The sequence below is a fragment of the Mustela erminea genome, chromosome 12 (assembly GCF_009829155.1).
Source record: "Mustela erminea isolate mMusErm1 chromosome 12, mMusErm1.Pri, whole genome shotgun sequence".
NCBI classification, from domain to species: Eukaryota; Metazoa; Chordata; class Mammalia; order Carnivora; family Mustelidae; genus Mustela; species Mustela erminea.
This window is the reverse complement of record NC_045625.1, coordinates 55140931-55213019: the sequence shown is the minus strand read 5'-3', so window position 1 is coordinate 55213019 and position 72089 is coordinate 55140931. Positions and strand designations below refer to the sequence as shown.

Below are 72089 nucleotides of genomic sequence, written 5' to 3'. Positions count from 1 at the left end.
AACACAAATCAGGCTAAAGTGTCCCTGAATATTCATGTATTGAGTTCTTTTCTAATTAATATATTTGAAATTGAAAAGTAAAGGTTAAAAAAAAAAGTTCAGTGGTAGTGCTGTGGAAGATAATTTTGCTAGCTCATTTATGAAAAATACAGAGAACTTTTTTCATAAAAGTCACATGTAGTTTGCTTTGACTATTTTATTTCGCGCTGCATCAGGCCATAATTCTGCCCAGTCTCTAGAGTTAGTCTTTGCTCTCTACTTAAAGGAGTTATTCCAAAATTATATGCACCACATACTTCATTATGGGGGGAGAATAACACAAACCTGCCACAAGGTAGCCAGAGAATGATAATGTTATGGGCATTGTATAGAGTTAGGGTGTTTTTTGTTTGTTTGTTTTGGTTTTTAAAGATTTTATTTATTTATTTGACAGACAGAGATCACAAGTAAGCAGAGAGGCAGGCAGAGAGAGAGAGAAAAAGAGGAGGAAGCAGGCTCCCTGCAGAGCAGAGAGCCCGATGCAGGGCTTGATCCCAGGACTCTGAGACCATGACCTGAGCCTAAAGCAGAGGCTTTAACCCACTGAGCCACCCAGGTGCTGCTAGAGTTAGGGTTTTAATATTTAGTATTCACAAAGGCTCCTTAGAAAATCCCTATAATGAAGATATAGACATACTCAGTAAATGACATTTTTACTTCTTAAAACACCCAGGATTCCCCTTCAAAAATATTAACTTCTTTCTTTAGGGTTAAAAAGACCCTACTTATTATAAATAGCTTGCATGAACAGTTAAGAATAAAATGGAAAGCACTGAAAATAAGTTTTAAAAGCAATATTCTGAGTTATTTTATAATTAATTAAGGTTAATAGAAACATATAGACATTAAATTAAAACCCCTCACAATTTCATTCCACAGGATTTGGAATGTCATCATTTGATAATTATACATAAATATTTTATAATTAGTGTATATATACATATATATACACATGTATATGTATGTATAAGTATATACATATATGTGTATATACAAATATATATGTTGCTGAAACCTGCATTTTTTAGCTTACTTTTTTTCAGTTTAACAATATCTTCGCAATATTACCCTCTCCATTAAGTCTTCTTCTATCACCTCTCTTTATTGTTTGTGGAGTTGTCCAAGCATGGCTATACATAATTTATTTAACTGATTCCTCATTGCCAGACTTATATGGAGCAGCTTTTGCTTGCTTGGTTGTTTTCTCTTTGGATTTTGCATTAAACATAATTATAAATAAATCTCTCTATATATTGTTGATTACCTTTGTAGAGATAAATTCCCAGAAAATGAATTGCTGAGTCTAATGTATGCCTAATTTTAAAACATCGTCACTGGCTCTCCAAAATGTTACCAATTCACAGGTATGCCAACAGTATATTAAACTCACCCCAGATACAGTCACATCAGGTGTTTCAAATTTTGAGGTAAGTTAGTAAATGAACACTTTGCTTTCTGTATTTCTTGCAAAGAAGTTGTAACAACCTGCATATAAATGATCAAAATTCAGCTTTTCAGGATCCCACTAGTCCCCCAAATCATCACTAGCACAAAACCAAAATGGACCGAGAAAATGAGAATGAGAATAAGAGGTGTTTCTGCTCCAAATTTCCACACGGCTGTCCAATAAAATCGGTTGCTGATGTAGCAGAGTGACCACTGTTTGGGTATACAATCAGCTCACAGATATTTATGATCACGTCTCTTCAACTGACCCCTCAGAGCCAGCATCGACTCACAAACTCAAAACAAACATGAGGGGTTTCTTACAGAACATGATGAAATTTAAATAGAATTAGCAATGTTCTTAAAGCACACACTGAAGTGTTTGAAGTACCACAGCCAAAGGTCATTATGGAACTGTGGGTCAGCTACCACAAAGCTAGCTCTCACACGTGCTTGGGTATAGGAAAATCAGAAAAAGAGAGACCAGGTTGAGCAATTGCAGTCTCAGCCCAGCTGTTTTTTTTATCTTCTGGAATGGTGGAGTGCGTTGGTTTTTCTTTCCCCTATGAATTTGCCATGTCCTTGGCACTGGCAAGGAGCTGTCTCACTGGCCAAAAGGTCATAAACCTTTCTGACTAGACCTGATTATTGCACAAGCTTTCATACAGCACCCTTTCATAATTGCTTTGCTCCCCCATTTCCACTATGTTTTTTAGGTCCATCACCTTGTGAACCAAAGAATTAATTTCTACTTCTTTTCAGATGGGGGGCTCCACCAGGGGCCAAATTCGGTCTCAAGTATTGGCTCCTATGCTTATCATGGGAGATCATGATAATTCATAGGAAACCAAAGGCAGAGAATGGGACTAGACTTCTCGACTATCCTAATGTCCTTTAATGATTTACTGTAAGTGAATCCCCTATGAATGCATGTATCTTCTTTAAAAAAAAAAAAAAAACTTTTATTTTTTTATCACTACTTCATTTGCAATTGAATTTTCCAGAACTTCAGAGGCAGTAACTCAGTGTTGGCTTATCAAAAATATATGTTCTGCAGTGAAAACACTTAATAGCCCATCTGTAGGTAGGAAACAACAGGACTTTATGGGCAAAATATAACTTTCTCTCTCTCTCTCTATATATATACACACACACACACACACACACACACACACACACACATATTCATATAAATCTATATGAATATATATATGTAAATATGTATATAACTGGAAAATCTCAGCTTTCCTACTTGATGTTAGTGGAGCATTAGGCAAGCAACTTCATCCCTGGGAGTTTCAAATTCATCATATGAGAGTAGGATTGGAAACATTTGTTTCTCTGGGTTGTTATGAGGATTCAATGATATAAAACACGTAAAGAAGTCTGTCATAAAATAATGCTTAATACATAACAGCTCCCCTTGTAGCCAGCGTTTTCTGAGTTTCTCTACTTTATTTCATCACTGTGATTTGTGCTGTTCTGATTTAAAAGTATTTTTCTGGGGAGGAGTCAAGATGGCGGAGAAGTAGCAGGCTGAGGCTACATCAGGTAGCAGATCTGCTAGATAGCTTATCTAAACATTGCAAACACCTACAAATCTAATGGCAGATCGAAGAGAAGAAGAACAGCAATTCTAGAAACAGAAAATCAACCACTTTCTGAAAGGTAGGACTGGTAGAGAAGTGAATCCAAAGAGACGGGAAGATAGACCCCGGGGGGAGGGGCCAGCTCCCAGCAAGCGGTGGAGCAACGGAGCACAAAATCAGGACTTTTAAAAGTCTGTTCCGCTGAGGGACATCGCTCCGGAGGCTAAACCGGGGCGAAGCCCACGCGGGCTCAGCGTGGCCTCAGGTCCTGCAGGGTCACAGAAGGATCAGGGGTGTCTGAGTGTCACAGAGCTCGCAGGTATTAGAATGGGGAAGCCAGCTACAGAGACAAGAGCTGAGGAGTGAGCTCTCAGGTCGGGGTTACCTTGAACCAGCCGCAGGCTCGGTGAGCTCGGAGCACAGCCAGAGGCCAGGGAGATGGGACTCAGACTGTTGTCTGAGGGCGCACTGAGGAGTGGGGCCCGGAGCTCTTGCCTCCTCTGGGCCGGTGACTGGGAGGCCACCATTTTCATCCCGTCCTCCAGAACTCTACGGAAATCGCTCAGGGAACAAAAGCTCCCTAAAGCAAACCTGAGAGGATCATTCAGCTTGGTCCCTGGTAAGGGCAGTGCAATTCTACCTGGGGCAAAGACACTTGAGAATCACTACTACAGGCCCCTTCCCTAGGAGATCAATAAGAAATCCAGCCAGGACCAAGTTCACCTATTAAGGAGTGCAGGTTCAATACCAAGGAGAGCAGCGGAATTCCAGAGGAGGAGAAAGCAAAGCACGGAACTCATGGCTTTCTCCCCATGATTCATTAGTCTTGCAGTTAATTTAATTTGGGTTTTTTTCCAATTTTTTTTCTTCTTCTGCTAATTTTTTTTTAACTTTTACCCTTTTCTTTTTTACGTTTTTGACTAGTTTATCTAATATATATATTTTTCTTTTTTATATTTTTTCTTTATTCGTTTTCTTTTTTAAATTATTTCTTTTTTTTTTTCTGAACCTTTTTTTAATCCCCTCCCCCCCCCCACGATTTGGGGTCTCTTCTGATTTGGTTAAAGTGTATTTTCCTGGGGTCTTTGCCCCCTTTTAGTATTTTACTTGCTCCTTCATATACTCTTATCTGGACAAAATGACAAGGCTGAAAAATTCACCACAAAAAAAAGAACAAGAGGCACTACCAAAAACTAGGGACCGAATCAATACAGACATTGGTAATATGTCAGATCTAGAGTTCAGAATAATCATTCTCAAGGTTCTAGCCGGGCTTGAAAAAGGCATGGAAGATATTAGAGAAACCTTCTCAGGAGATATAAAAGCCCTTCCTGGAGAAAAAAAAGAACTAAAATCTAACCAAGTTGAAATAAAAAAAGTTATTAATGAGGTGCAATAAAAAATGTAGGCTCTCACTGCTAGGATAAATGAGGCAGAAAAAAGAATTAGTGATATAGAAGACCAAATAACAGACAATAAAGAAACTGAGCAAAAGAGGGACAAACATCTATTGGACCATGAGGGGAGAATTCGAGAGATAAGTGACACCATAAGACAAGACAACATTAGAATAATTGGGATATCAGAAGAAGAAGAGAGAGGGGAAGGTATATTGGAGAGAATTATTGGAGAGAATTTCCCTAATATGGCAAAGGGAACAAGCATCAAAATCCAGGAGGCACAGAGAATCCCCCTCAAAATCAACAAGAATAGGTCCACACCCCGTCACCTAATAGTAAAATTTACAAGTCTTCGTGACAAAGAGAAAATCCTGAGAGCAGCCTGGGAAAAGAAGTTTGTAACATACAATGGTAAAAATATTAGATGAGCAGCTGACTTATCCTCAGAGACCTGGCAGGCCAGAAAGAACTGGCATGATATATTCAGAGGACTAAACAAGAAAAACATGCAGCCACGAATACTATATCCAGCTAGGCTATCATTGAAAATAGGAGGAGAGATCAAAAGCTTCCAGGACAAACAAAAACTGAAAGAATTTGCATACACCAAACGAGCTTTACAGGAAATATTGAAAGGGGTCTTCTAAGCAAAGAGAGACCCTAAAAGTAGTAGATCAGAAAGGAACAGAGACAATATACAGTAACAGTCACCTTATAGGCAATACAATGGCACTAAATTCATATCTCTCAATAGTTACCCTGAATGTTAATGGGCTAAATGCCACAATCAAAAGACACAGGGTACCAGAATGGATAAAAAAACAAAACCCATCTATATGTTGCCTATAAGAAACTCAATTCAGACTTGAAGACACCTCCAGATTTAAAGTGAGGATGTGGAAAACAATTTCCCATGCTAATGGACATCAGAAGAAAGCAGGAGTGGCAATCCTTATATCAGATCAATTATATTTTAAGCCAAAGACTATAATAAGAGATGAGGAAGGACACTATATCATACTCAAAGGGTCTGTCCAACAAGAAGATCTAACAATTTTAAATATCTATGCCCCTAACGTGGGAGTAGCCAACTATATAAACCAATTAAGAACAAAATCAAAGAAACACATCAACAATAATACAATAATAGTAGGGGACTTGAATACTCCCCTCACTGAAATGGACAGATCATCCAAGCAAAAGATCAGCAAGGAAATAAAGGCCTTAAATGACACACTGGACCAGATGGACATCACAGATATATTCAGAACATTTCATCCCAAAGCAACAGAATACACATTCTTCTCTAGTGCACATGGAACATTCTCCAGAATAGATCACAACCTCGGTCCTAAATCAGGACTCAACCGGTATCAAAAGATTGGGATCATTCCCTGCATATTTTCAGACCATAATGCTCTGAAGCTAGAACTCAACCACAAGAGGAAGTTTGGAAAGAACCCAAATACATGGAGACTAAACAGCATCATTCTAAAGAATGAATGGGTCAACCGGGAAATTAAAGAAGAATTGAAAAAAATCATGGAAAAAAATGATAATGAAAACACAATTGTTCAAAATCTGTGGGACACAGCAAAGGCAGTCCTGAGAGGAAAATATATAGCAGTACAAGCCTTTCTCAAGAAACAAGAAAGGTCTCTTGGGGCGCCTGGGTGGCTCAGTGGGTTAAGCCGCTGCCTTCGGCTCAGGTCATGATCTCAGTGTCCTGGGATCGAGTCCCACATCGGGCTCTCTGCTCAGCAGGGAGCCTGCTTCCCTCTCTCTCTCTCTGCCTGCCTCTCCATCTACTTGTGATCTCTCTCTGTCAAATAAATAAATAAAATCTTAAAAAAAGAAAATCTCCAAACAAACAAAAGCCCAGGGCCAGACAGCTTCCCAGGGGAATTCTACCAAACATTTCAAGAAGAATTAATGCCTATTCTCTTGAAACTGTTCCAAAAAATAGAAATGGAAGAAAAACTTCCAAACTCATTTTATGAGGCCAACATCACCTTGATCCCAAAACCAGACAAGGATCCCATCAAAAAAGAGAATTACAGACCAATATCCTTGATGAACACAGATGCGAAAATTCTCACCAAAATATTAGCCAATAGGATTCAACAGTACATTGAAAGGATTATTCACCACGACCAAGTGGGATTTATTTCAGGGCTGCAAGGATGGTCCAACATCCGCAAATCAATCAATGTGATACATTAATAAAAGAAAGAACAAGAACCATATGATACTCTCAATAGATGCTGAAAAAGCATTTGACAAAGTACAGCATCCCTTCCTGATCAAAACTCTTCAAAGTGTAGGGCTAGAGAGCACACACCTCAATATTGTAAAAGCCATCTATGAAAAACCCACCGCAAATACCATTCTCAATGGAGAAAAACTGAAAGCTTTTCTGCTAAGGTCAGGAACACAGCAGGGATGTCCATTATCACCACTGCTATTCAACATAGTACTAGAAGTCCTAGCCTCAGCAATCAGACAACAAAAGGAAATTGAAGGCATCCAAATCGGCAAAGAAGAAGTCAAACTGTCACTCATCGCAGATGATATGATACTATATGTGGAAAACCCAAAAGACTCCACTCCAAAACTGCTAGAACTTATAACAGCAGTTCAGTAAAGTGTCAGAATATAAAATCAATGCACAGAAATCAGTTGCAATTCTCTACACCAACAACAAGACAGAAGAAAGAGAAATTAAGGAGTCAATCCCATTTATAATTACACCCAAAACTATAAGATACTGCTGCTGCCCCTCGGAACAATTTGTTACTTAAATTGTAACCCCTGGAGGACTTTACTAGTTACCAAGCACATTTAGATATGGCCTTAAGAAATACATATACTGACAACAGGTCTTTGGGGAGAAGGACAATATACGACCGTGAAGCTGGGCAGCTGGGGATGCCCGGCTCGCTCAGGGCAGAATGCCGCCCCTTCACAGAAGCCGTGCAGCTGGGAACACCCGGTCTACCCAGGGTGGAATGCCGCCTGCTTTAGGGAAGCCAAGCACCCGGGAATGCCGGGTCAGCTCAGGGTGGAACAAAAACCGCCTGCTTCCCTTATCCGTTATTGCTCCTTTCTCTTCCCAGAAGTGCCCGTTGTTAGTTAGGTGAGTCCTTTGAATGTGCTTGTTTAACTATAAACCTTATCCTCCTTCCTGCATGTCTGCAAGATGGGATTAACGTTTGACCTTCATCAATCCTTCCATTGGCTATTGTTTTCTATCCAATAAAAGTGAGACTGTGGAGTTGCTCGTGGCAGCAGTCCTTTTCAACTGTTGTCCCCTGCTCCCAATCTCTTGCAGCTGACTTGTTTGTGCCTAATTCTTCTCTCGTCACCGACTCGAAGCGTCAAGATACCTAGGAATAAACCTAACCAAAGAGGCTAAGAATCTATAGTCAGAAAACTACAAAGTACTCATGAAAGAAATTGAGGAAGACACAAAGAAATGGAAAAAAATGTTCCATGCTCCTGAATTGGAAGAACAAATATTGTGAAAATGTCTATGCTACCTAAAACAATCTACATATTTAATGCAATTCCTATCAAAATACCATCCATTTTTTTTTTCAAAGAAATGGAACAAATAACCCTAAAATTTTTATGGAACCAGAAAAGAGCTCGAATAGCCAAAGGAATATTGAAAAAGAAAGCCAAAGTTGGTGGCATCACAATTCCGGACTTCAAGCTCTATTACAAAGCTGTCATCATCAAGACAGCATGGTACTGGCACAAAAACAGACACATAGATCAATGGAACAGAATAGAGAGCCCAGAAATAGACCCTCAACTCTATGGTCAACTAATCTTCGACAAAGCAGGAAAAGAATGTCCAGTGGAAAAAAGACAGCCTCTTCAATAAATGGTGTTGGGAAAATTGGACAGCCACATGCAGAAAAATGAAATTAGACCATTTCCTTATACCGCACATGAAAATAGACTCAAAATGGATAAAGGACCTCAATGTGAGAAAGGAATCCATCAAAATCCTTGAGGAGAACACAGGCAGCAACCTCTTCAACCTCAGCCACAGCAACATCTTCCTAGGAACATTGCCAAAGGCAAGAGAAGCAAGGACAAAAATGAACTATTGGGTTTTCATCAAGATCAAAAGCTTTTGCACAGCAAAGGAAACAGTTAACAAAACCAAAAGACAACTGACAGAATGGGAGAAGATATTTGCAAACCGACATATCAGATAAAGGGCTAGTGTCCAAAATCTATAAAGAGCTTAGCAAACTCAACACCCAAAGAACAAATAATCCAATCAAGAAATGGGCAGAGGACATGAACAGACATTTCTGCAAAGAAGACATCCAGATGGCCAACAGACACATGAAAAAGTGCTCCATATCACTCGGCATCAGGGAAATACAAATCAAAACCACAATGAGATATCACCTCACACCAGTCAGAATGGCTAAAATTAACAAGTCAGGAAATGACAGATGCTGGCGAGGATGCGGAGAAAGGGGAACCCTCCTACACTGTTGGTGGGAATGCAAGCTGGTGCAACCACTCTGGAAAACAGCTTGGAGGTTCCTCAAAATGTTGAAAATAGAACTACCCTACAACCCAGCAATTGCACTACTGGGTATTTACCCTAAAGATACAAAGGTAGTGATCTGAAGGGGCACGTGCACCCGAAAGTTTATAGCAGCAATGTCTACAATAGCCAAACTATGGAAAGAACCTAGATGTCCATCAACAGATGAATGGATCAAGAAGATGTGGTATATATACCCAATGGAATACTATGCAGCCATCAAAAGAAATGAAATCTTGCCATTTGCGATGACGTGGATGGAACTAGAGGGTATCATGCTTAGTGAAATAAGTCAAACGGAGAAAGACAACTATCATATGATCTCCCTGATATGAGGAAATAGAGATGCAACATGGGGGGTTAAGGGGGGAGGAGAAGAATGAATGAAACAAGATGGGATTGGGAGGGAGACAAAACATAAGTGACTCTTAATCTCACAAAACAAACTGAGGGTTGCTGGGGGGAGGGGGTTTGGGAGAAGGGGGTGGGGTTATGGATATTGGGGAGGGTATGTGCTATGGTGAGTCCTGTGAAGTGTGTAAACCTGGCGATTCACAGACCTGTACCCCTGGAGATAAAAATACATTATATATTTATAAAAAATAAATTTTTTTTAAATTTTAAAAAATTAAAAAACAAAGAAATGTATAACCTCAATAGGTTTATGACTACAAATAAATTGAATGTGTGGTCAAAAAATCTTCCCACAAAGAACACTGCAGGCTTAGGTGGCCTTGGTGGTGGGTTCTATCACACATTTAGGGAAGAATGCCAATTCTACACAAAGTCTCCCAGGAAATCGCAGTTTCCCATTTATTCTAGGAGGTGAGGATGGCCCTAAAACCAAAATGAGGAAAAAGATATCACAAAACCAAACAAAACCAAAAGGTACAGATCAATAATCCTTGTGAACAAAAGTCCTTAAGATACAAAAGTCCTTAAAATTTAAGCAAACCAAATGCTACAATAAATAGCAAGACTAATGCTTCAAGATCAAGTGGGATTTATCCTGGGAACACAAGCTTGGTTTGACACATGAGAAACCAATCAATGCAGGGGTGCCTGGGTGGCACCTGGGTGGCACCTGAAGGCACCTGTGCCTTCAGCTCAGGTCACAGTCCCAGGGTCCTAGGATCGAGCCCCTCATCAGGCTCTCTGGGTGCCTGGGTGGTTCAGTTAGTTAACTGTCTGGTTTCAGCTTAGGTCATGATCTCAGAGTCCTGAGATCAAGCCCCATGTCAGGCTCCCTGCTCAGCGGGCAGTGTGCTTCTCCCCCTCCCTCTCCACCAGCTTGTGGGATTTAGATGAAATCTCTATCCACTTATAACAAAAACTTACAGCAAAATAGGAATAGAAAGGAACTTCCTCGACTTGATAAAAAGCAACTAAGAAAATTTACATCTAGCCTTACATTATACCTAATAGTGAAAGACTGAATGCTTTCCCATAAGGTCAGGATAGAACCAGGTTGTTTGCTCTCACCATTAACTTTGTCCAAGAGGTGTACTCTCCAGTGAATGAGGTGAATGATATATAGACTGAAAGAAATAAAACTGTTCTTATCCATGGATGAAATGATCATCTATGTTGAAAATCCTAAGGAATATACAAAAAAAAAAAAAAAAAAAAAAAAAAAAAAAAGCTTCCAGAGCTAATAAGACATAGGAACACAGTCTCAGGATACAAGGGAAACGTACACCAACCAGATGACTCAGCAATTCCACTCTTGGGTATGTTCCTAAGAGAAATGAAGACAAGTGTCCCCATGAAGCTTTGTAGTGAATGTTTATGGCAGCTTTATTCATAATAGCCCAAACTGGAAACAACCCCAATGTCCAACAATGGGTAAAGCAATCAATAAATTATGGTGTATCCATAAAAAGGAATAAATACACTCCATGATTTTTAAAAAAAAGTGTTTTTCTGATTCAAAGGGTTCTTGCTGATTCATCAAATGGATACAATAACCAGTAACTATCTGCCTTAATATTTTGAGGACATTATTATAGTATTTATCTTTTATATAAGGTGCACATACTCTATATATCTCATTATGGTCACAAAAATATTCTTGTGGAATCATACTTACTCCTGAAAGAAAATCACATCTTCAGTCTCTCTCTTTCATTGTCTCTCCCCAATGCAGCAACACTAGTTAATAGCTTAAGAAGGCTAACTTTCAACTGTACAGTAATGCTCTTAAGTCCTAAGACTCAGATCTGCAATTCTAATATGGGTAGTTCTTGAGTTTTAATGCCCAAATAATGCTAAGTAATTCATGTGTGCCTTTACATAAAATTTTTGTGATCTTTTTAAAATTAAAAAACATATAAAAACTTTCATTCCTTGTTCTCTGCCTTCCAAGGCTTCTGAAAGGTAGTTCAACCTTTCCTTCTACACCTGTAACACCAAGAATAAGGAGAAACTAGAAACCTAAAATATGGACAGGAAAGAAGCTATTCATGAGATATCCCCAGAAATGGGCACTGATCACAAAGCCATGATATTCGGGTGGGAATCCTACAGCATATGCTACATCTGCACGTCAAAACCTTTGTGGAAAATCATAGTTCTCTCCAACCTTCTTAGGAATTATCTTCCCTGTGTATCTTCAACTTGCTTTCCTCTACCCTTGCTGGGGTTATAGTTCAATATGCTTGGCTTCCATGCTGCCTAAAAACTAATTAATACTTCAAATAAAATCTGCCAAGTCTTCTTCAAAGAAAATTCATAAGATTACCTCTAAACCAAGACAGAAATAGCATATTTCTTTGTGCTTTTCATGTTTATCTTAATGTTTATACCATGTATTGTTAGAGCCCCCCACAAATTCAGTTTTAGAAATCATCAGGATATTTGGTGAAAGATATCAAAGATTGATTTTATCAATTATGTTCATGACTATGCCACTGGATTGCAGGATAAGGGTGTCTCTGTGATCAAAGTTTTCTAGCCTATAAAAACATACTTTTAAAAAGCTAACAGCTATCATAATGCAACTTATAGGTGATTATTAATGAAGGCATAAACGACATTGTCATTTTTAATACATGTTGCCTGATTGAGACAGCCTGTTGTCTATTTCTTCCTTGTGGCTTTAAGCCTTTAAGGCTGCCTCCATAGCTCACTGCCAAATATAAAAAGAATAACAACCAAAAAGAATATGCCAGTTCTGTTATTCACAGACTCATGTCTGAGATGATCCCCAAGACCAAACACCAGTCCATAGAGTTATGAGTTGGATTGTCCCTGTGTAGACAATGTGTTGAAATTCTCATTGCTCTGTCAGAATATGATTTTGTTTGGGAATGGAGTTAGGATACATTGGAGTAGGGGGGGCCCTTACCCTAACATGACTACTGCCCTTAGGAGAAGAAGAAAATCTGGACTGAGACCCAGAGGGAGGACATCCACGTGAGGATGCGGGCAGAGGTTGGATCTATGCTGGCACAAACCAACGGATACTCGGGCAACAAGAGCTGGAAGGGGTAAGTTTGGATATTGCCCTAAGGCTTTAAAGAGAGCATGGCTCTGTCGACATCTTGATTTTAGACTTCTCCTCCCCAGAACTGCAGTTCTGTTAAGTTACTTACTTGGTGGTGTTTTGTTATGGCAGCCCCCAGGAAATGACCACACACATTTCCAGGAGTTCCGTAATCTTCCTGCTTCCGAATTTGGAACTCATTTCCCCAGGCATCACTTTGCCCAACCTGTAGACTCTAAACTGCACTGCTTTTTCTGACTTTGAATTATGTGTTACCTTTCTTCATTGTAATTAATGATCATCCTCCAGGATTTTGTGAACCAGACATGCACTGGAAGCATCCCCTACCAGCTTGCAGGAGAAGATTGTTTAATTTTTAGGAATTTTGCAAGTTGATTGCTAGACACAGACATTACTTTAAAAAATTACACTGTATACATTTTAAATTAGGTAACTTATGCTAAAACAAAGGCAATAAATCATCAAAATGCATCACTTCCTAATTATTTGACTACATTTTACTGCACTCTGTGCTCTTGAGGCTACTTATGTCTAGTGTATCTATATGGTGGAAATACTATAATAATGTCGTACTAGTGCCTATCCTTTCCCAACTCGTACTGGAAGCTTGAGAGCAGGCATAGTGGGATAATTTAGGAAATTATATATTATATAGGAAATATATATATATATAAAAAATATAGGAAATCCTATATTATAATTTAGGATAACTAGGAAAACCATCAAAAGCTACAGATAAGTTACTTTTATGTTTTCAACAGCCAGTTGCAAACATTGACCAGCACGCCACTGAAATAACCTGTAAGTCCATTCGATAAGCCAAACTGGAATGGCTTACAGGGGCACTGAGCAAGGTTGGCTTCACCTAAGAGAGTTTTTCTGGGCCCTGCTCTGCACCTTTTGGTAGGAATTCAGAAAAGCAATAAAGCTAATAAAGGACTGTATTACAAATAATGAAGACAGAGAGATTTGACAGGGATTGTGAAGAGGGGATAAGGCAGACTTAGATGCTGGTGACCTACTTTTAGTATTGTCTACTAAATCTCCCAGGGAAGTGTTTAGCCGTGATTATAAATATTAATTAGATTCCAATCAGAGTAGTAGTTAAAGTATCTGTGCTCCTCAGGGAGAGACATTTAGATGGTAGATGGATTGATGATAGATAGATAGATAGATGGGTGATAGATAGATGATTGATAGATGATAGATAGGGCAATATACACAGCATACCCATGTACAAGTTGCTCAGGTTGGTAACAAACTAGATGATTTTATTTAGTAAAATAGACCCAACCCCGCTACAAAATTATAGGTGAATCAAATGATTCTAAACAAGCAGGGTAAAGTCTTCCCAGCTTTAGCAGATCTATAATTCCACTCTGTATGGACAGGATCAACATTCTTTAGTTTTGTGATGACATCTTCCTTTCCAAGCGGTTCATCAGCTGAACACAAACATTTATAGGAACAGCAGCTCTACACATTTAAAACACAAATTCAAAGAATCTGATAGCCATGAAATAGTTACTTCCTAAAATTCTTAAGCGTAATTTGAGGCTGTGAGCGCCTTGCTATTATTCTGCACTGTGGGAAGTGGAGTCTCAGGTGAGAGACTCTGCCCTCGTGCTTGAACCCTCTGCCAGTTGGACTTGGGAATGCTGCAAACTTTCAATCAGGGCCAGAGAGAAGGTGGAAGGCCTTTCTTCTTTTAACCACAATGCCAGCAGCAGATTAAGGAGTGGCATGACTCACAGCATACAGAGTCTTGCTGAGTCTACTGCTGAAAGTACCTTGTCTCATACCAGGAAGCGCTAGAAGGGTGGAATGTGTGAAGTCGTGCACCACATTGCTCTGTTTCTGCGGCTGAAGCATTCTTTTCAAACCTGTCATCTGAGTCCAGCAATGTTCCTGTATAATTAGCCACTATGTTTCTTGTTTTGTTTTGTTTTGTTTTGTAATGATAAGTAAGAGGCTCTCTTTCCTTTTCTGTGAACACAATCCAGCTGGGAAGGAAAGTCAGTCTCTTACTCTCCATCTTTTAACACTCATTCTTAGATCTCTTAGGCTTCTAAGTAGAAAAATAAAGGGCAAATCCAGTTCACAGTAATAAAGTCGTCTAGATCTAAAAATGTATAGCACAAGCAAATAATATAAGAACTATTTTTGTAATTTAACTTTTCAGTATGTTAGGCTTAGGGAAACAGGAGGTGATTGGAGATGGACAAGAAGGGTAGAGCAGGGAGCAAATGCTGTTAAGAATGAGACCTGGGGGGTGCACCTGGGTGGCTCAGTGGGTTAAAGCCTCGGCTCAGGTCATGGTCCCAGAGTCCTGGGATCGAGCTCCCTGCTGAATAGGGAGCCTGCTTCCTCCTCTCTCTCTCTCTCTGCCTGCCTCTCTGCCTACTTGTAATCTGTCAAACAAATAAATAAAATTAAAAAAAAAAAAAGAATGAGACCTGGGGAAATAGGAAAAGGTTATCCAGAAGATTTTTCCCTTATTTATCTCTGTTCTTCCTCTTTCTTATTTGTGATGACCTCACCCTCTCCCCAGACCCCCATCTTAGACCCATTACTGCAAGTTCTTGACAGCAAATTTCCCAAATCAAGATGTGTAATTAACATAACAGGCTAACATACAAGGTTAGCAAGTGGTTAAACCTCTCACACTTTTTTTTTTTTAATGATAAGAGAAATATTCTCAGGACCCAAAGCTAAAAAAACAAAATAAGACTTAATTTTTTTAACATTTTGGGTAAGGAATGTCCTGAGACAAGACAATATAAAGCATTAATGACGCAGTTAAGACAATCTATAAGAAATTTAACATTTTGGCATTCAAAGTGTCTCTACTTTACTTATTAAAAATAATTAATTAATTTATTTATTTGAGGGAGAGGGAGAAATACCATGAGAAGGTGGGGGGTGGGGGTGGGGAGGTGGGCAGGCTCAATCCCAAGACCCTGAGCTCATGACCTGAGTCAAAGGCAGAAGCTTAACCTACAGAGCCACACAGGTGTCCCCAAATGTCTCTACTTTAAAATGACATAAGCCATTGAGGAATTTTGAAAGGCTCAGCATAACAGCTTTTCTTAAAATTTTTGCATTTGTTTTATATTGCACTGGCACAAAGTGTTAACTTCACATACAGGTCTTTTTCTTATTGAAACCAGATTTATTTTGTAAGCAAGAATCAAAAAACAGGGCGACTATGGAAAGAAATTTCATGTTTCTTAAACTATTTATGTTTCATAAATCATGAGAAAACTCTAGCATACCTTTGTGAGTTATCAGATTCTGGCCCTGTTCTTCATCCTTGAGGGTTTTTATCTATTTGTGAACTGGATCTTGCTGACTGTCATAGTTTGTCAGTCCTTACCAAAGTTTCAGTTCTTCTAGTTCCTCCAGTATCTGGCTCTAATTCTCCAAATTAATGTCATCAATTTTCCTCCTGCCCTCCTGTCTTGGAGCTACTGAGAACAAAAAGCTGACCACCCAGATCCTTAAGGGCATGCTAGGTTATCTTGAATCTAACAAAGCCACGTAAGCTGACTCTAACGCCTTCGGGCCATATTTTTATCTTATGAGGAGTTTTCTCTGTAGACATTCAAAATGAAAAACAAAACAAAACAAAACAAAACAAAAACAAACAAAAAAACTTATATTTTTGATTCATCATCTTCTGTATCAAGTACTAATTTTACTGTCTGTGACTCACAGTAAAATAGGTATTCCCTTTTTGGACATTGATACTACTAATTTGACAATACACTCTTGTGTTTGTGAGCTCACCTTCTCAGCCAGCCCTGTGCTGAACTTCGTAAGGGTTAAACACACACACACACACACACACACACACAACCTGCTCTTGACTGAAACGCAAGACTTTCATGATTTTATGCCACAGGGCAATTCTTATCCAATGAGTTTGTGGTTTTCCAAATTTAAGACAAAACATGTTTTATCAGTGAGTGGAGATTTAACATTATTCTCCTTTGATTCTATAAATGGTTCTTCCAACTTTAAAATGACCCACTTCATTTACAACTGTTTTCTTCATTGAGTTCTAAGAATGAGAAATAACACACAAATTTCTGGCATGTTGATAATGAAACTTTAACAATTTTCTCCCGGACATGAACTATTTCATTCTGAAGGCCTATGTTCCCTGTTCTTGTAATTCCTAGATGAGGCTATACTACGAATAGACTCTGAGATGTATCTGTCTATGTGCTGAGTATAAAAGCTGAGTGATGTATGGGAAAGGAGCCCAGGAAGATCAACACAAATATTTATTTGTCCCTAAAATAGAGGAGCCCATATTTTCAAACATTCCAATGGAACCCCAAAATTAGAGTTCACTGAATTGAAAACAACATCCTCTACTTGAAGGTTATTAACACAAACTCAGTGTTGAGTTAAATCTATAATCCATGTAGGGCCTAGTAACTTACTTGGTAAAAGTATCTCAGAAATAGATTTTATGCCTTAACTATCTTCTAAATAGTTAACAATATATTGATAAATCATCAAAGACAACTTTTTTACTAGCTGGCTCCGTTCAATATTTTTTTCCCATTATTGAAAGTAGCTTAGCAATTTCCCCCCTTTATAATCCACTCCTACCTCAGTCATATAAATTATTCTGGCCATATAATTCTTCACTTCTTGCAGTGAACTACTGCAACATTTGGTAAGAATTCATTCTGTACATTCCTACTGAACTTCTGGTGAAATAGTTTCATTTTTCACTAGTGTAAAAGTAGGAAAAGCTTCTAAGGCTAGACTTCTGCTGTATAGGAAGATAGGCGGTGGGGAATGAGACTACCTTTAAAGTCAATCTTCTTCCAACTTTTGTTAACTGTTTTAAAGGTTGTGGCTATCACCGGGCAATTTCGCCAGCAAAACTGAAACTCCTAACACCAGTATTAGGTACCTCCAACTAAAGCAGTTCCTGAAACAGCTGCTGCCAACAGGGCGGGGAAATTGCTGCTGCTCTTATTTTCTGTGAAATACGGTACAAGGGTTGGCCCTGGGTTGGTCCACCTGCCAGCGGAGTTTAAAGTTTCCAGGGCTCGGAGGAACACAATGACTTGGATCAAACTGCCTAAATGAAAAGAAGGGCATTTCTGCTACAACAAGGAAGCCGTTAAACTCCTGCTAAGCTAACTATCTCTTTTATGCGTCCATGCACACGACCGACCTTCTCTATCACTGACCAGGGATTATTTCTGACAATCCAGGATATTCCGAAAGCTTGGAGACATATGGCTGGAAAATGAAACGACCCTGGAGTGTGGCCACATCATTACTTTGTGTCGCGTGGTACCAGATGGGCAATCAGTGAATGATGCAGAGATGTGAACGGACAGTTTTATAATGTGAATTTTCCCCCCATAAAGCCAAAACAGACTTCATTTCCCCCTCTTTTGGTTTATAACACTTGGATTTTCTCCTCTCTGCAATATCAATTAACTCAGTTTGGCGGAGGGGTAGCCAAAAAGGAAGAGGATGAAGCGATCTCTAAAATCTTAGTAAGTGTCGGAGGAGCCATTGCCCCCAGGAAACTGCGGCTGCGACCCGCTTCGTCCTGCGCGGATTTCAGGGTTGAGAACACGCACAGCGGTTATGGAGCGGCCGGTGCACTCCATCCGCGGAGGATAGAGACCCACGCGCCGGGAGGGGTCCGCTCATTTCGCCGCAGCCTTGGAGGCCGCTGCTGCCTCTCGTCGGCTGCGTTTCATTACCATTATCCTCGTTCTTGAAAAGTCATGGAAGACGGCCCGCTGCCAGACCTCAGAGACATAGAGCTGAAGCTGGGGCGCAAAGTACCCGAGAGCCTAGTGCGCTCGCTCCGTGGGGAGGAGCCGGTTCCCCTGGAAAGGGACGGGGACCCCTGCGGGGGGAGCGGCGGCGGCGGCGGCTGCAGTAGTAGCAACAGCAGCTGCAGCTTCCCTCCCTCCTTGTCGTCCTCCTCTTCGTCCTCTCCAACCGCTGGCTCCCCCCGTCGTAGCCACTGCAGCGCCCTGGAGAGGCTGGAAACCAAGATGCACTTCCTCAGGCAAGAGATGGTGAGTGTGGTGCGCCAGCTGTGGGAATTAGGGCCCGGCCGAAAGGTGGGGCGATGGGCAGATGGGCCCGCAGAGAGAGGGCGGCTGAGGCTGCAGAGCTGAGTGCAGGGCGCGTGGGAAATGCGGAGTAGGGAAGCGCGCAGGGGGCGCGCGTCTGGAGGCTCGTTTACCCGGGACTTTGCTCGGTCAGGGTTTGCCAAGATAGCAGAGCCTGTTTTGCTCTGTGTACTTTCGATAGCGCCGACTCGGTGCTTCAGACTCTGACCATTTAGCTGCCAGTCCGCAGCCTTCCGGGCAGCCTGCCCACCGAGGGTTTGCAGTCACCAAGCCTGTCTGGGGCCTGCTGTGTGCCGTTCTCACTTTCGGTTCAAAAGGTGGCTCGGTCCTTTGCACTTAAGCAGAAATACTTCCTGGTTTGCCAAGGGCTGGCGAGGCGGGGTCTCTGCCAAGGATCCTTCCTAGCTCACTCTTCCACCACTACCGCCCCCGCCCCTTGGTGCCGCAGCCGCAGCTGTTCCGAGGCCACTGTTAAGCTGATTCTCCACAGCTGGTTCTGAAAACAATGGCCCACTGGTCCTTAGGAATAGCTTGTTTCACTCTTGATTCCAGCGAGCAGGTGATCCCAGGGCCCAGGGATTTGCTAATGACCACTTCCTACCCTTCCCCCTCTCAGTCCTCAATCTGCAATTGTTTTCTGTGTCGCTGGTAAACATTACCTTAAGAGTGGGACAATGAGACTAATACAAGGTCTGACACTCCTTCTTATTCCGGATGTACTTAAACGGAAAAACTTATTTACTGGCCATGAGTTCTGGGGCAAGTCACTTGGCCTCTGTGAACCTCAGTTTATTTGTACAATGAACTGGTGGGAGGAAATAATTCCTTCCTAAATCCTTTGAAGAAACTAACCACAAAGCAACAGCATTTTCCACTGGCCTGGAGTGGAGGAAAGTTGCAACAGTGGTCTCAGTCAACCCAGAGGACGGCAGGGATTTTCTACATGAAAGATTCTGTCTACTAGGGCTTTGCACTAAAAAGAAATAACGGGAGGTGTTTCCCTAGTTCTTCTGCATTTGGAACACTCAGGAGGTAGTAAATTCCACAGCATAAAGTAATCTTTTACACTTATATAAAAAGCCAGTCTTCAGAGATCACGTCCTGTGTTCAGAATTTTTAGTATTATCTACATAAACGTCCCAGAATATCACTCTAAGAAACATATCTCAAGATCTTTAAAGTTGGTCTACCTAAGGACTTTGGTTTTCTATTTCAAGGATCTATTTTCTTCCTACTTGGAATGTTCAGACGTTGAAAGCAAATTACACACACACACATACACATCTCTATACGTGTAGGTCTGTATATGTGTATGCACATATGCATTTGTATGTGTATTCATGCACCATGTATAATGCAAATTATTTTATTATTGTATTCATGTTTCACTGTCTAAATGCACACAGGTTATATATTATTCAAAAATGTACTTATTAAGCATTTACTACGGGTGCTGAAAATACAAAATTAAAAAGGCAAGGAGTTTGTTTAAGGCTCTCAAATCTCTTGCACTCATTTGCCTTTTATTATTGGTAGTACATGAAGCCAAGTGTGTTGAAGAACTCCATGGGGGAGGGGAGAATCTGGTTATTTTCAACTAAGGACACTTTCCAGACTTATCTGTTTTTCTTAATGAAAATATCATAGACTGTCTCCCTCAGTCCATTCTTGCTGTTTGTGATTAAGGTATATTAATAAAGGTATATTAAGGTGTGTGATTAAGGTATATTAATAAATACATTTTTAAACAGCAAACAGAAACCCCAACAACAGCAGCAGCAAACTGCTAAATTGACTGTTTGTTATATCTTCTACATGAAGCATCAGTAGCTACAGGAGAGTTTATGCCAGGACAGATGTTTTGTGTTACAACTTTGTGCTTCACTGAAGGTCTCCAGGAAGAAAGTAAGAACATTAGCCATGGGACTTTAGAGAAGAGATGGAGACAGGTATATTCCAACTCTTACCCAACTCTTTTGGGTGCTAAAACCCCCAGCTTCAGCGTAACTGGGAAGCAACAGATTTGTTTTTATGTAGACTTGGCAGTTTTCTTATAAACACTGAACAGAGGCAGTTCTGCAGTTCTTCCTGTCTCCTTCTTAGTTCCCCATGTAGAGAAGTTAGAGAACCAGAGTGGAATATGACTTCATTGTGATTTTTGTGTTCTTTTCTGCCCTTTACTGTGGGCACTGAGTTAACCTCCTCTGTATTATGCATGACCCCACATTTCATGTTTATTACTCTTAGTTGTTCACAGATTATTCTTCTAGATTGTCTGGAATTCCCAAACTTTGGGCCTGCCCTCGGAACTCTTTCCCAAGAAACACCTGAGCCAGGCACAAACCTTTCTAGAGACTTGCGGGAATTAAGCCTCCCTTCTTTTCCTGTGAGATGGATGTGTATATCATTGACACAACATTGCATAGACCTGCTGGGAGACAGTCTTAACACTGACTTCTTTACATACACATGATTTCATCATTGTCTCTCATCTCCATTTATATATTCATGAAGAATTCCCTTCACTCTTATTTGTGATATTACAATCGCTGCTCTTAGAGGTCTGAGAGATGCAGTTGTAAAAACAAATTGAAAGAGATTGAAGAGGGGGGAGAAACAGTTTCTGGTGCCAGACCCCCTTATTAACAGCATAAATAGCACCATAGTCAGTAAAGTTTGTGGGAGAGAAAATATTAGAAAAGAAAATTTGCAGGCATGCATTTGGTACAGGAGGTCAATTTAAGGTAATGATCAGAATGTTTGGAGGAGGAGGCAGATTTTCCCAGTATGTAAGCAATTTTGTTTTGAATTTAGAGATAAGGAAATTTGATGATATGATAAACAAACACAGAGACATACATAGGAAGTTTATAATGAAATTGGAAAGAGATGTCAGGCCTTTTGTGCAAAGTCTGTAATATGTGTTCACTACTTTTCTGTTCAGAGTGTTTTAATAATTGTCATCATTCGAGTCTAAAGTCATACTGGGAAAGAGGAAATATTTTCATACACGTTTTGCAAACGAGATCATTGTGGCTTAGAAGGCCAAGCTCACACAGCTAATTAGTGAACAGAATCACAACTTGAACTCTTATCTGACTCCATGTACTGTACTTTCCCCCTCATTCCAGTCTGCATATAGATCTGTGATAGCTCAGAACCCCCTCGAGTACTAACGGATGAAGAAAAGAAGTCCTCAGGATGCATCCGAGGGGTTTGTTTTAGATAGAAGTTCATTCATTAATCAGAGATTTATTGCATGCCTGCTATGTGCCAGATCTATGTCCAGACCTTGGTAATATACTACAAAATGACTACTTTAAAAAGTCAGTCTTTTTATTCCATGTTCCTAATAGTTTTCATCCATGCAAAGTCTCCTTTTACAAATATTCTTAAGAATAGGACTTTCACCATTGCTTGTGAAATCCTACTCTAAGTTTTCTAAATATCTCATGATATCCAAAATATTTTTTCTAATAAAATAAATAATCTGTCAAAACCTGGCTTTTACTGTTTAGTAATAATTTTATATTGCAGTTTTACAAAATATTCAAAAAGTGTTACTGTTAGTACATCTGTGAAAATTCTTTTCATCAATTTTTCTTTGAAAGAAATTTCAAATTTGCCTAAGACAGAGGCAATCACTAAAGAATCAAAATCTGGAATTGAAGGGTCTAATGCACCCTCTCCAGTTTGCCTTCCCAGATAATCACTGTTGAAAATATCAAAGAGTAGTTTCACAGGAAGTATACACTACCTGTTGATGCCACATTCTGGTTCCAGTCAGTTATGTATAATGTCAGATTACTAATCTTTAGGTAATACAGTGCCATTATGAAAACTATGGAATAGTATGTTCTGATTTCCATGTTTTGGCAATTGTTTGCACAGCAGCTGTGTAATATATCTAATAGAATAAACAATCTCAAGCTAGTTACTCATCCTTTCTTACTCACTTACTTATTAAAACATTCAAATACTCCACCCAGTTCCTCAACTCTCGCTTTAAAAAAGTTTTCTAGCCAATTCCCAGGACAAGACACAAATACACATTCCCTCAGATGAATATGTATATAATACTAGCAGAATGTCACAGTTTTTATGAGTGGTAGATTTATACTTGGTTTTTGGTTCTTTCTTTTACTGATATTTTCTATATTTTGCCCCCATATGAAATGGCTCGCTGACTTCGTAATAAAAATAAAAGTTATTTTAAGTTCTCTCAAAAAATAATTTCATTAATTAACTTCACAATTGCTTTGGATATACTTTAGAATAAGCTAGGAGATTTCTATCACTTGTTCTATAAATCAGTCATTTTTCTCATAATTAGATAGTTTCAATAATATTTTTACTGTTTTATCATTTAATGATTTTTTTTTTAAAGTTAGACAAAAATCTAAGAAAAACCCTTAGGTATATAATTGAGAAACTGTAAAGTAGAAAGTACCTTCCTTGATAAGTTCACGAGATAGTGGAAAAGAGAAAATGGGGATATAATTTGGCCAAAGAAAGATTACAAACTAACATGTCAGCAGGTCCGCAATACCACAGCAGAGATCAGACATCCCAGTGGTGAGATAAACAGGTATAGCTGAGGAAATTTTTGACAGCGCCCTAGACAAGGACTTAAAAGTGCTGATAATGATGGGCTTAATATTAGGGATAAAGACATCAAGGAGATGAGGAAGCTGACTCCTAATAATGGTTTCTTTTGTTATTACACACACTTATGCTTATTAAATCTGACAAAAATCTTGTTGAAACAGGTTTCCTTACACTGTGGCTCAAGAATCGGCAGCAGTGCACACAAAGGTAGTAATGTCATTTTGCTAGGAACAGAGACACAGTTCAGAGAATTTATATCTAATTCGAAATCAGTGACCTTTCCAAAACCTGATGAACTCCCGCCCTGTACCTAGGAATGTATGTTGAATTATTGGTACATACTTGAAGAACACTTCCTCACCAAAAAGAATTCCCTCCCATTCCAGTCAAGTTGCACAACCATGCTGCCTGACCTTGAGAGACCACGAAACTTATGAGATTTTTTTAAGACTGATTATGTTCATTTCCGTGATAGCACAAAAGATCATATGTTTAACCTTCTATAGTAGTTAATAACCTTACATTTAAACGGATTTGTCACATGTTAAGACTTTAAGGGGTTTTTGTTTGTTTTTTAATACTAATTCTGAATGGCTAGAGTCTCTGGGGTCCCTGAAAACGTGTTACTTTTTTGTTGTTGTTTTTCTTGGAAGGATATTCCTTTTGTTCTTCTTTAAAGGTTATTCCTCAGCTATACCTGTTTATCTCACCACTGGGATGTCTGATCTCTGCTATGGTATTGTGGACCTGCAGGCTTCTGGTCTGGTGGAGGCTTCATGGGTTTGAAGCTACACGGAGAGGTCCCAGTCAAGTCTAGAGCGAGTCAAGATAAAATCCATCAGGGCCCAGCAGGTTGCCAAGTCCCTGTACCCCTTCCCTATGGAGACTCTTAGCCCACCTTCCCTGACGGGAGACCTGCCTGGCTTTCAGTGTCCCTCTTTCTTCACTCCCCACTGTCTGGCATTGAGGACATTATATAACCACTGTAGGACTCAGCTTTCTTGTCAATATAGGGATAAAAGCAACTCTATTAAGGCATTGTAGAAGTTTAGTGAAATTATATAAGAAAATCAACCATTACGTGGGCATTCAGAAATAGTAAGGACAATGGCAAAAGGGGTATTATGTCAATGACATGGCTGTTCTGTGGCTCCTACACAATTAGCCACAGATGGGCAGTGTGGTTTTGGGACTGATTCAAACTTAAGCATTTCCTCTACTTGGTTATCATGGCACCTCCCATGTCATTACCTGTTCCACAGAAACCATGTTTCTATATAAAAGTAAAAAAAAGAAAAAAAAAATCATGGGCTTTGCCTAGCTTCATTACAACTGGAAATCTTGATTTCGAGTTTAGATTTTGCATTTATGAAGCAGATACTATGGGCTGAGCATTCTTCAGTGTATAGGAGCCTAGATTAAAGATCTGTGGAACCAAATTTTTGGTTGAGCCTAAAATGTCTGCAAACTGAGACTAGTATTTAGCTTCTTACAATGAAAGCTTTTTATGGGAAAAACGCTATGTTAGTTAAACACTTATGTGCATTATCCCACTAAAACCTTATAATACTCTCAACTAAATATAATTGTAATATCTCCTTTATAGATAAAGCATTGTAGACTATCATTAATGCTCAAACTACCGACACAATAAGGGGGATGAGCAAGGTTGAAGTCAAATCTGAGCTCTAGATCATGATCGTATGATTACTTCTTACGCTTTAGAATTTCTTGATGCACATACTGACACCCAAGATTAAATGTATTTATCCGCTCTTCCAGATTTTCAAAATGTTAAACATGTTAAATTGTATGTTTATTTACTATTTTGGGGAGGAAAAGGACCTAAAGACAATCTCTGCCTTAGGAACACTTAAGATGTGGATGAACAGGGGAGCCTGAGTGGTTCAGTGGGTTAAAGCCTCTGCCTTCGGCTCAGGTCATGATCCCAGGCTCCTGGGATCGAGCCCCCCACATTGGGCTTTCTGCTCAGCAAGGAGCCTGCTTCCCTTCCTCTTTCTCTGCCTGCTTGTGATCGCTGTCTGTCAAATCAATAAATAAAATCTTAAAAAAAAAAAAAGATATGGATGAACATATCCAAAAGTCACTTGGTCCCCAGCAACTGTACCCTTTGTTTTTTGCCACTGTCTTCAAGATCTTCGTAAATATTTCTTCCCACTCCACAAAAGCTGCTGGTGAAGGATTCTCTGCCCAGACCAGCTCAAGGCTGAGAACACAGTAGTGAAGCTCAATAGTGTTCATGATCCCGAGTTATACAGGCTTGCAACTAGTAGCATTTTGTTCCCTGAGAAATTCTGTTCTGGATAAGCTTGGATCTTAGATAACTCATAGAACTAGGACACTGGGAATCTGACACCATCTTGTATCCATTTGAACAACATCTTCAAGTTGCTGTTCTTCTAACAGGAGCTCTATTATTCTGTTTTTCAGTAGTGATATCAGTTGTACAGCACTAGGCTGGGATTTCCCTGATTATGTGGTTGAAACACAAATTGAGCCCAATATAAATTGTATTCATAGAATTCACAAAAAAAGGTTAAATTTTCAAACATATGTTTCAAATATCTCAGTCTAAGCATTAAAAATAAAATCTGAATAACTCATTTTTAAAGCACTTAAACATTGAGCTAGATTTTTATACATAGCTACTATTTTCTTCATTTTACAGATAAGAAAACTATGACTTATAGGGGTTAGATAATTTGACTAATTCGCTGTAAGTGCTTTCCCAAACATTCATTCAAACAACTTCCCTGAGCCTGGCTGTATATGTTGGATCCAATTCACCCCCAAACTATCCTATATGGACATACCACGGAGCATGCCCAGTTATTATGAATAAACATTTTTACAGTAATTTCATCACACGTCCCAATGGATCTTTTGGTATTCTTTTAAAAACACTATTTTCTTTATTAAATATATGATTTCTTACTGTAAAACTTCCAGAAATGTAGACCTCTTATACAAAGGAAAACAGAAGTCCCCCTTCATCTACCTCTGACATCTCACCCGCTCCATATTACTTCATACCTCAAAGGAATCATTTGCTGACAGTTTGGTGTGAATCCTGTTAGGTCTTTTGCTGAATCTTTGCAGCATCTTTGCTGGCCTATATGTAGTACATACACATTTATGTAAATTTGGCACGTTTGAATTTTAATTTCCTTATTTTACATAATAGTATTTTATTTGTTACCTGACAATTGCTGAATGTCTACAGTATGCCAGTTAGTATTCTGAATAGTTTTCATGTATTATTTCTTTCTCCCTCTTCACCAACACATGATGTAGGCACTACAAGATGTTGGGTCATATAAACAGACTCCTGATATACCTTGAGAAATGTTTACCTCGTCAATTTTTATCTTATTCTGTCACATCTACTGTATGCAGCCTAATCAGTTACGAATTAAAAAGAAAAGGTGATTATTTCACTTTTCATAATAAGAGACTGTCCAACTTTAAACGGTTCTTTTAGAAAGTAAATTCTGTTTGTAGAAATCGGACTTAATCAGACCATTCTTCAATTCGAGAAATTACTGAGTGTTCAAATTGGAATGTACTCATTCTCAGCCACATGCCACTTTAACCTAATCTTCTAATTGAAGGGTTTTTTCCTGATAAGAATATAAATAAAAATTCTAAAAGTTAGACCAAAAGGCTAACATGGTACAACGTGACCCATGCCCCATGGGGAAGGCAGAACGGCATCTCACAGATTTAGTGTGCCGTCAGTCTTCATGGCTCAAAAACATCGTAGATTTTCTTTTTCAGATTTTGGAATGCTCGTGACAACAAAACAGCTTCTATTCCTCGAGATTAGGCATAATCAGAACATGTGAGCTTTCTTTTTTTTTTTTTTTAAGATTTTATTTATTTATTTTACAGAGAGAGATCACAAGCAGGCAGAGGGGCAGGCAGAGAGAGAGGAGGAAGCAGGCTCCCTGCTGGGCAGAGAGGCCGATGCGGGGCTCCATCCCAGGACCCTGAGATCATGACCTGAACCGAAGGCAGCGGCTTAACCCAATGAGCCACCCAGGTGCCCCGTGAGCTTTCAATTAAAGAAATATTCAATATCTTTCAAGTCAACTCTTATAAGAAAGTGATGTATAAAACTAAACCTGTAATATATCTCTGAGTAATAAACCCTCTGTCTGCGAACCATGCAGTAGGAAGCTAGAAGATTGGGGAAACAAGGAATCAGGGCAGGACTGAGATGAGAATTTGAGTGTGTCCTGGCTCTGCTGGACCCAGCACTTTGGGACAGCGCCCTCTTTTAACTGCGTTGGTTGGGTCAACCAGCATGGCCATTGCATCAGCCTATATTCTGATACATTTTATTATTCAAGATGTTAATCCTTTCAATCAGGAGATAGTTATATTGGACTGTTTTTAGGGGTGAGTTCTCAACCTGATCTCTGATGTCTTATGATTGATTTCAGATTTTCAAAGGATAATCATTTCCTTCATTTTGGAGTTCTAGGTGACACAGCACATTCCCAGACATGTCCTGACCCCTCTACTATAAGCATAGCATTGCTTTCTTAGAAAAAATTTTAATTAAAATTTTTTTCCTAGATAATATGGCTTGTCATGTGTGAACTAAAAAATTATTAGCATTATCTATTTGTAATTAAAATTATGGATGTTCTTTTTTTCCCTTTGTATTTTAAATTAGGGCACCTGAAGTGGACTAGAATTAAGTCTTTGACTTTCCATGTATTTGATGAGCAGAATAAAATTATTGTTATATTAATACTCACCATTAGCAAATTCATAAAAATGTTTTAATGCCAACATCCCAAAGAGTGAGCTATGTCTGTTACAACACTGATTTCTGGCACGGGCTGTTATTCGAACACGTTCCCTGACTTTTTTCTGTTGCAAAACTTATCTACATCATTGTTGTTTTAGTGTCAGCGAAACAAAGCTTGAGATCAAAGTTGAGAAGGAAATTTCTTTCCTCATGGTGATGAAGTACAACTTTCAAGCTGCTAAATTCAGAGATCTATCTCTCTTTTGCCAATTTTCACTTCCTAAAGATAACTACTATGAATAATATTTTATATATCCCCCCAAATTTCTGAACATATGTGAGCATACCTATAGTTTCTTTTATGCCTTTAGCTATAATTATAGACATAAATTTGGAAAGGTATATGTATGTGTAATTTTAAAATTGAGACTTAGGAGCTCATGTTGCTGCTAGTTTTCTAGATATAGCATTGATATATAAACATGCATATATACATATATGTATATATACGTATTATCTGTGATATATATTTATACAATATATATGATATGCACACTGTTTCAAAGCATAATTTACAGTGCTGTTACTTTAGACAGATTGCTGGCAAAGACAGAAGTCAGAGTCACTCTACTTATATAAAAAGATGGCTGTAGGTGAGGTAGAGACAAAGTCAGTAATCTCTAGAAATAGAAAAGAGCATCACAGAATCCTAGGATGGAAAGGAACTTCAGAGATCATTTAGACCAATACCACATGTCTTCCTAGCTAGTTGATCATGCATTCTTCACTTAAATTTCCTCAGTAGTGCATCCTTCACTGGATCCCAAGACAGACCATTCTGTTTTCAGGCACATCTATTCATTTATATTTGTTAACTGGCAATTCTGGTTGTTCATCAGAAGGCACACTCTATAGTCATTCACCATGGGGAGAGTGCTCCAGCATGTGTGCCTACAAGCCATGGATTTATAATTTAAAAGATGAAAGCTCCATCAGGTATGAAGTACAGCAGAAGGCCGGTGGATTTCTCATAGGTCTGTATGTATGTAGCTAAAATAAATGACTTCCTTGCCTTCCTCGCAAAATGAAAAAAGAACAGCAATGCAGAGCATTGGTGAGGTTGGAGAGAAAGGGATGTTGAAGGAAACTTTAGAGAGGTAAACTTGATGGCACCTTAAAAGAAGACGAAGAAAAAAGATTCTTCTTGGCATAGCAGTTCTGTTGCCAGTAATACTTCGGTTAAATAGAGACATCTACCCCAAGGAAACAATAATGAATTTGTATAAAAATATAATTTAAGTTTATATATTTGGCATTATGTATGACTGAAAAAACTGGAATAATCCAAATGACAAATAATGGTAGGTTATTTATATGCAAATGATAGAACTTTACGTAGCTTTAAAATTATATTGCAAAAATATTTATGAAAGAGAGAAAGTGTTTATGGATATATTCACATACAGAACAAAAGGCTGAAATAAAAGGCCCTACAGTGTTAACAGTGGTATCATATAATGGTACAGTATGATTGGCTTTTTCTCTTTCTCTGTCAAGATCTTTGATTTTATCCAGTTTCTCTGCACAAAGTATATATTGTATGTTGATAAGAAAAATTATAGGTAGATAGAACTTTTTAAAAACTAAAAGTCAATGAGTATGGGCTTTGGAATGAGGTAAAGCTGAATTCAAGGAATCACAGATCTTCGTTTTACGAGCTATGTGTCTTTAAGCACATAATGAATTTAATATATAGTTGGGATGCTGCCTGCTAAATAGTAGGGACTTATTAAACATTGATTTTTTTGTGTCCTTCCATTTGATTAATGACTTAGTTCTTTGATGCTTTTAGGAAACGATGAGACTAGAATTTTTCCTGCTACTCATTTTTTTTCTTCCTTTTATTCTATTTCATAGAAGGGACATGGCAATAGTAAAATACCTTATCTTGCATATCTGAGTTGCTAAATTTGGCATTAGTCATCTCCGCACAGAAATAACACACAGAATGATCAGTGCCCATGTAAGAACGGGCCACTTCAAATTCTGGAACATCATCTCTGCAGAGTAAGGTGAATTAGTAACCACCTGACTCCTCAGGATTTGGCTCATAGTGGCTGATGTTAATTATGGGCAACTCCACGTTAAGAAGGTAATGGATTCTGGTACACTGAAAAGAAATTAAAAAAATAAAAAATTGAATAAAAAAAAAAAGAAGGTAATGGAATTGACAGCCCCTTTCAGTTATATTTGCAAAGAATTCCGCAGTCTCTTCATAAGAGCTTACAGGAATTTTATGCTTCTTGCCAGAAACAGGTGGGTAGAATATATTAGCACTCAGATAGATGTTCACATAGGTTTTGAGAGAGCAAATTAGTCCTTGCCCAGAATGCAGAAAAGGATGAGGAAAAATTGATTACAGACAAAGACCCTTTTAAGATTTCCCAGGAACCACAAGCAAGAACCTGAAACCATACTCTAGTCTTCTACCATTTAAAAATCTGATGATAAAATTGTGAGGAAATAATACGCAGGGAGCTATCAAGTAGAACATAATTAATCACTTAGATCAGTGATTTTAGGTACACTATAAAACTTAATGATTTAATGGTAGACTAAACATTGTGCATTGACAAAAATTTTTCTGTAACAAAAAAGCACTATTATTTAAAATAAAGCTATAAAAAATACTTGTAAGTCTCTGGGACTAAAGATTTCCAAGGGTGAAAGTCTTGACAAAATTCTATATATATGACTGTCACTTTCCTAACCAAGTATAAGTTGTTAATAAAGTATAACTTTGGTTATAACCAAGTATAACTTGGTTAATACTATTGTTCACTGTCATTCCCCCCCCCACAATAATCACCATGTGAACAGAGGCTCTGACTAATCAATGCTTGTATTTCCCTAATGCCCAGCCAATTATTTAGAAACTCCGTTTGTTAAATGTGTGAATTAAAGTACACTTTAGGCCTGCTTCTAATTTTTGTGTTTGGAATGCACTAGCAACATTTCATTTTTGGACTGGAACATAGAACCTCAGTCCCTCCTCTGCACCCCACCCGCCAAACCCAGCCACATGGAATGTAGGTTCTTAGTTTAAAAAAAAAAAAAAAGCTAAAATACTTTTCTCTAGTATGTTACTGTGACTCCTGACCAAAAAAAAAAAAAAAAAAAAAAAACCTTTCTGTCTGCTTAGAGGTGGGACAGCAAAATTTCTTGGTTGCAGGACCCATTCTGTCTTTAGGTATCAGTCTCAGGAAACATTGTTCCCAGAAGTGCCAGCAAAACATAAAAATAAAAAGAGAAAAAGAGTTGTTTTTCTTCTCTGATAAGTTAACAAAGAACATACGTATTTTAGGTTTTGTCATCCTCTTTTCCTGCTCTGGAATGAGATTTTGAAGTTTCAGAGTGGAAAGGAAGAACTTAAAAGAAAAAAAAAATATTGTAACAATTGTAGTATAGTATTGTATGCATACTGTATTGATATATTTCACAGGAACCATATTGGTTCTATACCATATTGAAAATAATTTATTTATAATTGAAAATAATAATCACTGAATTTGGCAGCCTAATTTAGTACATGGAGAGCATTAATCACAAGGGCATTAACTTTCTATTTTGCCACAGCCCTTCATATAGACTTGAAAACTTATGAGTACAATGTGACTGGTATCTGAGCTGTTTAAGATAGTTATCCCAATTGGTACTGTCCACATGGATAAAATGGATGAACAGGATGAAGAAGACTAGGTTTCTTAAGTATCCTTACAAGATTCTAGAATTATAAGGAATTTGAAGGAACCAACCCATTTTTCTGTTTTTAATTTGGTACTAGAATTGGGATGCCTGAGTGGCTTAGTGGGTTAAGGCCTCTGCCTTCAGCTCAGGTCATGATCCCAGGGTCCTGGGATCAATCCCCATATTGGGCTCTCTGCTCAGCGGAGAGCCTGCTTCCCCCTCTCTCTCTGCCTGTCTCTCTGCCTGTTTGTGATCTCTCTCTTTGTGTCAAATAAATAAATAAAATCTTTAAAATGGCCGCCATATATTCTGGCATTGCTACTAAATAAGCAACTAGATGGGTTTCCTTCTGGATTGTTGTGTTCATACAAGAACTTTTTTTTTTTTTTTTTTAAGATTTTATTTGACAGATCACAAGTAGGCAAAGAGGCAGGCAGAAAGAGAGAGATAGGAGGAAGCAGGCTCCCCGCTGAGCAGAGAGCCTAATGCAGGGTCTATCCCAGGACCCTGAGATCATGACCTGACCTCGCCCCCATACAAGAACTTTTAAAATACTCTTTCCTTGGGGCACCTAGGTGGCTCAGTTGGTTAAGCATCTGCCTTTCCCTCAGGTCAGGATCTTAGGTTCTGGGATGGAGCCTGGTGTGGCTGGCTTCCTGCTCAGTGGGGTGTCAGCTCCCTTTTCCTTTGCCTCTCCTTTCCACCCCTGCTCATGCTGTCTCTCACTCACTTTCTATCTTAAATAAATAAAACATTTCAAAATTAAAAAAAAAAAAATACTCTCCCCAAGGGTATTTGTTTTACCACCTTCCAAGAAGCTACACCACATGGACTTTTGTTGCTTTTAAGCTTGGTCTTTCTTATTTATATCATTCGTAGGAAGAGCTCCAAATATGTGGCAAGGGGTTTTTAAAAACTTTTTATTTTAAAATAATTGTAGACTTCGCATAAAAGCTACAAAAATCACTATATACCGCTCACCCAGACCCTCCCACGTGTTAATATTTTACGTGTCTTTTCATTTACTCTCTGCCTCCCCTCTCCTTCCCCTCCCTTCCCTGCTGTCTCTCCACACACATATTCTTAAACATTCTTAATTTAAAAGTTGCAGAAATGATATTACTTTACTTCTAAATACTTCAGTGACCATTTCTCAAAATCAAGAACGATTGTGGGGCATAAGTGGAATCCTTCCTTCCTCCTACATACAGTGAAGTCATAATAACTTACATCACTGCTGAGTTCAGACATGTCCTAAGAATATTTTTCAACAGTGCTGTAAGTGGCCACTCCATATCAGTGGGGAACCTGCCTGAGGCTAGCACTCGGTTAGATAACAGGAGTGGCTTTACCTGAAGCGTAGTAGGAGCAATTAGAAGAGCATGCCCTCAATTTCTCGCTTCCCCATTGGCTTAACGCTAGAAATTCTCTTCTCACAAAATCGTCTTTCAGCCAGAGCTCTGGAGCCATATGAAAATATGGAATAAGTGGAAGATTTGGGACTGCAGGTGGCATTCAGTAAATATATTTTAAATGTTGGAGACAGTTTCAATACTATTGCCTTCTATTTAAACTACAAGTAAAGATTTGAGAGCCAATTTTGTTTCTTTGTTTTGTTGTTGTTGTTGTTAAGTAAGGAAAAAGATAAGGACACAGGAGAAAATAATATTTGGGCATTTTTGTCTAAGGAGATATTTCTCTTGTGAGTCATTGTCTTGTACTGTACAACATCGTTTACAAATCATTTGCATATATGCTATCCTCGGTCCTGGGGTTATGAGGGTACAGTAATAACACATGAATAAGCATTTGCTATATATGTTTCAATAGTGCTTATAGTAATATTTGCTGGAATATAGGACTCGCCCAATAAATATGACTATTAATAATAGGCTCCTGCCTGATTTATTATAGTTACTCAGTCAAAGAAGTAATGAATCAAGCTATACTATTACTATGTAAATTTAGTTTAAAAAAACTCAGACAAACTCCTTTTGGGGATTATATTTAATAGTAAAATCCATATGTTGAATCAACAGTGTGGCTGTGTTGAGAATTTGCCAGGAACTATGTCCCAGAAAACCCTGATGAAACAAAATAGAATTTTAACTTTCCTATTCTACTTCTTCACTTTGAGTTTATTTACTTCATTTTTAAAATTCATTTTTGTATTTTCTTTGTAATGTAATACTTGTTTCAATTATTCCTTATTTGGATATTTAAAAATTAGTTTGGGAATGCCAAAGTAAATATGGGAGAAAAAAGTCAGGATAAGTAAGAGATTTATGGTCTTCTCTGTAAGGTGCTTTTGTCAGAGGGGGAAAATGAACTAGTATGTGACAAGGTTTATTTTGATATACACTGGACTCATGATGATGAATCCAGATTACATGTTATTAAGGAACAAAGTTAAGGACTTAGAAATGGATCCTGAAATTCTCCCCACTCTGTCTGGTTCCCCTTCCTCTTATCACCATCTACCAGTAGCCTAGGAAATTGTGTAAGTTACCACTATAGGTACCAACAAGCATCCTGGTAGAAGGTTAGTCTAGTACCATGGGGAAATAAAATCTGGATTCTCTACACAGTATGCCTAAAACAACATAAAACTATTTTCTTAGATGTCCATCTTGGTATAATTTCTTTGGATTGTTAATCAATTTGATTTTTATCAGCATGAGTATTTGCTGCCTATGATCTTGATCCATACTTTGGAGGAGTTTTAGACCTGCTAGACATACAGACTCAAGACTAGACAGTTTTTGAACTTGTTTGGTTACTCAATGGCAGTACTTTTTAATTGCCCTCCTTTTCCAAACACGTCATAATTAACATAAGTGGGATTTAGAGATTAATTTTATAGAAGCAACTGACTACTTCCACTCTGTTGAAATTGAAATCTGAAATGGATTCACATATGATAGGATCAGGAATTTTAAGATTTTAATGATTGTCATGTGTTTTACTGATACAGACTATAACTTTAAAAGACCATTTAAAAGACAACAGTTTTGTCCAAAAAATTAAAAAAAAAGACAAAATTTTGAAAAAGCTTCCTCAAAAGTGTTCCTTCCAATCATGATACAAAGCAATCTTTTTAGTGAACCATATCTTTACTAGGCACCAAACATGGAGAAGGGCATGCTTTGAAGGGCAGTAACAGCACAAGGAGCTGCCCGAACACTTCTGACTTAACGAAAAAATAAAATGGGTTGAGAATATGGCCATTAGTCATCAGTTAATAAATAACAAGGCTGTACTCATAAGTGGATACTATTTTCTATGTTGGAGCCTTTAAAATAATCATAGCATAACCATCTTACCTCATTGGCATTAGTAAGCAAGTGGGTTGAAATGATTATTGTTGGAGTCTGTATGCTGTTTTATTCAAAACCCTAACCATTAATTAGATCTCCTAGGAGCACTGTCAAGTGCTTACAGTGCTGAGTTGGAAATGGAGATACAGAGACTGAGTGATTTACAGTAGACCAAGACAAGGCCTGATTTCCCACTTTCCAAACTGGTTGTCCAGGGTACCATGGGGCGGCCCCTATTAAAAGGGGAAATGCATTTCCAGTTAAACTTTAATTCCAACCTTTAAAAGTCCAGGCATCATTACTGAGAATGCTCAGCAATTTCATAACATTAAGTGTTGGGTTATTTTTGCTTGCTGTCAGTCTTGAGACAATATGATTCTATTTGGATTTCACCCAAAATTCTTTAAGGAGAAAAATACTTTTTTTTTTTTAACATCACTGCGTTGATTTTGTGTAACAGGATCAGAATACTTGAAAAACGTATCCTCTATATGGAAATAACCCAATGTTATCAAAATTCAGTGCTGTTCCAATGTTCTAACTCTTTTGAGGAGAAATAAGTTAAGTACCCACTAAGAGTGTCACATTGATTCACACACTTGAAAATGAGTCTAATAAGGATCTATTTGTCATCTCTTGACCTTACACATGAAATTAAATTTTCCCCTGTCAAAAATTTGTTTGCCTGAATTAAATACTGATGATGAATAAATATAAAATCCTCACTTTTAGAGACAGATGGAAACTCTATAGCCGCACACTATTTGACTGTACATGTTCACCCTGGGCAAAACATAATTTTAAGAATCATCTATATCCCATTCCTGTATAAACTCCCAAAGAAATACAAATGAAGCTGAAGACATGGATTTCAGGTTATTGACAAACCCATCAGGTAAGTAAGGCATGAGGTTACTACTAAAACAGTAACATTTAACCCCCATGGTATTGAAAAATGTGGTTTAATCCTGAAGTCCATAACCTTAATAAAAGGTAATTTTTATAAGAAACAAATTATATCATAACCATTTAATGCTGTGCCTAGGAACTGTTCTTCTACATCTTGATGTACAAACCCAGTCCCATTTCAGATGTGTCTTGCATGACTGACTCTTAACATTTATTCATGCTGTTCCTTTTGCCCATATCTTTCTTCCTTTCCCACCCTTATGCCTCACATCTCATCCAGTTAGCTCTAGTTTGATATCCTTCAAGCCACCCATTGATAATATAGTATTTTGTTTTCATTTTTTATTGTTTACTCTTTTATATCCCTCACTAGACTGTTTGATCTCTCCTAAGTAGAGTCATGTCAACATATATCCTCTCTAGAATTTAGCAGAGTGTAAGAGCTCAGTATTGGAGGAATAAATTAATAAAGCTGTCTAGGAAATGACCTTCAGAGAAGTGATTAGAGGGGGGAACCAGTAGGTAGAGATAATGGCTTCAGCAATTTGGGGGGTACTGTAAGCATTTACTGCCTAGGAAACCATAATGAGAATGATTGAAGTAGATAGAGGGTTATGTTGGAGTTAATGAAAATAAGACTGAAGAGGTAAAATAATCCCAGTTAATGAGAATACTAAGCTGAGAAATTTGAATATGGTTTGATAGGCATTAAGGACCAATTGTAGTTATTATTTTAGGGAAGTTATGTAATGAAAGCTGTTATATTTTTGTACGCTTAACATTTTTCTTACAATTTTTTCTTGAGAACTAAACCAGTTGCCATGTGTTTTATATTATGGGATCCTTAAAGTACGTTGTATATTTGAGACACTTATAAACAGGAAAGCTCACTGAAAGCTCACTGATTGCTGAAGAATGAAAGTTTGCAATAGAATAAATTTTATAAAAGTATTTTTGGAACAAGAAACAAGAGATTACACTTATGCAAGACATAAATATTTCAACAATGTTTGTTCCTATCAGATATAATTCCATAATTCCATAGATATTGTTGATTATAAAATATGCCCTCAATAATTTAAGTTGCCTTTATTAGTATGGTGACATTTTCTAAATAAAAAAAAAATTAAACATTTTAATCATCCAAATGACATTTATCCATGATTGGTTATTTATATAAATTTTGTTTATGACTATTTGAATTATTTTATAATTAATGGCTTTTCTTTTATTTTTTAAAAAGATTTTATTTATTTATTTGACAGAGAGAGAGATCACAAGTAAGTAGAGAGGCAGGCAGAGAACGGCGGGGTGGGGGAGCCTCCTGGCTGAGCAGAGAGCCCAATGCAGGGCTCTATCCTAGAACCCTGAGATCATGACCAACCCACTGAGCCACCCAGGTGCCCCTGGTCTTTCTGATTAAAATGTAATATATGCTCCTAAGTGGTATTTTAGAAAGTACACAAAATATAAGGAGGAGGGGCAAAAACCATGATTCTATCACTCTGAGGCTATTATTATAACTTATTTAATCTTATTTTATTCAAGTATTTTTCTTCTGTAATTTTTCCTTTCCATTGTTGAAGTTATAACATATACTTTATATCTTTTCGTAGTATAACTTTGCTTGACCTTGTGTCATAAACCTTTTCCTATATGTTTTTCCTAAACCTAATTTGCACTGCATAAAAATATTCTCCTTTATGTGCATTTCCTTAATATTGGATACCTTGTTTCTTATATTTTTGTTGTGATGTTATAGTTTGTAAGGTTATTTCTTTAATAATTCTTAGGTTGGGGGAATAAGTGTCTTTCCTTTTGCGACATGATTTTCCTACTCTTGATCTCTTTTTCTTTTGTCACACTAAATATTTGAGTAGTTTTATTTTTTTTAAGAGGTGCAAGAATGCTGGGTTTTTGAGCTCTTGATATGGAAAAAGAAGCAGGTAAATGTGGGCTTCAGAGCTAGAGACATCTAAATCTGAATCTCAGCTCCATCAACTTTCTGATTGTGTGACACTGGGAAATTATGGATCCTCTCTGGGTTGCAATTTGATAATAATTAATATTTGCCATTTAGAGTTTTTAATATTAGATAATAATATTTGCCAAATAATATTTGCAATTTGATAATCATATTTGCCAACTGAGAAAATACTTATAAAATACTTATTGTAGTATCTGAAACTAGTGCTTTATTTAAGGCTGGTTCTTATCATTTATGTTATTATTGTTGGTATTTGCTGTCACTATGGAACTTAACAGGCTAATGGGTTTAAATTTCTATCTGGTATTACAAATATAATAAGAAAATATTCAAAATAACAAATGCATTATCAATAATAAAAACCTACACTACCTTGAAATACATTGCTTCTGGGACTTTTCCTATTTCTGCCCTCAACCAGAGGGTTTACTTAAGGGTACTATGCTTATTTCCCAGAATTCAACATACTACCCACACCTGGTCTTTATCCCACATCCTGAGCAATGAATTCTGGTAATGGCAAAACTAGCCTGAAAATATGCTATTGCTACTACTGAAGAGTGGCAATGGGAATCACACTCTGATTAATTTATAAAAGCAGCACATACAGAGTGTTAGGAGGGACCCATGCCAAGTTTCAGCTGATTGCAAAAATAACGTTTCTGAATGAGGGGATAGACAGTGGGGAAAGAAAACAGCTCTTTTTTTTTCACGACTTTTAGAGGAGCCTAGATACAACATAGATTATATCTTTAAGCTGCATCCATGAGGATTTTAATTAGTAGAAAATAATCTCAAATTCTAATGATGGTTTGAGTGAAAGTTTAAGCTTTTATTGTGATAACATCTTTTTCTCTGTATGACAATTTAGGATGAGGTTTTGAGTGTTATATTAATTTAAGAAAATTCCTTAAGGATTTTATTTGAATGAGAACTATATATTTTCTTTAATAGATTTCAAATCTAATCCAAACGTAGCCTTATTTAGAAAATTCACACTCAAAGGAAAATATGACTTGGCATCATCTTTGCTACATATATGGCAAACAATCATATCCATTAAAATCCATCTACTACTTCGTATAACCTGAATGAATATACTTTTTTTTCCTTTTTATCATTGGAGTTCATGAATTGTATTTATGAAACCAACTCCAAAAGGATAAAGGAATATCAAAGTTTTATCCTAAGCATCATTCTTATTTCTGACTTGTAATGAAAAGCATGCATGCTTATAAAATTGTAAATTATTCACACATGAAATTTTTGGTGTAATGTTAGGATAAAGTGTCATGTGAGCAAAAATAGTAAAAAAAAAAAAAAAAAACCTGGTATGATTATGAAACTGAGTGTTGGGACATATCCTGATGAATTCATCATGTACCATCTGCTCCAATAATTCTTGCCACTACCAGCCGTATTTTGCCAGTGGGTATTGTAGGTTCCTTCTATATTTGCTTGACTCTTTCTATTATGGATTTTTCTACATGGTTATTATAGAAAGTACTATGGCATAAACTTATTAGCAAATTGCAAGTCCTGTATTTTATAATGGGACACTTAAAAAACACAGGAAAATTAGGACCTAATAAAGTCCAAATTGTTTTGATTATTTCCTTCCCCATCCTTCTTACCTTCTGTGGTAAGGATTGAGAAAAGTGAACCATCCTATTCCCAGTAGCTCTTTTTAAATGTTGTGACCCATCTGTTGCCATATGCCAGGCATCTGCTTTTATCACCCTCATTTGTGGTCCTTCAGTGCTAGAAGTGATGAATTAACTTTGAATTTATGCTAATTTTTACTACAAGAGAACAGCTTATTTGCAAACCATTTAATCTGGCAGCAGTGATTTTCAGTTATAAGTGAATACAAGAAGATAAAAATAGGAATCAGCAACGTATCTTTATTCCCACTACCTTTTTTGAATAGGTGTCTAACTTTTAGGTAATTGGAATACATCTAGAGCTCCATTTCTGTAATAAAAATGTGAGGAGCAATCCTTGATTATAAAATTTGTATTGAATTTACATTCAAGAAAATATGACATCAAATATAACAGGTTAGAATTGTTCATGGATGCTTATTCAAGTCAGTGCCTGTTTAAACCAAGTTGTTGAATTCTTTCTTAAAGATGATTTATTTTTATCTAGTCCTAAACTATCATCAGAAAGTGGTTATGTAATTTTAAAGGCTGATGCAATATAAATTCACTGATCAGATTATAATGTAATATTTCTCAGCTCTGGTTTTGTGGAAATATTAGTGAATTGGAACCAAACAATCAAGGTGTCAGTTCTCTTTCTTCCACTAAGTAGTGATAAATTTGGGACAAGTCATCAATCCTTAGTTTGCATGTCTCTGTCTCATAGAATTATTAACTGTAGTATCTTTTAGCACTAACAACCTGAGATTCTTATGCCTGTCTTTAGGGCATATATATATATATATATTTTTTTTTTAACTGAATGGTATTAATCATATATGAATTCATCAATTTAGTTTGTCATATATACATTTAATTCTGAATGCAATATATAGAACATCAATGATAGCAGATATTTAGCTTAAAATAGCATTATCTTTAAGAGATGAAAATAAATGGGTCAGCTGGTGGCTCAGTTAACCATCCAACTCTTGATTTTGACTCTTCAGGTCACCATCTCAGGGTCATGAGATTGAGCCACACCCAGGGTGGAGCCTGCTTTCTATTCTCTCTCTCCTTTTCCCTCTGTCCCTCCTTAGCACCTCCCCAACACTCACCACTCATGCTCACTCTCTCAGAATAAAAAGAAAGAAAGAAAGGAAAGAAAAGAAAGAGAAAATAAAAATGACTTAACTAATGTGTATTGTGCAGGTTTTCTAAGCAGAATCCAACATATAAATAATCTTTTTGAACAAGGAACAACCTGACTAGAAACCAATTCAGTCTGTTTCATTGTCCTGCTTAATTACAGCAAGTTTCAGAATCCTCTAATGTGGTGGGCATTTTTTAAAATTTAGGTTATTTATTTATTTTTACCTTGTATTTTTTTTTTGTTGTGTTGTTGAGAAATAATTGACATATATCACTGTATAAGGCATACAGCACAATTGTTTAATTCACATAATATGAAATGATTTAGCACAATAGGTTCAGCTAATAACCATCTTCTCATATAGATACAATAATAGAGAAAAGGAAGGAGGAAGGAAAAAAGGAAAAACATTTTCTTCTTGTGATAAGAACTCTTAGGATTTATTCTAACAACTTTCTATATATTATACAGCAGTGTTCACTGTAGTCATCAGCTTATACATTATATCCCTAGTATTTATTTATCTTATGACTGGAGGTTTATACCACTTTTGGGCCACCTTCCTCCAGCTCCCCCTCCTACCACCCTCCAACTCTGATAACCAGAACTCTGATCTCTTTTTCTTGAGTTTGGGGATTTTTGTTTGTTTGTTTAAGATTCCACAAAGAAGGGGTGTCTGAGTGGCTCAGGTTGGAGCCTCTGCCTTTGGCTCAGGTCATGATCTCAGGGTCCTGGGATGGACCCCTGCATCAGGCTCTCTGCTCAGTGGGGAGCCTGCTTCCCCCTCTCTCTGTCTGCCTCCTTGCCTACTTGTGATCTCTGTCTGTCAAATAAATAAATACAATCTTAAAAAAAAAAAAAAAGATTCCACAAAGAAGTAAGACAACAATATTTATTTTTCTTTTCTCTTTCTGATTTATTTCCCTTAGCATAATGCCCTTTAGGTCCATCCACGTTGTTACAAATGGCAGGATTTCCCTGGTGTTTTGTTTGTTTGTTTGTTTATGGCTGAATGATATTCCACTGTATATATATATCCACTCATCCATTAGTGGACACTTAGGTTGTTTCCAAGTCTTGGCGATTGTAAGTAATACTGCTGAGATCAATTATCTTCCGAGTTAGTGTATTAGTTATTTTTGGATATATTTCCAAAGAGGGATTGCTGGATCATATGGTAGTTCTATTTTCAATTTTTCAAGGATCCTCCCTACTATTTTCCATAGTGGCTCTATTGATTTGCATTCTCCCAGTAGGGAACACGGGTTTCCTTTTCTCCCCATCCACACCAGCATTTGTTTTCTCTTACCTTTTTGATAATCCCTATTCCAGATGGCCAGATGTGAAGTGATAGCTCACTGTAGTTTTAATGTGCTTTTCATAATGACTAGTGATGTTTATCACCTACTCATGAGCTTGTTTCACTTTTTTGGGGAGGTAGGAGAGAAATGTCTCTTCAAATCTTTTGTCCATTTTTTTTTTTTAAATTGGGTCATTTTATTTTATTTGCTAATGAGTTATATGAGTTCTTTATATGTTTTGTATATTAACCCCTTATCAGGTAATATGGTTTGCAAATATTTTTTCCCATTCCATAGATTGTCTTTGTTGATGTCTTTTGCTGTGCAGAAGGTTTTTAGTTTCATTTAGTCTCACTTTCTGTTTTTTATTTTGTTGCTTGTGCCTGAAGTGTCATAGCCAATAATTCATTAACAAGACCTCTGTCAAGGAGGTTTTTTTCTTTCTTTTCTTCTAGGAGTCTCATGTTTTCGGGTCTTATGTTTAAGACTTTAATCCATTTCAAGTTAATTTCTATGAGTGGTATAAGATATGGGCAGATCCAATTTCTTTTTTTTTTAATATGTGAATATCCAATATACCAACCCCATTTATTGAGAAGATTGTCTTTTCTCCATGAGTATTCTTGGCTCCCTTGTCAAATATTAATTGACTCTACATGCTTGGGTTTATTTCTGGGCCCTCAATTCTGTTCCATTGATCTATTTGTCTGTTTTTATGCCGGTACTATACTGTTTGGTTACTATAGTTTTATAATATAGCTTAAAAAATCAGGAAGCGTGATACCTTCTGCTTTGATCCCCTTTCTCAGGATTTCCTTGGTTTTGGGGGGTCTTTTATGGTTCTATATAAATTTTAGGAATGTTTTTTGTATTTCTGTAAAAACTGCCATTGAAATCTTGATAAAGATTGCATTAAATCTAAAAAAAAAGATTGCATTAAATCTATAGATGGCTTTTGGTGATATTGGTATTTTAACAATATTAATTCTTTTGTTCCATAAACACAGGGTGTCTTTCCATTTACTTGTTTTCTTTGATTTCTTTCACCAATGTCTTATAGTTTCCAGTACAGTGATCATTTATCTCCTTAGTTAAGTTTATTCCTAAGTACTGTTTTTAATACTGTTGTAAGTGGGATCTATTTCTTTATTTCTTTTTCAGAATATTGTCATTACTATATTGAATTGCTACTGATATTGTATGTTAATTTTGTATCCCCCAACTTTCTGAATTCATTGATTATATCTAATAGTTTTTTAGTTGAGTCCTTAGGATTTTCTATATATAAAATCATGGATATTTTAACATTAGTAAGTCTTGCAATTCATAAGCACAGACTGGCTTTTCACTTATATGTTTTTCTTCAATTTCTTCCAACATTTTATAGTTTTCAGTGTACAAGTCTTTTTTACTTCTTGGTTAAGTTTATTCTTAAGTATTTTATTCTCTTTGACACCACTATAAATGGCGTTGTTTTCTTATTTCCTTTCAGATTGTTCATTGTTACTGTATAAAAATGCAACTGAATTCTGCATGTTGATTTTATATCTTTTGACTTTGCTGAATTTATTGATTAGTTCTTACAGGGTTTTATTTTTGTAGAATTTTTAAAGTTTTCTACATGTAAGATTATATCATCTGTGAGTAGACGTATTTTACTTCTTCCTTTCCAATTTAGTTGCCTTTTATTTGCTCTGGTTAGAACCTTCAGAATTGCACTGAAATGGTGATACAGAATGCAACCTCCCATTGTTCTTAAACACAAAGGGAAAATTTTCAGCTTTTTACTGTCATGAGGTGTGCTTTTCATTTATGGCCTTTATTACATTGAGGTAATTTTCATCTCTTCCTAGTTTGTTGAATGTTTTTATCATGAAAGAGTGCTGAATTTTGTCCAATGCCTTTTCTGCATCAATTGAGATCATCATGTGTTTTTGGCCTTCAGTCTATAATGTGGTATATTTAATTGGTTTTCCTATGTCAAACTATCCTTGCATTCTGGGAATAATTCCTAGTTGGTCCTTTTTTGAATCTGTTTGATAGTATTAGTTGAGGATTTTTGCATCAGTAATCAGAATTTGTAGTTTATAATTTTATTTCCCTGTCGCATCTTTAACTTCAGTGTCAGGGTAATGATGCCTCATAAAATGACTTTGGAAGTATTCCCTCCTCTTCGATTTTTTGGAAAAGTTGAAAAGGATTGTGTTAATCCTTTTTTAAATGTTTGGGATAATTCTTCAGTGAAGCCATTTAATCCTGGACTATCTTGTTTTGGGGAGGTTTCTGATTGCTGGTTCAATTTTTCTACTAACTAGTCCTAGCTATAGGGGAAGAAAACGTTCTCGTCAGCACTCTTAGGATCCGCAGCTGTATCTGAAAATTATATGAACAAAACATATTAACAGGAATAAAGCATGCATATTTATTTAGCATAAGCTTTGCATGACATGGGAGCCTACATAAAGAAATAGGAAGAACTGAAGAAATGGCTAAACCCGAGTCTTTTTATGTTAGGTTTGATGAAGAGTAGACAGTCATGGAGAAATATGACAGGTCAAAGGGTATGACCTAAGTGTAATAAACTGGGGAAAATTAACAAGTCCTGTTTGTTCAGATTCTTCTCAGCATTCCCTTGTCTTTGGAGGTAAGAATGCTTTCCTGCAGACAGGGAGGGCACCTCTCACATGAAAGTTTATGACCTGTTTCAGGAGAAGAATGAAGGAAAGCGAGCAGAGTGACCTTCCTTCTTCTGCTGTTTTCTCACACTAACTTCTTCAGCTTAAAATATTCAATATATCAAGGTGCTGTGGTGGGGGGAAACCTATCCTAAATGCCATCACAGGTCTATTTACATTTTTTTATTTCTTTATGATCCAGTCTTGGTGGGTTTTGTGTTTCTAGAAATTTACCCCTTCCATGTAGATTATCCAGTTTGTTGGCATATAATTATTCACAGTAGTCTCATAATCCTTTTTTATTTTTGTGGCATCGGTTATAACGTCTCTTCTTTAATTTCTGATTTTTCATATTTAAGGTTTTTTTTCTTTTTTTTCCTTAGTCTAGCCAAGAGTTTGTCACTTTTTTTTTTTAAATCTTTTCAGGAAACCAACTGTTAGTTTCATTGATTTTGTTTTCTATTCTCTATTTCATATATTTCTCTTCTAATCTTTTTTGAAATGCCCTCTTTCTGCAACATTGATTTCTCTTTCTTTTTCTAGTTCCTTGAGGTATAAAATTAGGTTGTTGATTTGAGAAATTTTTCCTTTTCTGATGGAGGTGTTTTTATTGCTATCAAATTCAGGGGTAAACTGAACTTTATTGATCACCATTGAGCTAGGCTTTATGCTACATGTGTATCTCATATAGTTCTTCCAACCATAGTACCCTCCTAATTAAGTGTATAATAAACATTATTTTATGGATTCAAAAATTGATGTAGAGGAAGTTATATGTCCAACTGCTCAGAATATAGGAGCTAATTAAGGGAAGAATTATATTTTATCCCTGTCTTTAAAGATCTAACTCATGTTCTTTATAGGGTATTACTCTGTCTGGGAGACAATTTCCCTACAGTGTGTCATTTGGAACTTCATAAGGATATAGAAAAGAAATTCCCAAACATGCCCAAAGGGGAAAAAAAAGTATATAAAATAAAACAAAATCTACTGTTCTTTAGTTGATTTTAGAGAAAGCAGGTAGGTGAAATCTTTCTATTAAGTAGTATAAACAATGTATGAGCAACAATCTGTTAAAATCATCTGAATGGCTGATTCTCTGTAAATTAATGGAAAAGTGTCTCTCTTCTCAAGCTAAAACAAACAGGTACCACTAAGTTTTATTTAGACTAGGCATAAAATTAATTGGGAAACTTAAGGGGTGAAAGGAAATGAAAATATTTAGGGCTTTTACATAATAAGAATCACATTCTTATTCTTGGTTAAAAAAATATATATATAGAATAAATGAAACAAGATGCGAGGGAGACAAACCATAAGTGACTCTTTTTTTTTTTTAATTAATTTTTTATTTTTTATAAACATATATTTTTATCCCCAGGGGTACAGGTCTGTGAATCACCAGGTTTACACACTTCACAGTACTCTTAATCTCACAAAACAAACTGAGGTTTGCTGGGGGGAGGGGGGTTGGGAGAAGGGGGTGGGGTTATGGACATTGGGGAGGGTATGTGCTATGGTGAGTGCTGTGAAGTGTGTAAACCTGGCTATTCACGTACCTGTACCCTGGGGGTTAAAAATATATTATATGTTTATAAAAAATAAAAAAAATTAAAAAAATATATATATTTTTTTCTCCCCAGTCGTTGCATAAACTGAGATGTGATGTCCTAATTATAATAATCACACAGTAGTACCACATAGTATATTTCATCCAAGAATATCTTGGATCCAAGAACATCTAATCTCGCCACAGTCTATAACTAATTGAGTTTAACTACATCTCTCTGAAGTAGCATCAGGATATTATTTTAAAGGTGGTTATGTATATTAATGATGGCTAAAGCTGTTAAAGAAACTTGCTCCCGGTGAAGTGAATTAGGAGTTATTGGAAGTAATTCTTAGACATCTGTATTCTTGTTCCTTAGAATGGAGCAGTAGTCAATTTTTTTTTTTTTCTAAAAGGAAGCATGAGAGTCTCAAATCATCTATCATTTTATGAAATTTTTACTGCATTAACTTCTTTAAACTGATACAAAGATATAATTTAAAAAGGAAATCCTGCTTTACAAAACAAACTGAGGGTTGCTGGGGGGAGGGGGTTTGGGAGAAGGGGGTGGGATTATGGACATTGGGGAGGGTATGTGCTTTGGTGAGTGCTGTGAAGTGTGTAAACCTGGTGATTCACAGACCTGTACCCCTGGGGATATATGTGTTTATAAAAAATAAAAAATTAATTAAAAAAAAAAAAAAAAAGAATGTTTTTAAGCAGCACCTGGATGGCTCAGTGGGTTAAGCCTCAGCCATAGGGCGCCTGGATGGCTCAGTCTTTAAGCATCTGCCATTGGCCCAAGTCATGATCCTAGGGTCCCGGGACCGAGTTCCACATTGGGCTCCTTGCTTGGCAGGAGGTCTGCTTCTCCCTTTCCTACTCCCTCTACTTCTGTTCCCTCTCTCACTGTCTCTTTCCATGTCAAATAAATAAATAAAATCTTTTAAAAAATGTTTTTAAATAGACTCATTTAAAAGAAAGTGTGTTTAGTAATTAAGTTAGGAATATTTAATATTATTGCACTGGAAAGGCATGTAACAAATTTCTTTTGTGTCCAATTTAAAAAAAGCAGAATAAACACACACACTTCGGAAAAACTTAAGTATGTCCCCAGATAAGGAGAACAAGTCAAAACTCAAGAGGAAAAACTCATTTGTCACGAGAATTTTAAAAAACAATAAGACTGAGTTTATGGGTAGAAATGAAAGATCAAAAGAATTTGGAGTCAAGATCTCTGGACATTTCTGTGTCATGTGCTTAAAAAGCAAGCATATCCTTGAAAAGCACTTCACCCCAGCTTTCCTTCTGATTAAAAAAAAAAAAAAAAATTGCAAAGCCACCGTGCTTCACATATACGATGAACTCTGAATTCTCAGCCCGATTCCCCCTAAAACTGAATCTATCCTTTTGATTCAGGAGAATGAAATAGTACTTGAGCCAAATGAATCCATTCCAGAAAGAGCTGAACATAAATTTGGACTGATGTCAAGAACCTGTAGTCCTTATCTAATTTCACTGTAGAGCCAAATTATTTTTTCTTTAATATTTTTTGCAGTTGGTAAAAATTAGTAAAATTTTGCCCACACGAAAGATCAGGCCCCAAACAGTGATGAAACCCCTTCAAGCTCTTTGGAGGGTGGCTCAGTGTCAGTACCCACATCTCAGCAGTGAAGTGTCAGTCTCATCAAGAACTTCTGTTCAAGACTATGGAATGCACTGGCACAGCATTTCCCAGACTTATCCTGGCTCACCATACTAGCCAGGATATGCCTTCCAATTACCTCTCCACCTTCACTTCCCACCACATTCTAGACCCTAAGCCTTCTCATAAGTTTGCCACTTCCTGAGCATGAAATGAATTTTTACATCTCTAGATCTTTCCTTATTTTTTTCCCCTCACAGGTTCAGACTATAACGTCCATCTTGGTATAGCCCACACATACCCATCTCTCTATATCCAAACTATCTTTTTTTTTATTATTATTACTTAATTGGCATGTCTTCCCCAAAGCAAATTAATCCATGCTTATTCTCTGCTATTTTATTATATGCATATGTCCCTGTTACTTTCCCTTTCATAAATTTTCTCATTAAACATGTTTGTCGATTTGCCATGTACTGGAAGCCAGTTAGAAATTAAAATTTATGGGCAGGACAGACCCTCTGCACTGGAGTTCATGCTTACCCCTTCTTTGTTGCCTATCTTTGTATTCCGTCACCACAGATGTGTTTGTTTCTCCCATATCTTGAAAAATTCTCTATCTTGAAAAATCCACTTGTTGATATGTAAATTCTTTCTACCAATGTAGCCACTTCCCAGACTCAAACTCTGAGAGCATTCTGATAGAATGCTGTTGGGCACATGGAGGAGACTTCACCTCTCCATGAAAACTGTACACTTATCATACACTGTATTGGAGGGGCACATAGGTAGATCAGTCTGCTAATTGTTTGACTTGATTTCAGTTCAGGTATTGATCTCAGCATCCTGAGTTCAAGCTCCATGTTGAGCTCCATGCTGGGCATGGAACCTACTTTAAAAAGAAAAAAATGTGCTAAATTGGAGAATCAGGACATTTTAGGGTTGGAAGGAATTTTAAAATATCTCCAATATTCTCATCTAATGGGAAAATGGAGACATGGGAAGATTAGTTGACTTGTGACAAATCACAGATTCTTAAGGAACAAAGACTTAAACAGAAGTTTTAGTCAACCTTACCGTTCTTACTAACACATGCCATCAATGGATAGTTGAGTCAGAGGGCATCATAGTTGTGAATAAAAAACAAATCAGCCATCATCTCTCTTTCAAAATTTTTTTGTATATTATTTTTGCTGAAAATGGTTCAGTGTAGATATAACTAGGACAATTTACATCATATTCAAAGGAGAACAACATCTTATATATCCAGATGAAATCATCCACATTAATTAGAGTAAAATTCTAGGAGAAAACTATATTGGAAAAATGAAAATGACATTTTAGACAACATTACATCCATGACTGTAACTAATTTCATTTAAAATAAATGAAACAATTTTTCAGAGTGGTATCATGCAAAGGGAAAGCTTCAATCCTGAAATTTCTGAAAGACTGAAGTTAGAAATACATAAATTTAATTACTGGTAATCTGTTGTACCTGAGATATCATTAAATTGTAGAAAATAAAATGTAAATAGCTCAGTAAGATTATGAACACTAGATCATCACAATATTTGGTGCATACTGAATCAAAGGTAATCAGAGAGATAAATCTGTAGGAAATAAATACCAAATCCATTCCTTCCTCATAGAATTCACCTTGGTTCACACAGAAAAGACAAAAGATTATTTAGTCTAATTTGAAGTATTAACTTCAGGGTATGAGTGTTCTCTTATGCAATAAGGGTAACTTTTTCCCTAATAAATAGGATATAAGTGATTTAATAAAAGTAAAAAGGAGTTCAAAACCTAGGGATGGAAGTTGAACAGAAACCTTCCTCCTTAAAAAGGAACTTTTTAAGTTCCTTCACATTTATCTGCATTATTTATACTGTTTTGGGCCCATATATGCCAGTTCTAACAAGATTTCTCTCTGTGGCTCTGTTATTTGATTCTTTCTAAGTACATTTTTCAGTAAAAAAATAAGACATGACTCACACAAATATAAAACAAGCATATGGCTAAAATTTATTTAACTCTTAATGAGAACCATAAAGATGGAAAAGGTAGATAAAGAAAGAAACAGAGGAGCAGAAGGCAAATAGTCCATTAAGAAAGATACGCTGAGTTAAATTCACCAGGAATTGTCTTCATGTTTTTTAATACCTGTAATACTGGAAGTTTGACCACCTACTGCCTGAATTTAGCTTATCTGTTTTTATGAAACTCTGACTGGAACCCAGGCACACCCACTCACTTACTATGGCTGTGGTCCCCCAGGCTTCAACTAAAGCAATTGCCCAGGGGCCCCTAGAAAGACCCCCAAGAATAGCTTGAATATAAAAGACATCTCAAATTTTTCCCTTTGAATTTAGATTCCTCTTTTGGGAAGGCAAAATTAAAAGGGTTAAGTTTTATTAGATTAAGTTATTTGATTGAACACTGTCACATGTGTCTAGAAACAATAAATGGTTATAGTTTAGAATAAGAATACAGTACAATTCTAAATTATTCCCTTGTATTTCATATCAAGGGTGTGCCAAAGTCAATACAAAGCACAGAAATTTTTCAGGTTAGATAAGGAATCTCTACTATCTGAGCAGATTTCATAGAAGAATAACATCTTCCTATTTCTTGGTAAGAGCAAAATGAATTCTTTCATATTAATTTTTCATTCCAACAGAGGGAAAAAAACTCAAAATTAGTTTTAGCTTTGCATTAATATGTTCAGAAGTAATTTATTCACAAGTTCTTTAAAAAATTTATCTTCTAATAAATTCATTCAAAACTCAGCAAAGTTTACCAACATTTTTACACTTTTTACTGCTTTTCAGAATTATTCTTTGTAGAAGATATAATTCAGGGCAAATAAAGATATTATTTATTTATTTGTTTTGTATTTACATCAGTTTTCTATATCAAGGTAAGTTCTATTCTTCACTATCTCCTCTCACATTCTGGAACAAACAATTTTTTTTTTTAAGATTTTATTTATTTATTTGACAGAGAGAAATCACAAGTACACTGAGAGGCAGGCAGAGAGAGAGAGAGAGAAGGAAGCAGGCTCCCTGCTGGGCAGAGAGCCCCACGCGGGACTCGATCCCAGGACCCCGAGATCATGACCTGAGCTGAAGGCAGTGGCTTAACCCACTGAGCCACCCAGGCGCCCCTGGAAATAAATTTTGACAACAAAAATATTCCCCTCTTTGATAAACAAAAACACATTTTAGTTATAGTCCTTTGCCATGATTATTCCTAGAGAAGTCTCAACCAACCATATAAGCCATAATTTTACATCAAATTTACTAATCCTTTAGAGAAAAATTGGGGAGTGATCACTCCCTGCCATATAAAAGCATTTTAGCAGACCAGCAAAGCTTACACAACTATGTTATAAAATCTCCACAGCAAAAAACATAACCTTTCACACCTTTGTAAGATCGTGAAATTAATGTTCATTAAAATGACCCAGAAATATAGCCACTTTATTATTGTTAAAATAAAAAGCAGATAATCATAAGAATCGGTGACCCAGCTTTCATTTTCTGTCTTCCTTATATATTATACAGATATTAAGATTTTTATTAACTTATTTTAATACTAGTCTAAGTTCTTTTTTTTTTTTTAAAGATTTTATTTATTTATTTGACAGAGAGAGATCACAAGTAGACAGAGAGGCAGGCAGAGAGAGAGAGAGGGAAGCAGGCTCCCCGCTGAGCAGAGAGCCCAATACGGGCCTTGATCCCAGGACCCTGAGATCATGACCCGAGCTGAAGGCAGCGGCTTAACCCACTGAGCCACCCAGGCGCCCTAATACTAGTCTAAGTTCTAAAGTTAGTAAATATCTTGCAAATTATGTTCAAGCTGACACAGAAGGAAAAAATTACAGGTGAATTAAAAATATTAAGAATTCTAGGGGTGCCTGGGTGACTTGTCAGTTAAAGGTCTGACCCTTGATGATCAAGGGTTGTTGAGGTTGAGCGCACATCAGGCTTCATGGTGGGCCTGGAACCTGCTTGAGATTCTCCTTCTCCCTTTTCCTCTGCCCCTTCCCTCCCTTGTTACATCCATTCCCTCTCTCTCTCAAAAAAAAAAAAAAAAAAAATCAATAAACTAGCACAACAGATTTAGGAAGCTAATATTAACCTAGTCTCTTTCACTAGAAAATAATACAAATCTCAAAAAATAAAATTAAATTATAGTTGACCCTTGAACAATACAGGTTGGGACTGTGGAGGCCCATTTAATATGCATATTTTTTATAGTACCATACTATAAATATATTTTGTCTTCCTTACAATTTTCCTAATAACATTTTCTTTTCTCTAGTTGACATTGTAAGAATATAGTATATAATACATATATAAAATGTGTGTTATGTTATCAATAAGGCTTCTGCTCAGTAGTAGGCAATGCACAGTTAAGTTTTTGGGGAATCAAAATGTATACATGAATTTTTGACTGTGCAGGAGTCAGCACCCCCAAATCCCCACATTGTTCAGGGGTCAACGATATATGTTTGTTCTCCATACTGACAAAGCAAGGAAAAGAAATTTAGCTATTTATAACCTAAAATTACCAAAGCAGTTACTGTCTAAAGATTCACTTGGGTTCTGCTGTAAACATGCTTCTGAGTTAGCATTATCTATGAGAAATGTTTTTGTTTGTTTGTTTGTTTCCCTTAAAAAGGTCAGTACATTCAGTGTATCAGAGTTCAGTTTCTTTATTTCTCTGAAATTCTTGGAATACAAAATTTTTGCAAGTATTTATTACCTCTATATTTAGAAAAATCTCTGTTATCTTAAGAGACTTTAAAATTATCAATATACTCTAGAAATGGGAAAATATATTATTTTCCTACAATGAGCAATAAAATGTTTTTTTCTGTTAAATGCACAGCCTTCCACGGAATTTGAAGCTTCAGTTCTACCACCCCAGGCACAGAGCACATTTTAGAAAACATAGAACCTACATACTCAAAGGGTTATTTTTCTATTCAGTGGGAATAGAATATCCTCTACATAGATTTGAGCACACCAGACAAAAAATATAGACCAACTAACCATACTCCATGTTGTCTCTCATCCAACAGAGAATAGATTCACATCATCCTAATAGACATCACCTAATGATCCTATCATGAAATCAAATTGCCCATTAGTGCTATCCCAAATGGGGAATAATTTACAGATTATGTGACTTTGGCTGACCTACGTGGCTCAGTATCCACCAGTCCCTGGAACTGGCTGTTTGCACACATTTTACACATGAGGATTCAGTATCCACTTGTGGAAATGGATATGACTTAAACAGTGAGTTAAAGAAAACACTTAACTATTGGCTAAAGATCTGAAGCAATAGCAACAACAAAGCAAACAAACCAGAATAGAAAGTACAAAATCAGAAGAAAAGAGAGTCTGGAGTCAATTAGGCAACTTCATTTCACTAGTTCTAACAGGTAAGCCACTCAGCCTCCAAATCTATCAAAGTATAATTTTCAAGGAATTTTAAACATGGTTCTCATATGAACATAGAGGGAGCACATGTTGGAGATTTAGTTAGCTCATTTAATGAAAGAACCAGCAAGATGATATCAACTGGCTCAGAAGAATTATGGGAATGTTTAATCTATTTTCTCAAAAAAGACATATGAAATTATTTTGTTGAGTTAGAGACAAATTGTTTAATGACTAGTAAGACAATAAAACCATAACCTTTGAATTTTTTTCAATTGGAGAGAAGTTATTTTCATGTCTTCCAGATACAAATCTACAAGTCAGCTAATAACTTCATGAATCTGAGCCAAAGTAGTAGTAAATTGCAGGTCACACAAGGTATATCCCCACAGATAATTAAATAATGTTTTGGCTATGATTCAGCATATCTTTGAAGACCCATGCAAACTGTTTATATATCTCCAAGTTTACTTACTCTTTGGCTATGTACAGTCTACTGATAAATTCATCAAAGGCTTTCTTGACTTATATTGCAGTGTTTTTGATTTGAAGCATTTCCCTTTGATTCTTTCTTCAAGTTTTCATTTCTCTGTTTACATTACCTGCCTGTTCTTGCATGATGTCCAGTTTTTTCTGTAGACCCCTTAGTATATTAATTGTAGTTATTTTAAATTCCCAGTCTAATAATTCTAAAACCTGTATCATATCTGAGTCTGGTTCTGATACTCTCTTTGTCTCTTCAGACTTTGTTTTTGCTTTGTAGCATGCCTTGTAGTTCTTTGTTGAAAGGTGACTATGGTGTAAAGGAACCAGAATAGGTAGGTTTTTAGTGCAAGGTGTTACATTTATCTGACTAGGAGTTAGACTGTTTATTGTTTGCTGTAGCAGTAGGTGTCAGAGACTAAAATTTCCTCTAGTTATTTGTTTATGTCCATTCTGTTATCTTTGGGTTTTCCTAGAGACTCCCGAAGGAGAGTCTGAAGTCTGTGATACTTTTAGCTGAAATCCTCTGTTAGTACCCAGGAGCCCTGTTGACATGGTGATAAGTTGTGGGGAAGAAGAAGCCTTCTGTGGTCCATGATTAGGTCTCAGTTAATGAGCTTGAGTTCGGTGTTTCCCTTCCCCCACAAGCTTAGACTGCAAAAATCCTAGTACATTAGGCTCTGGTAAAATAGTTTGCCTTGAGGACAGGCCTTGTTAAGAAGAACAGAGGGCTATGGGCATATTTCAGAACGGTATCTTGTCCCCTCTCCCTGTCAGAAGCCTAGAGGACAGTGAGAACCTGGTGGGGTTCCTGAAGCTGATACTCATAAACATGTAGAGGTCTCCCTGAAACTGGACCTCTTGCAGTTTTTAACTCTCAATCTACTCTACACTGAACCTCCAGCAATTCATCAGTTAGAGTTTAAACTGTTGTCAGCTGGTATCAGCTCCACCTGGGGCCCTCTGATTCCGGACTTATGATCTTAGTAAGCCATAAGTCTCTGCATCTACCTGTTAATCTCCCAGTGGCAGCAGTTTGCCCCATGACCTCAGTTGTCTGCGGAATCTAAGAAGAGTTGTGGTTTTCAGTTTGTTCAGCTTTTTTTCTTATTGTGAAGGTAGGAGTAGTAATTTCCAAGCACTTTACAGGTCAGACTGGAACCATAATGAGAATAATCAGACTCATCACATATTTGTTGTAACAATGCCATTAAATTTATTAGACAAGTTAATGTGTAAGGCCATGGCACATACAAAGCATTCAATAAATGGCAGATGTGTCTAATTCTTAAAACTAATGAAACAAAATAAATGTGACAAAATAAATCACTGGACAAGACAGTCCATGTATTACCAGCAAGTGTTGAAATGTAGCAGGTGTTTCTCACTGGCCACTCTTCAGGATGTGAGATCACTGCTCTAACTAGTGTCATCTGGAAAGCCCCACCCAAACTTTCCCAGATGAAAATAGTCAGTGTTTGGGCATCATATACAAAACAAAATGATCTTCAGCATCATGAAGTGAAATATTTCCAACATTACCAAATTACCAACATTAGGTAAAAATGAATGATTGTATCAAAATGCCAGTGCCTCACTTATGTTTCCTACACAAAAGGACCTTTCTACAGAGGACTTTTTTTTTTAATCATTTTTTTAAAAGATCTTTATTTATTTGAGAGAGAGAGAAAGAAAGAGATTGAGCAGACTCGGCCCCAGGACTCTGAGATCATGACCTGAACTGAAGGCAGACATTTAACCAATTGAGACATCCATGTGCCCCCAGAAGATTCTTTCTAAAGAAAATGGGATAACTGGCTCATAGGAGACTCTGAATAAAAGCGATTTTAATCCCTACCCTAATTTCCTCCCTGCTCTCCCCTGGGGAGGCCAAATTAAAGGGAATTCTTCAATTTAAATGGAGAATTATGAAAAGCAAGATGACAATGTGGTAGAATCCTCAGTATTGAAAATTCAGGGATGTCAGCTTCATTAATCTGTTACTGTATTCTAAACTCTTAAAATTATATCTGAAAGCTATTACTTAAGTTTAGTTGATTATTTTATCATTGTATACCCTCCTTTTTATGACCCTCAAGTTATAGGGAATATGTTTATATGTGACCTCCACTGAAAGCATCATGTCTCAGATACCAGAGGTGTGGAATGTTGTTTCTCTTTCTAAATAAGGGGAAAAAAAGGTTGTCCTGTGGGGGATGTAGATGGCCCTCTCTTGAAGACCTTAACTTCCTTGAGCATTTTCTGTCTCTATCACTAAATATTTAATTACTCTGTTTTCTTACTTTTTTTTTCCCCCAAACTGTAAAACAGTGAGTCAGTAGAGTAGCATTCCATGGAGATGGTGGTCCAGCATCCGTCACCCAAAATCATCCACAATTAGACAGATCTGTAGGCCCTTTTTCCATCAAGTGTCCATATACCAGCACTGGTGTATTAGTTGTTCATGCTGAATAACAAATACCCTGAAACTTAACAATGTAAACAACAGACATTTTACGACACAGCTTCTGTGAGTCAGAATCCTGGGCGCAGATTAACTGAGTGTCTCTGGCTCAGGCTCTCCTCACAAGTCTGCAACCAGCTTGTCGGCAGGGGATGCGGTCATCTCAAAGCTCAATTCAGGAACGATCTGCTTCCAGCCTCACTCATAGAGCTAGTAAGCAGTTGGCAGGCCTTAGCCTTGCTAGCTTTTGTCCAGTGATACGAGTTCCTTATCATGGAGATCTCACAATAGGACAGTTCACTGCCCGACAGGTGGTTCTCCTCAGAGCCAGTGGGAGCGTATACCCAGGACGGAAACCGGACCTTTTTGTAATCTTTTCTCAGAAGAGACATCCCATCATGCTTGTTCTATTCTGTTCCTTAGAAACAAGTTAATAGGCCCAGTGAACGCTCAAAGTCAGGGAACCACACAGGGATGTAGACACCAGGAGGGGGCTTCTGGAAGGCTTCCAGGTTCCCCAGGCATACTCTGGAGACATGCTGGAAGTGCAGAATCCTGGAACAAGTGGACAGAACCTGAATTTTAACGAGACTCTGAGGTGACCGGTGTGCTGGTGAAGGAGAAGCCCTGCACTCTGGAGCAAGGCCCGTGCTCTTTCTTCTGCCACAGGGGTGGCTTCCTTGTGGAAAGTTACTTACCCACTGATGCTCCTTCCCAAGGTGGGATCAGTTTTCCTCACAACTCAGTTCTCCCCTTTCCAGGAAGAGGAAAAAGTGAAAGTTACTGAAATACCACAGTGCTGTAGACCGATTGGAAAGAGAGTAGGGAGCCTGAGGAAGAAATGGGGCATACGGACTGTGAGGAACAGATTGAATACCAGCACCAAGAAGCCCCTGATAGAGAAGATTAAATATCTGGGTGAGAGTGGATGTTTGAAACTAAGTTTAAAAAAAAAAAAAAAAAAAAAAAAACAAGTTTACAGCCCTAGTTCCCCAAATCCCTTAATCATGTTGCTGAGTAACTGCATTAAAAATGCTGTTTATAATGGTGGCTGTTTCTACTTGATTCAGCTTGGTTCTATGTGGTTCTCTTTATCAAGATAGAGAAGGATGCAGCATATGTTAGAAATATATCTGTTAAAAATTATAATATAAAAATGCAAATGCTTAAGTGAGTTTTAGATACATCACAATCCTCTTTCCAAGTATATTTCATGTCTCAATAATACTTAAATAATAATCTATATTCTGGGTGCCTGTCTGGCACAGTTGATTAAGCCTCTGAGTCTTGTTTTTGGCTCAGGTCGTGATCTTAGGGTCCCGAGATCAAGCCCTGCATGAAAGTCTGCACTCCGTATGGAATTTGCTTGAGTTTCTCTCTCCTCCTTCTATCCCTCCTTGCCATGCTCTCTCTTGGTCTCTCAAATAATTAGATCTTTAAAAAATAATAATAATAATCTACATTCAATTTGAAATCTTTCCATGGGAAACACTTTTTTATAATTTTGGTATAAATAGTTAAATTTCCTTCAAGTTATATTTAGTGGAAAGGACAAAATTACACTGAGTTTTTAATCCTGTATAGAAAAATAAAAGCCCTTGGGGAGAAATTAAACTCTCTAATCTACTTATCATTAAATTCAGCAGGTTAGGTAAAGCCCTTACTCTTTCAGTACCTTCAAGTCAGTGGCAAAAAAAAATCTGATTTTTAAAAGATGAGTAGAGGAGTAGATTTTTCATATCAGCAGGTATATGAATAGGTATATGAAAACATGCTCAATATCACTAATCATCAGAGAAATGCAAATGAAAACCATAATGAAATATTACCTCACACCTTGTAGTATGGCTGTTATCAAAAAGAAAATAAATGAGTGCTGGAAAAGGGAACCCTGTGCACTCTTGGTGGGAATGCAAACTGGTGCAGCCACTATGGAAAACAATATGCAGTTTCCTTAAAAATTAAAAATAAGCTACCATACAATCCAGCAATCTCACTTCTGGGTATATATATCTGAAGGAGACAAAATCACTAAGTCTTAAAGATATCTGCACTTTTTAGGTTCACTGCAGCATCATTTACATGAGCCGAGGCATGGAAACAATCTAACTATCCATCCCTGGATGAATGGGTAGGGAAGATGTGGTGTATATATACACAACGGAATATTGGTCAGCCATAAAAAGAGGGAAATTCTGCCATTTGGGACAACATGGATGATCCTTGAGGACATTACACTAAGTGAAATAGAGAAAGACAAATACCGTATGATCTCATTTGTATGTGGAATCTAAAAAAACCAGAAGTCTCAGATGCAGAGAACAGTTTTGTGGTTGCCAGAGGGGGAGGGTGTGGATAGGTGCAATGGGTGAAAGTGGCCAAAAGATACAAACTTCCATTTACAAGATAAATACGTTCTGGGGATGTCATGCACAGCATGGTGGCTGAAGCTAACAATTAACAATACTGTATTGTATATTTGAAAGTGGTTAAGAGAATAGATCTTAAAAGTTCTCATCTTGGGACACCTGGCTGGCCCAGTCAGTAAGGTAGATGACTCTTGATCTCGGGTTTGTGAGTTTGAGCCCCATGTCAGGTGTAAAGATTATTTAACAATAAAATCTTTTAAAAAAGTTCTCATCACAAGAAAAACAAACAAACGAACTTGTAACTATGCAAGGTGATGAATGATAACTGAACTTATTGTGGTAGTTATTTCACAATATGTAAATATCAGTCATCATGTTGTATACCTAAAGCAAACACAATGTTGTATGTCAATCATATCTCAAAAAGCCTTAAATTATGCATAGTAACCTAAAAATTAAGAAGTTATATGAAAAAAAGGTTATAAATGCTCAAAACTCATCACTTTTTAACTATTTTACTATTAATAATTTTCTTGAGGTTATTTAAAATATGTACTTTACCCCTAAGCTGACAATATTACATAATGCTGTGCAACTGAGCATTTCTCCTCAAACTCAGATTTGGTGGCATCACATTGGCAGCTTGAGATTAGCCATGGTAGGAGTATTGACAGCACAGAAACTGGGAAACACCATAAATCAGAACTTAATTTTTATCTGGTTGACTGTCTTAAGACAGTGATGGAGAAAATGTCGATATTGCAGATTAAATTTAAAAGTGTGTCATGGGGCATCTGGCTGGCTCAGTTGGTTAAGAGTCTGACTCTGGATTTTGGCTCAGGTCATGATCTCAGGGTGGTAGCATCAAGCCCCCGAGCTTTCTCTCTTTCTACCTCTGTCCCTTCCCCCGGTGCAGGTGGGCTTTCTCTCTCTCTCTCAAATAAATAAATAAATTTTTTTAAAAAGTCAGCAAAAATGAACAAAGGGCGTTCTTTTAGAATCAATGAATTATATAAATGTATAATAAAAGGTAACATACGTTTTAGTGTGATTTGTAAAGTGTGTGCTATCCATCTATTCTATCAGCACGATTCCTCCTGTATGTATGTGTGTGGGTGCGTGTGTAGTTTTCCCAGGGAACCGGTTGTTAAACATTTAGCAGCACGCCACCGTGCACATCTTCCTTCCTTCCCAGTGTAAGCCCAGCCACTGCAATCATGGAGGAGCACATCATATCTTCATCTCCCATATAAAATCCCACCTTAAGTTCCAAATTGGAAAAACACACATGCAGAGAGAACATTCACTATAATCCAGTGGAAATACTTCTTGTTGAGTCTTTGTTCATTCCTGTGAGCTGCTCTGCTACAAATATCTGAAGTCCCTGTTTGTTTCTTTGTGTTTGGTTTTTTTTTCAGTCTTCCCAAATGAATTTCTACTCAGGTCATTTATAGTCTCTTTCATGAGCCAGTGACACTTTGCATATACATGTTGGGAGCACGAGGGGAAACAGCTTTCACCATATTAGAGTGTGGACGAGAAATTGACATCACAGGCGTCTGAGTACTGATTGGACTAGCACCTGATAGGATGGGACTGAAAATCTCCCAGGTCGTATTTTGGCGATCAGAGGACTGATCAGCAGAAACTGCGCAGAACTCAGGAGGAGGCCTGATGGCAGGAGTTTATGTCTAAGATTCAGGGGAGTCACCTGTGCCCCTTTCAAATAAACCAGATGCAGCTTTCTAATTTATCAAAACATCAGCTAACTGTGCTGATGACAGTGTTTTCGTATATGGAGCTTGGTCTTGGGGGAAATTACTCTTCTATAAATAAGGTTTTGGGAAAAGAGAACCGTTTTAGTTATTGTTCAGTTCCACATATAAACAACACAAATGGAGGGAGACAAAGCTGACTGATAGAAAAATGGGATCCTCTGTTGCCCAGTTAGAAAGAAATTTTGTTGTAAATTTTTTTTTAGCTGCCTGCGGAAACAGAGACAAGCTCTGGCAGAACAGCCCTTGTCAAGGGCCACAGGCTGCTCTCCAGAAGCATTTGAAACCAAGAGCAGTGGGTGGACATGTTGTACAATGTCTTCTTGAACTGCAAAGAGACAATAATATCCTTAGAGATCCTCTGAGAATAAAGTTAGATAAATGCTTTATAAATACAGCTCTTAATAAGATTGCTGGAAATTTTAAGGATAGGTAGGCAGAAAACCTTCTGTGATCATCAGATTGAGAATGTGGTGAATTTGGAGAGGAAGATTTGGACTCGATTTGGTTATGCAGAGGGAACACACAAAGAAACTGGGATAAACAGCTAGAAAAATAATATTCCAAGCACAATTATAGCAGCCTTTTAATAAGATATAAAAATATGTTAATTTATCTGTAAATTTAGAGATAAATATGTTTAAAAAAAAAAAGGCTTTCCGTCAATTACAAATCTGAAGAATTTGTTGCTCTGAATTAGAAACTAGTATTAGAGTCTCACATTAAAAGGCAAACAAACCTAGGGGCGCCTGGGTGGCTCAGTCATTTAAGCATGGCTTAGGTCATGATCCCAGGATGGTGGGATCAAGTACAGCATTGGGCTCCTTACTCAGCAAGGAGCCTGCTTCTCCCTCTGCTCATGTTCTCTCTCTCTCTCTTTCTGACAAATAAGTAAAATCTTTAAAAAATAAATAAATAAAAGACAAATCTAATCTGTTGTCCTTTCTTCATGTACATGATTATGAATTTATAAAGTAGTCTTTCTCCCTTCTAATTCATATTACAGCTTGCTGGACATTTGGAATTTAGGTCATGGCTATTGTGGATTTTATATTAGAAGTATATAATAACTAGGAGATGGCCTGCTTGTATCTGACTAGTTGATTCTCTTAAAAGGATAAAAATGGTGGAGGAGAGGTTTATGAGAGACAGGAGTACATGGTGCTATCCAAGCTTCCTATATGCCAAGATAGAGTGAACACTGCTCCTATTTGGAAGATACGTTCCACAGCTCACTTACATGTTTCCGTTAGTAAGTAGGCATATGAAAGATGGTATATATGTTTATCCTGGAGCAGAACACAAATAAGATTTTTTTTAACTCAAATAGCAAGAGCCAAAATTAAATATTACCATTACCACACAATTTCTGATAAGGAGATTAAAATCCACAAAGAGCTCAAAGTGCTCGCTTTGGCCATGAGTTTTTACTAGCTAAAGATTTTGCTGGACCTGTTGAGTAGCAAAATTGATTGTTCTGTCTCCTCCATAGCCCACATGGTTTCTTCAAAGCAGAGACAATTTAGTAATCAAATGCTTTGATTTAATGACAAAAGAACCAGAGACTATGTCAAAATGGAGGGAAATCCTGAGCCAATCTGATCTGCAGATTCTTTTTATCAAGTAACATCTTAAATAAATCCTCGACATGAAAAGCAGACAGAAGAGATAGGTGGTTCCTCAGTCATCTTAACTCTTCAATACTGGCAGAAATGAGCCTCCACGGAGGCCTGGGGAGACCTTTGGATCACTGGAGCTGAGAATAAAACCTTGTCATTTGTCTTCTTGGATACAGAGGCTGAGATCCCATGTGCCAAGGCATTTTGCCCAGACGTCACAGGCAGAGAGTGATAGTGGCAGACTAGAACCCTATACCGCGTTCCTGGGATAGCACCACAAAAGAAGTTGACTTGTTCAGCAACTCCCTGATTAATTGAAAATTTGACCACCTTTTCTCCTTCTTGGATTCCATTATGCTAATTTGTAGTTTTTATCTTCTTTCAACATTAAAATGATAGCCAGGAAGAAAACACAGATCTGGGAAAATTTATTATTAAGAATATTTGTTCTTTCAGGATCCCTTGTTTTAATTTCTGCCATATACCCAGTCCACTACTTGTCTAAAAATGATAGGAAATATCAGCATTCACCTAGTCTGGAAACCTGTTACTAATCCTAAAGCATGGGAGACCTCAGTTAAGTATTAAGATGAAACACATCACAATACTGCAAGGGCCAGAGTGGGGGCAGGGGTGGTGAAGGAAAAGAGGAAAGAAGATTCACATCTCCTTGGATCAATGGTGCAAACATTTTCTTCCTTCCGTCCTTCCTTCCTCTCTTGCTCGTTTGTTTGTTCTTTCTTTCTTTTCTTTCTTCTTTCTTTTCTTTCCTTCTTTCCTCCTTTGTTCTCTTTAATTTTCCTCTCTTTTTTCTTCCATTCCCTGCTCTTTCCTTTTTCTTTTTTCGTCAATGTCCTGTTTGTTCCCTTTGTTTAACTCATTTCATCAAGTGTTTACAGATCCCTGTGTCTCTGCCAAGACCAACACCAGGTATCACCTTGGAACAAACAAAATAATGTTTGGAGTATGATTCACACCTGGAAGTCCATTCCTTTCAGAGATACTATCTCATAATCTGTACATTTAAGCTAGCAATAGGGTGTTTGAATCCTGTACATGAATCAGAACGGAGTTGCATGCTGGGAACACTTTAGTACTGAAATGCTCTTTCCAGAGCCGCCTCTCTCCTTCCACTCAAGCCAGATATCACTGACCCTTAGCAAAACCCAAGGGAGGGGTATCCTTGACAGATGGTACAATCTGAAACAATCATTCAGCCCTTGAAGAACTACGAATTGAGCACCTACTCTGTGCCAAGGACACTTGCAGGTCTTGTGCGCAGTGCAGTGAACAGAATAGACCAAATTCCCTGCATTCTGTGTTGCTTACATGCTCATGAGGAACACAAAAAAAATACATAAACAATAAGCAGGATTTCGACTAGCCATAAATACTGTGAAGAAAACAAACAAACAAAACCCCAGAAATGTAGTATTAAACTAGGCATGGACACTGGATTCCATATCGATCAGGTAGGGGTTCTCCAAGAAGTGGACCTTAAACTTGGACCATGAAATGGACCTTACAAGACCTTAAGTGAAAGAACCAGTTTCCCGCTGAAGGGGTAGGTGACTGTTTCCTTAATAGACGGCCCCACTTCATTAACAATGACATGAATAACAGTGAGGAAAGGTGGGGCAGCTACCAGAAACAGAAGCAACATTGTGATTTCCTTCTGTGGTGGATTGCTCAGACTTTCAAGGTTCATTGGCAACAGCATATCCACACCTTAGTTCCAGGAGAGAGTGGTGTGAGGCGGGGCCAGGGAATGGACAGGCAACCGTGTGAACTGGCTGGCCCAGCGCTCCCACAGTGGGCCGATGTTTACTCTCTCCCCAGGAGGACAGAGTTAGAAGTTAAGTCTGTAATCATTATCAACCAGATCAACGTGTTCTAAGGGACTCGCTTTCGTCATTTTCCCCCCCAGCAGTGGTTCAATGGCCTGTGAATGTTTGCCTTCAGAAGAAAAAGATTTTTTCTAAATAAATCATTTCATGGTCAAAGGCAGCTTTTGTTACTTCATAGTCTGTTCCTCTGATTTGCATTGCTCAATAAGATTGAAAAAATTGTGTTTGATGCAGCCACTGTGTAACTCAGGCGAAAATTGCTGGAAAAAATTTGTCCCAATTATGTTTTAACCCCGGAGTGACACAGTCATTGGGAATGTGCATTATAACTGCCGTAAGAGCTGAACTCTCACAGATCTAAATTTATGCCAGTTTAAAAAAAAAAAAATGATGCTTGGGTCAGATCTTAAGATATGTAATAATTGTTAAGACATTTTTTGCATGGACCAGCAGAAGGGGCTGGAATCAGCAAGTAGTGCTTAACAAAAGAAGAGGACCTTAGGAATGGGGAAGATTGGAAGAGGAAGACAGGAAGTATTTCAAGTGAGGAGACTAACAGGGAACACACCCATATCTGGGCTGGGACCAGAATATTTCCATGCGACAGGGCGGGGATGTGGACAAATGCAGCTGTGGCTCATTTGGGGGAGCTGACGGGAAACGGTCCCATTCATATTGCACCATGCCGACAATGGGCACAGCACGTTTTATCAGCTGCAGATGCCTAACAGAAGAATTTTGTAAGACTTTGGCTCCTATTGATTTTCTAGGCTCCTCAGTAGACCTAGACGAGTTGTTGGTGTATAAATATTTGTTGTATTACATGTAACCTGAATAGTATGTTGATGGCTCATGGGGTGTGCGGGTAAGTTTGAACATAAAGACTGCCAGAAAGCCTCCTTTCTCAATACAATGTCCCTGCGAGGTCCCTGATAGAACAGTGTCACCGAGGCACTGTGTAACAGAAAGAAAAACATCTCAAAATGTAATAAGTTAACATTTTTTCTGTCCATAGACACGTCAGAGACAAATGATTTTCACAGTTACGTTGTATACAGTTTGTTTATGGTGCTTTTTTTAGAGAAGACAAGGAAGTCACTCAAGTCCCTTTATGTAATAGTCTAGCAAAATTGAGAGTTTTAAGATCATACCTTATGCTTTTTTAATGCGTTTTTATACATGAGCTGTAATGTTACATCTCTGAAGTCATTGGTGGAAGTTCCATCTTCTCCTAATGTTTGTCCATCACATTCACTCAACCCAAAGTTCACCTTCGGTTATGGATTAACTCCTAACCAGGAAATATTTTTTAATATGAATGCATACATTTGAAGACAATAGGCTCCTTTCTTCCTTAAGGCTTGAGTCACTCATAACTGAATGTCTTTAATAATTCTAGAAACCCACACATCTGAATTAGCCTTGGATATTAAAGAAATAATTAGCAAGGCCCAGCTTCTTAGGTTAAAGACCCCAACTGAAGAAAAAAAAAAAATCTTTATTTTATTTTATTTATTTGTCAGAGACAGAAGGAGAGAGAGCGAGTGAGCACAGGCAGACAGAGAGGCAGGCAGAAGCAGAGGGAGAAGCAGGCTCCCCGCCAAGCAAGGAACCTGATGTGGGACTCGATCCCAGGACCCTGGGATCATGACCTGAGCCAAAGGCAGCCGCTTAACCAACTGAGCCACCCAGGCGTCCTGAAAGGAAATCTATTTTAAACCATAATGAATGTGACCTCTGGTGGCCAAATATATCCCTGATGGCCAGTCCAGGTGCTAGAATCTTTAGAGGAACCACATCTCTTCACTCACAGCAAGGGCATGGGCAATCATGAGAGTTCATGCAGCCTTACCTCTCTCCGCCTTCCACAGAACCACCACACTCTTGATGTTAGCAAACGTTCCCGTTTAATGGTAGGATCTACAAAGAAATTCTGCTTTGTGCTGTGAGGACAGATTTCTTTGAAGTATTATAGAACTGTCAGAAGGACTATACACCTAGAAGGCATCTGAGGGAGTTCTAGAACTTTCTCAGAGTTAATGTACCAAATTTGATTGGGCCTTCCCATGACATATCTGAGGCAAATAATCAGATCTAAAGAAGACATCTGAACGCTTCATCTTGTAAAGTAGAACAGAGTAGTGTGATAGCATCCTTTGGATTCAAGGACTTTTTTAAAGCAATGTAGTTCTTAAAAACAAAAGCATTATTTAGAACTAGATATATTTCCATATAGTCAGACAGAGTGCAGACCTCTTCCATACTCTTCTGTGGATTTCCATTTCTTCACCTGTATAATAGGGATAGAAATAATACCCTTGGTCTAAGGATGCTACAGTGTAATGAAGGTTGGAATCTGCATAATGATTTCCAGCACATCATCACTCAGAAACTAGGAGCTGCTACAATGATGGTGATGATGATAATTCCTTAATTACTACACATTTCTCTTCGCCCCACCTCATAGCATCTACATACCTATACTCAAGTTAATATGGATAAACTATTAATCTGGCCAGAGAGAGAATACACTTGTTACCAGAGAACCTGACCTTCAGCATGATTCTTCCAGGCAGCGGAGTTAGGGTCAGGTGTGCAGTGGGAGTTTTAGTTTCACTGTCCCCTTTGGAGCAGGGAGTGAGTTCTTTGATTATGACTTTTGGCATTGGCCAGCAGTTTTCAAAAGATCCGGAGATCGAATGAATTTATATTTGATTCTGTGCACATAAAGTTATGCCCTGCAGAAGAGAGAGCCCAAATGAATTTTGAGTCTCTCAAAAATGTAGAATAACTGACATGTCTTTGCTCTCTCTGCCTTCCCCGCAGGTTAACCTCAGAGCAACAGACGTCAGGCTCATGCGCCAGTTGCTTGTTATCAATGAGAGCATTGAGTCCATCAAGTGGATGATTGAAGAGAAAGCCACCATTACCAGCCGAGGCAGCAGTCTGAGTGGGAGCCTGTGCAGTTTATTGGAGAGTCAGAGCACCTCCTTACGTGGCAGCTACAATAGCCTCCATGATGGCAGCGATGGGCTGGATGGCATCTCCGTGGGGAGCTTTCTGGACACTTTGGCAGATGATGTCCCTGGCCATCAGACCCCATCAGACTTGGACCAATTCAGTGACAGCTCCATAATAGAGGACTCACAAGCCCTGCACAAACACCCCAAACTGGATTCTGAATACTACTGCTTTGGCTAATGACCCAGTTTTTTGCATGGGATTGGTGTGCAATTAACTCGTATTTACCCTTCGCTGCTATATTTTTGGTGTGATTTTTTTTATATGACAACCTTTTTAAAAGAAGCTTATTTTGAAACTGCTCGATGATAATTCTGTTGCTTCTAATATTTCTCATCTGGACTGATTTATCTTTCTCTCTTGCATCTCTATTTTTATTTATTACAATGATTTTTCTCCCTTCTACTACAGTGGCACAAATAAAGTAGGGGGAAAAAGAATAAGCAATAATTAAGTTTTTGCTTTTGTTTTCAGGGCAAGGGGTCAGGGATTACAAAAAAAAAAAAAAAAAAGTCTTTGCTAAATTTTACAATAAACCAAAGTCTGATAACAGCTAATTTTGTTGTTTGTATTCTTAAATGATGAAAAGTTTCATTTTCCAGAAGATACTGAGGTTCATTATTGAATAGTAGGTTGAACAAAATAGTTGCAACAAACTTAGGCATTATTTCTAGGCAAAAACTTCCTGGTATAAAGTCAACAGTACTGTTAGTCACACACCTCTACACAACAATTTTTTGGAAGCCACAACTGTATGCGATCTGCTCACTTCAACTTTGATGTCATACTTTAGATTGTACTTTTGTCATTAGTGATTCTAACTCAAATGATAGAGGCTTAGTTGTGTAATAATAGATACAGTTTCCCCAAATTTCAAAGAATAATTGAGATTAGGTATATATAGGTGATTAGAGGTTAAGGTCTCCTAAATTGTATTTTGAGATTTTGTACATACAATATTTGTTACAAATATTTATTTATAGATGTTTACAATTCTGATATGACATATAAACACACAAATGCATATATACTGATGGATGGATGAATGAATGGATAGATGGATGGAGTGGAAAGTACAATCACTATTGATTTATGAAGTCTCATATGATATACTTTCATCCTGGGGTAGATAAATAATCTAGTATTCTGAAATGATGTCTGACTAGATAACTCATGTAGCAAATAAACATTTCATTTTGATGTGATATTATTAATCCTCCACAATTTCTTTTACCTTGATGATTCTTTTATGAGTGAATCTATTGAGATTTCAATCTGTTCTTTGTAAATGATATATGTTTCTGCACTAAACACTTTAAATATGAATCAAAAAGTCTTCCTGTTTATAACTGAAAAATGTCCACATTCAAAAAGTGGTTTCCCCAATATTTCCTTTGTTAAGATATACCTGTTACTCTTGTCAAATGTATTGTTTGTTTCCAGAACATATGTTATTCAATTTCCAATTAAAATCTACAGGGTCTATATTTTACACTAGTCTTTTTTCATGAATTGATGTTATAATCCTCATTACAACAATTTCATTATGTGAGGATTGTCTCCCTTCTGTGTTTGAGGAGACTGAGGCACATGGAATGTAGGTAGCTGTATCAAATTTCCCAGTAAGGCTCAGAACTGGGATTTGAACTTGGGTCTGTCTTATTCATAACAATAACACTGAATATTCCCTTTGGTACATATTGAAATCATAATAAAGATTAAAAAAGCAAATGAAAGCCCACTACAGAAAAACAAGCAAACAAACAAACAACAAAAACAATACTTTCCTCCCAATCAGTGAGGATCCACATTTCCCAATATTGAGCTGTCCAAGCCCTTTCCTGAATTCACATGTCCAGAGTTAGTTTTGTGCCTATAGATGAATTGGGTAAATGGCCACTTGTGAACTGTTACTAATATATTTCCCCCCTTCTGCTTATTTTTACTTTCAAGTTAGTAAAGGCTAGTTGGTTGGCTATTTTGTTCCATTTTAACCTAGAATTAAGCCAAGCAATTTTTAGCACAGATCATTTACCACATTAAAATCTAAGAGTGTGCATTGTGACCAACCAGAGAAAACACCTCTACAACCATGACTGATGAATTTCAAGAAGAGGATAATGAAATACGTAACCATATGTCTACAGCACTGCAAGGGGAAACATCCTAAGTAAGAGGAAAGTGGGCAGACAGCAAGTGTATAAGAGGTATCAATGGCAAATTCTCACCCCATCAAAACCCTATTTTTTCCTAGAACAAGCCAGGTACATGAATGATGATTTCTGTCCTCAGATCACAGTTGTAGGTTGTAAATTCAATGTGGCAAATTTCTTTCATATTCTTCCTTTCCTAATCAACTTTCCCTGCTATTTGCCAATGCCTTGCCAACTATGACTGTCCCACCTATAAAAAGTAAATTAAAAAAGCGAGAGTATAATACAGGAGAAGCCTCCTCTGGAAGTTTTCATTTATGCATTGTATTTTAAGGAACCTATAATGAACATTGGCAGAATACTTCAGTGTTTTTGGCCTTATGAGTTTCAATATTTTATGGGCTTTACAGACATCCCTAGTTGTCTTTTTTTTTTGGTAAAATATACCAAATATGAAGTCTATGATTTAGATATTAGCATCATATATAAGTCAATAATGTTAAGAGGAGGAGAATGTGCAGTTGAACAACATTAATTACTAACAAATGTATTGGTCTCCAAAGAATGAATGCACTTTCAACTAAGTAATCTCCATTACTAATCTCTGCCCTGGAGCATTTGATATTTGATCTCTGTCAGCACCATGAGGAAATGGGTTAAAAATTTAAAGCAAAAGTGCCTTTCAAACTATTCTGCCTGCACTCAGTTCTTCCTCTCCCAGAAAAATGGGAATTGTCCCAGTTATATAAATCTCTCCATTTTATGGACTCATTGGTCTTGTAATGGAAAGGAGGTAATTTGGAGTTAAGGAATTTAGAAAGTTTAAAGATAATACATTTTAAGAGTATTGCAAATAACGATACATTAGATGATCAACTTAGAAACCTTTTTAGAATTTTTTAAGTAATCTCTACAACCAACATGGGAATCAAACTCATGACCACCAAGATCAAAAGTCACATGCTCTACAAGCTGAGCCAGCCAGGTATCCTGACCAACTTAGAATTCTTAATTAAGCTTCAGAAAACTCCAGTAATTGTACTACAAGTCATCCCTAATCACATGACATAAAGTTTTAAGTACTTGTCAACATCTAGAAATACATTAGGGACTCTCTGCCATTGTGTGAATATAAAGGCACTTGAAGCTCCATGAATAACTTCAATCAGACATTTGTATCCCCAACTCTATCAAAACACAATCACTTTCATCATGTTAAAAAATGGCTCTTTTGAGACCCTTATTTTACTGACACCTCAGAAGCACCTGACACATTGGATTACTCCTTTCTTAAAAATTTGTCTTCATTTGGCTTCCAGGACATTACTCTGTCTTGGATCGTATCATTCTCTACTTGCCTGCTATTTAGCATGCTGTGTTGCTGGTATCTTCACATTCCTGACCTCCAAACACAAGAATACCCCTTTGCTCAATTCTGGTACAAACTCTTAACCTGAAATGGCTCCCCTGGGTATTTCATCAAGTTCTACAGCTTTAAATGGCATCCACATGCTGATTCCCCAAAGCATAGCTCTTGCCCCAGTTTCTTCCCTGAACTCCAGTCTCCCCGTATCTATCTGCCTCCATAGCATTTTGCCTTAATGTCTGATGAACATCAATCTAAACATAAACAAAACTGAAATTTTGTCCCTTTTTTGTAATTTCCGGTTCAGAAATGGTGCCTCCACTCCTCAGATGCTCAGCCTCATTCAAGAAAGATAATTGCTTTCTTTCTCTCACACCATAGCCAAACTATCATACAAATCATACAAGCCCCATCTTTTTTTTTTTTAATTATGTTTAGTTAGCCAACATAACATCATTAGTTTTTGATGTAGTGTTCAACAACTCATTAGTTGGGTATAACACCCAGTGTTCATCACCACACTTGCCTTCTTTAATACCCATCACCCAGTTACCCCATCCTTCACCCCTCTCCCTTCTGTAACCCTCTGTTTGTTTCCAGGAGTCCACAGTCTCTCATGGTTTGTCTCCCTCTCTAATTTCCCACCCTTTAGTTTTCTCTCCCTTCCCCTGTGGTCTTCCATGCTATTCCTTACATTCCACATATGAGTGAAACTGTATGATAATTGTCTTTCTCTGCTTGACTTATTTCACTTAGAATAATACACTCCAGCTCCATCCACTTCTATGCAAATGTTGGTATGCATCCTTTTGATGGGTAAGTAATATTCCATCATATATATGAGCCACATCTTCTTTATCCATTCATCTGTTGGAGGACATCTCAGCTCCTTCCACAGTTTAGCTATTGTGGACATTGCTTCTATGAACATTGGGGTGCAATGTACCCCTTATTTTCACTGCATCTGTATCTTTGACCCCATCTTAAAACCGTGTCCAGAATGAACTCAAATTTGTATCCCCACCACTGTTACCAAACTAATCTGGTCACCATCACTTCTCCCTGGTACTATTCCAGTAGACTTGTCTTATCTTCTTGCTTCCTCCATTAACCTTCCCACAGTTATGTATTCAACATAATAACCAGACTAGTCTTTTAAGATATAAGTCAGATACTTGCCAGTCTCTGTTCCAACCTTATAATGTACCTCCATCTCCCTCTGAGTATAATCCAAATCCTCACCATATACTGCAAAATCTTATGCATTCTGTCATCTACCTGTCTCACTTCATCTTGTACTGTTCTTTCCTTCTTTCATTGCAAGCCTCATTTGCCCCCTTACTATTTCTTAAAAATCTCAAAATCCAATCCCAAAATCCACTCAGAAGTTTTGCACATATCATTTCATCATTCTAAAATATTCTTCTTCAAAATATTCATAAATCCTGGTTCCCCAGTTCTTTTTAGTCTTTAGTCAAATGGCACCCTGTCTGAGAGGACTTTTTACATAGCACACCTAGCACATTCTATCTCTATCCTGGGTTT

At 37.4% G+C, this 72089-nt stretch overlaps 1 protein-coding gene across 1 annotated transcript; it reads left to right on the top strand.

Moving 5' to 3' along the window:
- The first annotated feature begins 17583 nt into the window (after nucleotides 1-17583).
- Nucleotides 17584-67582, top strand: LURAP1L (leucine rich adaptor protein 1 like). Its single transcript, XM_032307437.1, has 2 exons — nucleotides 17584-18620; nucleotides 66831-67582. The coding sequence occupies exons 1-2, from the start codon at nucleotides 18321-18323 to the stop codon at nucleotides 67203-67205; spliced, it is 675 nt and encodes a 224-aa protein (XP_032163328.1). The 5' UTR covers nucleotides 17584-18320; the 3' UTR covers nucleotides 67206-67582.
- The last annotated feature ends 4507 nt before the right edge of the window (nucleotides 67583-72089 follow it).

Bases quoted from the DNA above. Each gene is read 5' to 3' on its own strand.
- LURAP1L (XM_032307437.1), top strand. From the start codon at position 18,321: ATGGAAGACGGCCCGCTGCCAGACCTCAGAGACATAGAGCTGAAGCTG. The intron at 18,621-66,830 runs GTGAGTGTGGTG...CCTTCCCCGCAG, and splicing joins ACTTCCTCAGGCAAGAGATG to GTTAACCTCAGAGCAACAGA.